The following is a 72,089-nucleotide window of genomic DNA, read 5'->3' as shown; positions in this document are numbered from 1 at the left end:
GGCACGGGCTTGGAGGGCCGAAGGGCCTGTTCCTGTGCTGTACATTTCTTTGTTCTTTGTTCTTTGTTCTCTAAACCCTGGCCCATAACACTTGAATGTCCGCCAGTTGGCACTGAAATTGCCGGAGGTCCTGAGCTGGTGAGGAGCCTGAATCTTCTCCATGGTGCCGGGATGTATTCACTGGTCATCACGGAACAGACTGAGGTAAACCACCTAGATTATGCAGCCGCCTGGTAGCATGTTGTGTTATGTACTCTGGGATAACACAGGCTGCAACTGGACACAGCTTTAATCAAAAGATACTCCAGAACTTGAAGTTAGTTCAATCAGTAGCACAGTTAGCACAGTTCTCTATGAGTTCGACTCTCTGCTAACCTAAGTGTGGTTACTCTGTCTGAGTGAACCAGACTAGCTCTTAGCCACGTGCTGGAGGTGTGATACTGTACATACACCCTGACTCAGTCTGTAGATGTTCATCAGTGGAACGAGGCGGAGTGTGAGTGCCTCGTGCCTTTTGTATTGAGATACCACCCCTGAGTGTCCTGCCTGCTCATTGGTCATGACCTGTTCTCTGTGTTCATTAGCTGCCTGTCTGTGCCTGTCTGTATAGCATTATCTGCATATCTGCATATCATGACATGACTGGGACACTTCCCTCTGGTACTGGGCCACCCTCCCCATTTTCTTCGCAATAGAACATAGAACATAAAACATAGAACATCACAGTACAGGCCCTTCGGCCCTCGATGTTGCGCTCACCTGTGAAACCACTCTTAAGCTCATCTACACTATTCCCTTATTGTTCATATGTCTATCCATTGACCATTTGAATGTGCTTAGTGTTGGCGAGTCCACTACTGTTGCAGGCAGGGCATTCCACGCCCTTACTATTCTCTGAGTAAAGAACCTACCTCTGACATCTGTCTTATATCTATCTCCCCTCAATTTAAAGCTATGTCCCCTCGTGCTAGACATCACCATCCGAGGAAAAAGGCTCTCACTGTCCACCCTATCCAATCCTCTGATCATCTTGTATGCCTCAATTAAGTCACCTCTTAACCTTCTTCTCTCTAACCAAAACAGCCTCAAGTCCCTCAGCCTTTCCTCATAAGATCTTCCCTCCATACCAGGCAACATTCTGGTAAATCTCCTCTGCACCCTTTCCAATGCTTCCACATCCTTCCGAAATGCGGCGAACAGAATTGCACGCAATACTCCAAATGCGGCCGCACCAGAGTGTTGTATAGCTGCAACATGACCTCATGGCTCCTAAACTCAATCCCTCTACCAATAAAAGCTACGCCTTCTTAACAACCCTCTCAACCTGGGTGGCAACTTTCGGGGATCTATATACATGGACACCGAGATCTCTCTGCTCATCCTCACTGCCAAGAATCTTACCATTAGCCCAGTACTCAGTCTTCCTGTTATTTCTTCCAAAATGAATCACCTCACACTTTTCTGCATTAAGCTCCATTTGCCACCTCTCAGCCCAGTGCTGCAGCTTATCTATGTCCCTCTGTAACTTGTAACATCCTTCCGCACTGTCCACAACTCCACTGACTTTAGTGTCATCTGCAAATCGACTCACCTATCCTTCTTCGCCCTCCACCAGGTCATTTATAAAAATGACAAACAGCAGTGGCCTCAAAACAGATCCTTGTGGTACACCACCAGTAACTGGACTCCAGTCTGAACATTTCCCATCAACCACCACCATTTGTCTTCTTCCAGCTAGCCAATTTCTAATCCAAACTGCTAAATCACCCTGAATCCCATGCCTCCCTATTTTCTGCAGTAGCCTACCATGGGGAACCTTATCAAACACTTTACTGAAATCCATATACACCACATCAAGTGCTTTACCCTCATCCACCTGTTTGGTCACCTTCTCAAAGAACTCTATAAGGTTTGTGAGGCACGACCTACCCTTCACAAAACCGTGTTGACTATCTCTAATCAAATTATTCCTTTCCATATGATTATACATCCTATCTCTTATAAACCTTTCCAAGATTTTTCCCACAACAGAAGTAAGGCTCACTGGTCTATAGTTACCGGGGTTATCTCTACTCCCCTTCTTGAACAAGGGGACAACATTTGCTATCCTCCAGTCTTCTGGCACTATTCCTGTAGACAAAGATGACTTAAAGATCAAGGCCAAAGGCTCAGCAATCTCCTCTCTAGCTTCCCAGAGAATCCTAGGATAAATCCCATCCAGCCCAGGTGACTTATCTATTTTCACACTTTCCAGAATTGCTAACACCTCCTCCTTATGAACCTCAAGCCCTTCTAGTCGAGTAGCCTGAATCTCAGTATTTTCCTCGACAACATTGTCTTTTTCCTGTGTGAATACTGACGAAAAATATTCATTTAGCACCTCTCCTATCTCCTCGGACTCCAAGCACAACTTCCCACTACTGTCCTTGACTGGCCCTACTCTTACCCTCGTCATTCTTTTATTCCTGACATATCTATAGAAAGCCTTAGGGTTATCCTTGATCCTACCTGCCAAAGACTTCTCATGACCCCTCCTGGCTCTTCTTAGCTCTCCCTTTAGGTCCTCCCTAGCTAACTTGTAACTCTCGAGCGCCCTAACTGAACCTTCATGCCTCATCTTTACCTAAGTCTCCTTCTTCCTTTTGACAAGTGTTTCGGCTGCTTTAGTAAACCACGGTTCCCTCACTCGACCACTTCCTCCCTGCCTGACAGGTACATACTTATCAAGGGCACGCAGTAGCTGTTCCTTGAACAAACTCCACATTTCCATTGTGCCCATCCCCTGCAGCTTTCCTCTCCATCCGATGTATCCTAAGTCTTGCCTCATCGCATCATAATTGCCTTTCCCCCAGATATAACTCTTGCCCTGCGGTATATACCTATCCCTAAATCTAACACCTGTCCTGGTTCATTACCCAGTACCAAATCCAATCTGGCCTCGCCTCTCGTTGGCCTATCTACATACTGTGTCAGGAAACCCTCCTGCACACATTGGACAAAAACGGACCCATCTAATGTACTCGAACTATAGCGTTTCCAGTCAATATTTGGAAAGTTAAAGTCCCCCATAACAACTACCCTGTTGCTTTCGCTCCTATGCAGAATCATCTTTGCAATCCTCTTCTCTACATCTCTGGAACTTTTCGGAGGCCTATAGAAAACCCTAACAGGGTGACCTCTCCTTTCCTGTTTCTAACCTCAGCCCACACTACCTCAGTAGACGTGTCCTCATCAAATGTCCTTTCTGCCACCGTAATACTGTCCTTGACTAACGATGCCACCCCTCCCCCTCTTTTACCACCTTCCCTGAGCTTACTGAAATATCTAAATCCCAGCACCTGCAACAACCATTCCTGTCCCTGCTCTATCCATGTCTCCGACATGGCCACAACATCGAAGTCCCAGGTACCAACTCATGCCGCAAGTTCACCCACCTTATTCCGGATGCTCCTGGCATTGAAGAAGACACACTTTAAACCACCTTCCTGCCTGCCGGTACACTCCTGCAACTTTGAAACCCTACTTATGACCTTACCACTCTCAACCTCCTGTATACTGGAGCTACAATTCAGGTTCCCAAGCCGCTGCTGAACTAGTTTGAACCCTCCCAAAGAGCATTAGCAAATTTCCCCCCCCAGAATATTGGTACCCCTCTGGTCCAGATGCAGACCATCCCGTTTGTAGAGGTCCCACCGACCCCAGAATGAGCCCCAATTATCCAGAAATCTGAAACCCTCCCTCCTGCACCATCTCATGCGGGCCAGTGCCTGGGAAATGCCGCTGACATTGCTAGCGATGGCCGGCTCTGACTGTGCATTGCTGAGGAGCGCCGCTGCAATGTCCAGGTGACTCTGGCACATGGCTGCCTGTGAGAGGGCAGCCCTGTCGTGAGTCTTGGCCACTGCCTGCACAGAATGTCCCAGGCCTTGGAGACGCTGATCCATAGCTGAATCCGTCGCCCCCAATACCTCCACCGCGGACACTACCCATGCGGTATCGGCCTGGGTGGCACACATGACCAGCACCACCCCCTGCTCCTGCAGCGGATGGACTCCTCCACCTGTGACTGCAGGTGCTGTATGCCCGCCATCAACCCCTCTTGTGGTCCCTGGGTCTCTCACTGCACCTGTACTGTGCCTGAGAGTGAATGTTCTAGAAGGCTGGCACCTGTCTGGCCGGCAGCTGGTTCTGGGGCCGGCCAGCCTTCCGACCGTCCGTCACCTCGGCTGCTCCTTCCTCCACCTGTTGTATCAGATGCGATGTGTGGTGCGCACCAGATAAAGTCCCAGGAGCCTCTTCACGAATGTGCCATACCTTGGTGCTAGACCCTGGGATCCTGGAGGGTGGAAGAGACAGCTGAAACTGAAAGTCAGTGTCATCCTCCGACCCAAGCTCCTGGGTGTCCTGGGTCTTGGGCAGAGGGCTGCTGTTCGGGCTGCTCTCTCCGTCAGCACTCGGCTGTCTGTGGGGCACTGGCTCTGGCACTGACTGGGGGCGGGGGGCTCGGTATGGACCAGCCCCATCTCCGGCAGAGAGGCACATGACGACATGCATGATTAGAAAGTGGGCCGGGGTGGTGTGGGGCAACAGGGTTGAGGGGGGTGAGGGGGGGTGAAGGGGGTGTGGGTTGAGGGGGATGAGGGGTGTGCAGTTTGAGAGGGGTGAGGGTGGTGTAGATTAAGGGGGGTGAGGAGATGTGGAGGGGAGGGTGTCCACACATGTGTCATGATGATTTGCAACTAAACGGGGTCTCACTTTCTCGTCTGCCGCCAAACTCCACCTCGGTGACCTCCCTTTCCTCCGGGCCGCCGACCACGTCCAGTGCCCTCTGCTCAGGCATGGTGAGGGGCCGCAATTCTGCCAGTCCCTCCGGTCTTTTCCAGCTCCCGGCGGTTGTGTGCGGCCTTCCTCTGGGGGGTGGGGGTGGGAGGGTGAAACACATAGAATCACAGAATTTACAGTGCAGAAGGAGGCCACTGGCACCAACACCCACCCCACAAACCCATAACCACCCGCCAGAATGGCCGAACCCTCATCCTGCACCACATGTCAGTTTCCATGTCAGCCACCATGGCTGGGTGCCCTGGGAACCCGACCCCTGGGCTGCATGCGCCGACCGTCTAATGGTGTTGTTGCATGTAAGGTGTCTGTACCGGCTCTTGGAAAGAGCACCCCACTTAAGTCCACACCTTCACCCTATCCCCGTAACCCAGTAACCCCACCTAACCTTTTTGGACACTAAGAGGCAATTTAGCATAGCCAATCCACCTTAGCTGCACATGTTTGGACTTTGGGAGGAAACCGGAGCACCCGGAGGAAACCTACACAGACACGGGGAGAACATGCAAACTCCGCACAGACTGTGACCCAAACCGGGAATCGAACCTGGGACCCTGGAGCTGTGACGCAACTGTGATAACCACTGTGCTGCCGTGCCACCTTACATGCAACAACACCATTAGACGGTCGGCGCATGCAGCCCAGGGGTCGGGTTTCCAGGGCACCCAGCCATGGTGGCTGACATGGAAACCGACATGTGGTACAGGATGAAGGTTCGGCCATTCTGGCGGGTGGTTATGGGTTTGTGGGGCGGGTGTTGGTGCCAGTGGCACAGTGCTGCCTACTCACCCTGGCCGCCCTGAGGAGGTGATGCAGTTTTTTCTGGCACTGCTGGCCAGTCCGGATGGTGTTCCCCACAGCACGCATCGCCTCTGCTACCTGCGCCCAGGCATGGTGATGTCTGGCAGCCTCCTTCCCGGGGCTGGGGTACAGGGTTATCTGCCTCTCCTCCACTGCATCCAGGAAGGTTTCCATCAGGTGGACAGCAGGCAGAACAGTGCGGCACCAAGCCACCTGGGTCCCCCGAGCAGCAGCTGGGCCCATCCAGGCCTAGTCGCCCCAGAAGACGCCCAGCAACAGAGACCCAGGTTGCAGGGCGTGAATCACAGCAGGCCGACTCCACTCCTGCTGTACCATCTGGGGAACTACCTCGATGTAGCGTTAGGGCCGTAAGGCCAGAAAGTTAGACACCAGTTAAGCTGGCACGGGTGCAGGGCACAGTTCAGTTGTAGGGCTAGGGCAAGTATCTGTAAATATGTGTTGACATTTAACACCTGTTCACACTGTTACAACCTGTCTCGGTGCTCTGCCAGATGGGTGTGAGGGGTGGGCTGGGCAGGGCTGGCCAGAGGAAGGGGAATGAATGAACATTGGCATCCAACCACCTGGCCCTTGGTTCCATTATGAAATCTCTCCCACAACCTACAACCTCTCCTTCCCCTGCTGAGATCCAAACCCCTCTCAGTAACATGGCTTTCCCCGCCCCCAACCCGAGGCTCATGTGTTCTCCTCAATCCAAGGCCCACAATGCTCCCCTATTCCAACAAGACCTGTAATTTTCCCAAAGCCCATTACTGGTTTGTCACTCAGCTGATTAACTTTTAATTGGTGTTTTGGTGTGTTTCACGGCGCTGGAAAGTTCACTTTATCTAACGAGAACAGGATTTTGCTAGATTTTGTATTGCACACATTATTGTTTTCCTAGTAGATTGAGTGGTCTCAGGGACTTGCCTTGGTATTCAGAGAGGACGACTCCTATCTCAACTTCACTGAGGAGCAATGTATGAGGTGCCTTTGCTTCACCAAAAAGGATGTTACCTAATACAACCTGACCACAAGTCTCACACTTAGGCATGGACAGCACTACATGTGTTTCTCAAGGTTGCGGTGCCGAATTTCCTTACTGTGGATTTCTTCCCCGGAATCAAGTTTTCTGCACTTTACGAATGAAAGTTGATTGTATTATTGGAGGGAATGAAGTAAAGGAGCTGCCAAAGGGGTCCCTTCGTTTGAATGCAAATAAGCCCTTTTGCAAAAGAGAGGACAGGTAGTGTACCAAACACGGCAGTGAGTGAAAAAGAGGGCAACATCCTGCAACAATCCTCCTGACTGTCACCAAGTAGTAGAGCTGAGCACATAGGCCCCGGGAGCACTCTTTCACACAGTAAATACAACTGCAGGCAGGGTGATTTGGGAGCACAATGGGATAAAGGATGAGTACTGTCTTGCTTGCATGTAGTGATGTGATTTGAACCTTGAGAAAATGCGTCTTTTTAGTGATGTCCAGCCATTTAATTCTTTGTACATGCTGACATTGGAGCTAGTATCACCAGACACAATGGTAAGGATCCTTTTTAAAAAATCTTGTCTGCATTTTTAACTGAAATTGAACTCGCCTTTGAGGATGCTGTCCTGCAATATGATGTCATCAATTTAATGAGACCTTGTTTTGTACTATCCAAATGTCAGTGTGAAAGAAAGGTCATATTTCATAAATATGTATCAGTTATAGAAAGCCTACAGCTAATTTCAAGCAATTTATACAATTGGAATCACTGCAGCTCAGGAACCATTTAGCATATTTTAAGCATATTTTGTGAATTTGCCGTCGGTGTACAGCATGTACATTTTGAGAGTTTTTCAGATGTTCAGCTTGGAAAGAAACATGAAATGAAGATCTTACAAACATACCATGGTTATGCTGAAACATTTTTATCTGTACTTATGTGCGGAAATCACACTTTTTCTAACCAAATATGTTTATATTAACGCATTACAAATGTGTGAGAAAATTGGTGATACAGCCTCTGTGCAGGTTAGTAAGGAGGAAAAATTAGGAGAAAAGTATTTGCCGTTTGGTTTTAGGATCCCAATGAATAGCTTTGACATGATGTTGAATTAAGGGTGTTTTGACCTGGGTCTGATTCAGGCTGCCTTGCAGCATTGCTTTCCAGTGCTGTTCAGTAAATATACTAAGTTCATCTGTATCCAGTCCCTGAGTTCTGAAATTCTGGGCGAGATTTTGCTGATTCTGGGTGAGAACATCGTCGAGGACAATGGCGGCCACCTCAGTCATATGGCCCAGGACTTTGAAAAACAAATTCAATGGGCAGGTCCCTATATGTATCACTGGTGGGGAGCCTCTGATTCACCACACCATCAACAACTTAGTCAGCCGAAGATCGGGACGCCAATTTTAAAAGCGACCCTAACAGAGAGAGAGCAAAGGAGGTCAACTGGAACAACCCCCCCCCCCCCCGCACTTCCCGGGCACTGCCCCTTAGCATTGCCCATGCAGCACCTGGGCATGACCCTCTCCCTGCTGAGGACGGCACTCACTTGAGCTCCCTTGGGAGGTTGGTGTGCCAGGTGCATGTCCTGGGAGACCTGTTGTGATTCACTCTGTGCTGTCGTCACATCAACGTGGATGAATTCTCTGACGGGGAGGGATGATTCCTGGCGTAGGGTCCTGATAATTATTTGTTGATATATTCAAATGATGTGCCTGATGTTGAACGTCAGGAAATGCGCCCCATCACTGGCGAGGGTAGGAGCCAATGTTTATGCCGACGTAAAACGTGACTTTGCAGTTCCCGCAATAATTTCCGCTCTTGTCGCCGAACCCGCCGGTGCAATGGGGAGCATAGAACCCTGGGGGGTGATTCTCCGAGCCCCGCGCTGGGCTGGAGAATCGTTGCAAACGTGCCACGATGCCCCGACGCCGGCGCGCAATTCTCCGAGGTGTGGAGAATCGACACCATTTGCGCCTGTGCGTTTGGCGCGGCGATGGCCGTGGGCCACTAGAATCGGCGGGGCCGCCGATTCTCCGGCCCTGATGGGCCGAGCGGCCGCGTGGATCCGACAGAGTCCCGCTGGCGCCATTCACCCCTGGTCGCTGCCAGCAGGAACTCTGTGCGAACTGTCAAGGGGCGCTTGTGGCGGGGGGAGGGGGCTCCTTCACTGGGTGGGGGGGGGGGGGGGGGGCTCCGATGGGGTCTGGCTCGCGATTAGGGCCCACTGATCGGCGGGCCAGTCTCTCCCCCCCCCCGGGGCCTACTTTCTGCCGTGGCCGGCCCCTGAACACCGACGCCATGTTGAGTTGAGGTCGGTGCGCTAAAGAAGTCCCACGCGCATGCGCAGGTTGGCGTGGCCCATTTGCCGCCGGGAAGGGAGCCTGGAGCGGCGTGAACCACTCCAGCGCAGTGCTTGCCCCCTGTGGGGGACAGAATTGGTCATACCCGGGTCCGGTTCGCGCCGTCGTGAAACACGATGGCGTTCACGACGGCTCCATATTGCACAATCTCCCCACTGGTCTCTGTCTTTGTCTCTCCACCTTTCCCTCTTCTGTTAAGACCCTCATTGAAGCTTATCCCGCTGACAAAGTTGTTAGTCATCTGTCCTAATGGGCTGGATGATGCTGGTGGAGGGCGTCTCAAGGAGCCTCCTTGAGTTAGACAGCCCTTTCCATCCTTCAGCTGAAAAATGTGTTTCACTGTACTGCTATTCACTGGAGGTGTGAGCTACTGATAATTGTGTGGTGACAGCAATTTGGCATTTGGGACTTCAGAGAACAGCACGACCAATACTGAATTACATAACCTATGAGGTTTAAAGATTACATTGAATTATTTAGAGGGACAGCAGGGAATTAGGCTATTTAGCCTATTGGCTCATGTCAATGTTAATGCTCCACACGGGCCTCTTCCCAATCCATTTAATTTAACTCTATCAGCATAACTTTCTATTTCCTTTTTCCCTCGAGTGTTTATTAAGCATCTCCTTAAGCACAGCTCAATCGCAAGTCGTCTCAACCGTTCCTTGTGACACTGATGTCCAGTTTAACCCTGGTGCTAGCTGCAGAAATTTCTCCTGAATTCTATTGCATTTATTTATGACCCCACCTTGTATTTATGGTCCCTAATTCACAAAAACATAATTAAAGAAAACCGATTATACAGACATTATCACACAGCCGTATGTGAAGATTGCTGTGTGTAAATTGGCCACCTCATTTTCTACGTTACAACAGTGACAGTACTTCATTGACTGCAAAGAAATTTTGGATGTCTTGTGATCATGAAAAGTTATATAAATACAAATTTAAAGTTTTCCTTTCTGCATTGTCTCTTCAAAGAATGGAAAGTTCTTCATTACATTTACCTATCAAATCCTTTCATAATCTTAAAGAGCTCTATCAGGTTTCCAATTTTCTTTTCTAAATGTGATGAGCCATATTGTGCACAATTCTGGTCGCCACACTAGCAGAAGGATGCCGAGGTTTTGAAGAGGGTGCAGAGGAGGTTTACCAGGATGTTGCCTATAGTGTGTTAGCTGTGCGGAGAGGCTGAATAGACTTGGACTGTTTTCATTAGAACAATGGAGGTTGAGGGGTGACCTGATAGAGGTCTACAAGATTAAGAGAGGCATGGATAGAATGGATGGGCAAGCACTCTTTTCCAGGGTGGAGGGGTCAGTCACCATGGGGCATAGGTTTAAGGTCGATGGGGCAAAGTTTAGAGGAGATGTGCGAGGCAGGCTTTTTATACAGCGGGTGGTGAGTGCCTGGAACGCATTGCCAGCCCCCCCCCCCCGAGCCATCAGACGTGTTTCTGGCAATGAGGCATGCCAAATGTGGATGGCTACCCCATCGCTTACCCGTCCATCCCTGAACTTTCCCATAAAATGTACAGAAAAAATAATTAACTGGTTAACAAGCCAATTGACAGAAGTATTTATACGGCTACACTATAACACGGTTGGAATGAGCAGGCATGCACAGGTGGGCAGTGCACTTTTTAGAACAGAACTGGTTAAAAGGTGGAAATTAAGGCGGCATAACCTTCAGGGAGAGTCATTTGTGAATTAGAGACACTCCCCCAAATTTTACCTTTGTAACTTACTGTCTAGCCTCCAGGGTACTGCCCAGGCATACAGTCTCCCCTGGGAACTGTACTCACTTCTGTGACGCTGGTGGGTTCGGCTCGCAAGGTGCACATCGTGGGTCATTTGTCATGATTTGCGTTGCTGTGCTTTCACGTCAAGATGAATGGGCAATTTAATGTGAGCTGGGGACTATCAGGTGTAAAGGCCAGAAAATCATATTTAAATTGCTGAAAATGGGGATGCCGACTTGTAAATTTGGGATTCCCATTGCATCATTCACATGAAATGGGGACCATCAATTGGGGAATCCTGCCAGTGTAAAAGCTGGTTTCTGTAATCATAGAACATAGAACACACAGTGCAGAAGGAGGCCATTCAGCCCATCGAGTCTGCACCGGCCCACTTAAGCCCTCACTTCCACCCTATCCCCGAAACCCAATAACCCCACCTAACCTTTTTGGTCACGAAAGGCAATTTATCATGGCCAATTCACCTAACCTGCATGTCTTTGGACTGTGGGAGGAAACCGGAGCACCAGGAGGAAACCCACGCAGATACGGGGAGAACGTGCAGACTCTGCACAGACAGTGAGCCAGCAGGGAATTGAACCTGGGACCCTGGCGCTGTGAAGCCACAATGCTATCCACTTGTGCTACCATGCTGCCTGCTGCCCCTTGGATACACAGGAAAATTCCTACATATTTTCCACCCATCCCTTACTGTTCTTGTCTCCATCCCCCTGAAAACAGGAGTGGAAAATTCCCCCCACAGTGTATTTTCTTATCCTCTCTTCTTTCCTTACCTCTTCTTATTTGTCCCCCCCAAAATAATTTCCAGCGGCAAGCTTTTGAGAATTAAAGAAATTATGCATTATCACATACTTGCCCTGGAGATTTAAATGCTGCATCTCACACACACAAACATAAACATGATTGGATACCGATAAATAAAAAATCAATACAATTACAGTTAGTAATTAGGTCAGCCCCTTTCATAGCTAGCATATAATTTCTGAGATGAATTTATGCTTTAAGTGGAGTGAAGGTCTTGGAAAGCAGTGAATTTTCAATAAGTGGTGAGGCTTCTTGTAGCTGAATTGTCAGGAGTTTCGTTCGCAGGTGAAGTTGAATTTGGAAAGGGTTGTGCAGGAATACTTTTCCCATTTTCAAGGCCTTTTCAAGGCCTTGGTTTGTTACCTTACATGCATGATTGCCTTGCAGCTGGTTTAAATGGTATCTGGTGTTTTATGACCAGAAGATGTTCTGCTGTTATTTGTAGACAAGTAACAAAACATGGCATCTTACTCATGTGACATAAAAACATAGGAACACAGGGTGCAAATCTCCCCCAAAATTTTGAAGTTAATTTGTGGCAGGAGTTTCAGGAAGTTTCCCATCAGCTCTGCTATTCAATGACACTTAGTCACATTTTGGGGCCCTGGGGAGTTTCTCATCGGTTTAACCCACACTTAGGGCAGGAATCTCCGGCTGCGTCCACCCAGCGACCGGAAAATCCCGCCTGATGTCAATGGAGTTCTCCATTGTGTGCGGCTCACCTGTGGCATTCTTACGGTGGGCGGGGTGGGAAAATTCAGCCTTCAGAATTTTTTTTTAGCACTAGGGTGCTGAGAGACTGAGCCATTTTGAAAGGGTGCCCTGATCTCTAAGCATGTGGGACCTATGGACAATGTCACCCCCACACACATGGATGCTATCCCACACTCCTCAAGTGAGGACACCCCACTATGGGGTCCTTGGGTGTGCCCCCTCTTCAGGTCCCCCCAAGCCCCCTTACAGCACCCCCTCTCTTCCAGAGCCTCACCCATCAACCCATCAACCTAACAGAGACCCCCACTTACCTGCCCTGCACTCTCCCACCCTTCAAACCACCCTCCACCCTCAACCTACAGAGACCCCTACTTACCTACCCCTCTTGCCCTCTGGCTCTTGGCAGTGCCACCCTGGCACTCAGGCAGTTCTCCTGCTGCCTTGGCAGTGCCATCCAGGCACCTTGGCAGTGTCAGGGTGCAGTGTCAAGGTGCCAGCTGGGCAGTGCCAAGGTGCCCACATTCCAGGGAGTGGCCATAGAAAAAAGGTGCAGGAGTAGCCCATTCGGCCCTTCGAGCCTGCACATTTAATATGATCAGGTCTGATCATGCAAATTCAGTGGCCCACTCCTGCTTTCTCTCCATACCTCTTGATCACTTTAGCCGCAAGGGCCACGTCCAGCTCCCTCCTGAATATATCCAATGAGCTGGCCCCAACAGCTTTCTGTGGCAGAGAATTCCATAAGTTAACAACTCTCTGAGAGAAGAAGGTCTTCCTCATCTCAGTCCTGAATGGCTTACCTTTTATTCCCCGACTGTGACCCCTGGCTCTGGATATCCACAACATCGGGAACATTCTTCCCGCATCTAGCCTGTCTAGTCCCACCATGATTTTATATGTTTCTCTGAGCTCCCCTCTCATTCTTCTAAACTCCAGTGAGTACAAGCCCAGCTGATCCAGTCTTTCTTCATGTCAGTCCTCACATCCCAGGAATTAGTCTGGTGAGCCTTCGCTGGACACCCGCAATCGCAAGAATGTCCTTCCTCAAACTAGTAAACCAAAACTGCACACAATACTCAAGGTGTGGCCTCAGCAAGGCACTGTATAACTGCAGCAAGACATCCCTACTCCTATATTAAAATCTTCTCGCTAAGAAGGCCAGCATGTAATTTGCTTTCCTCACTGCCTGCTGTACCTGAATGCCAACCTTCTGTGACTGTTCCACCATGACAACCAGGTCTCACTGCACTTCTCCTTTTCCTAAACTGCCACCATTCAGATAATAACTTACTTTCCTGTTTTTGCCACCAAAGTGAATAACCTCACATGTACCCACATAATATTGCATTTGTCATGTACTTGCCCACTCAGACAGCCTGTCCAAGTCACCCTGCAACCTCTTTGCATCATTCTCACAGCACACACTGCCACCCAGCTTAGTGTCATCTGCAAACTTGGAGATAGTGCATGCAATTCCGACATCCAAATCATTAATGCATATTGTGAACAGCTGGGGTCCCAGTATTGAACATTGTGGTACCCCACTAGTCACTGCCTTCAACTCTGAAAATGACCCATTTATTCCATTCCCTGCCTCCTGACTGCCAACCAATTCTCTATCCACGTCAGTGCATTACCCCCAATAACATGATTGTTTAAATTTTATTCACAAATCTGTTGTGTGGGAACTTGTCAAAAGTCTTTTGAAAGTCCAGATATACAACATCCACCTGTTCACCCTTGTCCACTCTACTGGTCACATCCGCAAAAAATTCGAGAATATTTGTAAAGCATGATTTCCCATGCTGACTTGGACCGATCCTAACCCCGCTTTTCAAATGCTCAGTTATTTCATTCTTAATAATTGATTCCAGCATTTTCCCCACCATTGATATCAGGCTAACCTTTCGATAATTCCCCGTCTTCTCTCTCCCTTTTTTAAAAAGTGGGGTTACATTAGCTACCCTCCAATCCATTGGAACTCATCCAGAGTCTATAGAATACTGGAAAATGATCACCAATGTATCCACTATTTTGAGGGCCACTTCTTTAAGCACTCTGGGATGCAGAGCATCAGGCTCTGGGGACTTATTGGGTTTTAATCCCATCAATTTCCCCAATACAATTTCCTGACTAATAAGGATTTCAATCAGTTCCTCCTTCATGCTAGACTATCTGTCTTCTCGTATTTCCAGAAGGTTATTTGTGTCCTCCCTTAGTGAAGACTGATCCAAAGTATTTGTTCAACTGGTCCTCCAGCTCTTTGATGCCCATTATGATTTCACCTGATTTTAACTGTAAGGGACCTACATTTGTCTTCACCAGTCCTTTTTCTCTTCACATATCTATAGAAGCATTTACAGTCAGTTTTTTATGTTTTCTGCAAGATTACTTTCGTATTCTATTTTTCCCTTCTGAATTAAATCCTTTGTCCTCCTCTGCTAAATTTTACATTTCTCCCAGTCCTCAGGCTTGCTGCTTTTTCTGGCCAATTTATATGCCTCCTCTTTGGCTTTAACACTATCCCTGATTTCCCGAGTTATCCAAGGTTGAGCCACCTTCTCCATCTTACTCTTTTGCCAGACAGGGATGTACAATTATTGAAGTTCATCTATGTGTTTTTTAAATGTCTGTCATTGCCTGTCCACGTCAACCCCTTAACTACCCTTTGCCAGCTTATTCTAGCCAATGCATGTCTCACACCATCAAAGTTAGCTTTCTTTAAGTTCAGGATCCTAGTCTCAGACTTAACTGTGTCGCACTCCACCTTAATGTAGAATTCAACCATATTATGGTCACACTTCCCAAAAGGATCTTGCATCAATGTAGCTAATTAATCCTCTCTCATTGCACAATAGCCAGTCGAGGATGGTCTGCTCTCTCGTGGTTCATCGACATATTGGTCGAGAAAACCATCCCTTACACATTCCAGGAAATCCTCCTCAATCGCATTGCTAACAGTTTGATTAGCCCAATCAATATGCAGATTGAAGTCACCCATAATAACTGCTGTACCCTTACTGCACACATCTCTAATTTCATGTTTGATGCCATCCCCAACCTCACAACTACTGTTTGGTGGTTAGTACACAACTCCCACTAACGTTTTTTGCCCTTTGCTGTTCCACAGCTCCTTACAGATTCTGCATCGTCCAGGCTAATGTACTTCCTTACTATTGCGATAATATCCTCTTTAAACAGCAACACTAGCCCACCTCCCTTTCCTTTCCTTCTATCTTTCCTGAATATTGAATACCCTTAGATGTTGAGCTCTCATCTTTAGCCACCCTGGAGCCAGGTCTCCGTGATCCAAATTACTTCTTTTTTTTTTAAACGCATTTTATTCAAACTTGTATCAAAGTATGTTACAGCAAAGAAATACCCCGGGAAACATTCGTCCCAACAATCAACTACACATTTTTTACAGATTTTCCTCCTTTTTCACCCCCCCCCCCCCCCCCACCACCCCCTCACCCACCTCCCCCAGCCCCCTGCGACAAACAGCTCCTCAAACACGGTCACAAACATGCCCCACCATTTCTCAAACTCCCCTGCTGAGCCCCATAACTCATACTTTATCTCCTCTAACCGCAGGACGTCATACAGGTCACCCAACCATGCTGCTACCCCCGGTGGCGATGCCGACCGCCACTCCAGCAAAATTTGTTGCCGTGCAATCAGAGAGGCGAAGACCAAGACATCGGCCTTCCTCCTCTCCATGAGCTTTGGCTTCTCTGAAACCCCAAATATCACCACCAAAGGGTCCGGGTCCACTCCCTCCTCCACTATCCTGGCTAAGAACGCAAACACTCCCGTCCAGAATCGTCCCAATTTTTCACAACCCCAAAACATGTGCACATGATTTGCTGGCCCCCGCCACACCTCTCACACTCATCTGCTACCCCCTGAAAGAACCCATTCATTCTCGCCTGAGGCCTCTGCACCCTGTGCACCACCTTAAATTGTCTCAGGGTCATCCTTGCATAAGAGGAGGTCCCGTTTACCCTTCACAGTGCCTCACTCCATACTCCCCAATTGATCTCCATTCCCAACTCCGCTTCCCATTTCTCCTTGATCTTCACCACCCGCTCACCTCCTGCTCCCCCAGCCACTTATATATATCCCCAATTCTTCCCTCCCCTTCCACATCCGGAAGCAGCAGTCGCTCCAGCGGCGTGTATCCCGGCAATCTAGGGAACCCCTTCCAGACCTTTCGTGCAAAGTCCCTAACCTGTAGATACCTGAACTCACTACCCCTCGGCAGCTCTATCCTTTCCCTTAGCTCCTCCAGACTGGTGAACCCTTCATCTAAATCCCTCACCGTGACCAGCTCCACGTCCCTCCACCTCCTGTGTATACAATCCATCCCCCCCGGCTCACACCCATGATTCTCGCACAGCGGAGTTAGCACCGACATCCCTTCCACCCTAAAATGCCTCCTTAGCTGATTCCATATCTTCACCGTGGACTGCACCACTGGGCTCCCTGAATACCTACTCGGAGCCATTGGCAATGCTGCCGTCACCATAGCCCTCAAACTAAACACCTTACAAGATTCCTCCTCCATCCTAACCCACTCTACCCCTTCTCCTTCCCACCACCACCGCACCTTGTCCACATTCGGCACCCAATAATAATGAAGCAAGTTTGGCAACGCCAACCCCCCTGCTGCCTCTGCCTCTGTAGCAGGGTCCTCCCCACCCTCGGCACCTTCCCTGCCCATACAAAGTCAGAGATGATTGTGTCCATTTTCCGAAAAAAGGCCTTTGGTATAACGATCGGGAGAGCCTGAAAGATAAACAAGAACCTCGGCAGAATATTCATTTTCACCACTTGGACCCTCCCCGTCAACGTTAAGTACAGTGTATCCCACCTCTTAAGATCCTCCCTGGCCTCCTCCACCAGCTTCGTTAAGTTCCACTTATGGAGCCCCGTCCATTCCCTCGCTACCTGAATCCCCTAGTACCTAAACCTATCCCTCGCTACCGTAAATGGCATCCCCCCTAAATTAGCCCGCTGTGCCAGCTCATTCACCGGGAATACCTCGCTTTTCCCCACATTCAGCTTGTATCCCGAGAACCCTCCAAATCTCCCACAGGCCCATAATCCTTCCCATACTCGCCAACGGATCCGAAACATACAGCAAGAGGTCATCGGCATAGAGCGACACCCGATGCTCCCTCTGTCCCCTCATTATCCCCTGCCACTTTGCCGACCCCCTGAGAGCCATCGCCAATGGCTCTATGGCCAGCACAAACAGCAACAGCGGGCACCCCTGCCTTGTACCCCTGTGTTAGGCAAAGATTTGTGAGCTCATATCATTCGTCCTCACCCTCGCTCTTGGCGCCACATACAGCAACCGCACCCATGCCACAAATCTCGGCCCAAACGCAAACCTTCCCAAAACTTTGAACAAGTACCGCCACTCCACCTGATCAGATGCTTTCTCCACATCCATGGTCACCACCACCTCTGGTACCAGAGCTCTCGACGGATTCATCACCGTATTCAACAGCCGTCTTATATTACTCACGAGTTGCCTGCCCTTCACAAAGCCTGTTTGATCTTCTGCAACCACCCCGGGACACAATCCTCCATCCTCCCCGCCAACAACTTAGCCAATACTTTCACATCCGTGTTCAATAGTGATATGGGTCTATACGACCCACATTCCACCATATCCTTCCCTTTTTGGTGGATTAATGAGATTACTGCCTGCTTCATCGTCTCCGGCAACTCCCCCTTCTCCAGTGCTTCATTAAACGCCCCCAACAGATGTGGTGCCAGGTCCGCCGCAAATTCCTTATAAAATTTTGCCAGGTACCCATCCGGCCCAGGGGCCTTCCCCGACTTAATACCCCTGATACTATCCAGCACCTCCCACAGCCCCAGGGGTTCCTCCAACGCCTGCTTGCTTCCTCCACCGGGGGAAATTCCAGCTCGTCCAGAAATCACCCCATGACCCCACTTCTCCTCCTGGGTCTGCCTCATAAAGTCCCTGGTAATACTCTCTAAGTGCCTCATTTATCTTCCCTGGCTCTGACACCACATCCCCAGCCCGAGTCTGGATCTTCAATATTTCCCTGGACGCAGCCTGCCTCCGGAGCTGGTGCGCCAGCATGCGGCTCGCCTTCTCCCCATACTCGTATTGCACCCTTCTTGCCCTACGCAGTTGCCCTACCGCCCTCCCCGTTGTAAGCCTGTCAAAATGCCCCTGCAACTTTTTCCTCCTCGCCAATCCCTCCACGGTGGGCACTCTCGCATATTCCCTGTCCACCTCCACTATCTCGCTCACTAGACGGTCATGTTCCGTCCTCCTTTCCTTATTCGCACAAACAGTAAATGAGATAATTTCTCCCTGGACCACTGCCTCCAGTGCTTCCCAAAAAATGCCCGCCAACACCTCCACATTCTGATTGAACTCCACATAATCCCTAATCGCCAACCGCACCTTATCACAAAAACCTCCATCCGCCAACATCCCCGAGTCAAGCCTCCACCCTGGCCTCTGCTCTCGTCCCGTACTGAACAGAATATCCAGCCAGTGGGGTGCATGGTCCGAGATAACTATCCCCGCATACTCTGCCTCCTCCACCCCAACCAAATTCTCCTGACTCACGACAAAGTAATCAATCCCTTTCACACACCTTATAGACGTGTGAAAGAAGGAATACTCCCTTCCCCTGGGTTCTGAAAGAGCCATGGATCCACCATACCCATTGTAGTGCACAAAGACTCCGTGAGACGAATAGAGTGAAGTCGATGAGGCTTTATTAAGCGTGTCTGTTCCCCCGCAGCTCGATAGTAAACTGGCCTGTGGGGGAAGACTCCGGCTTCTTATACTCCGCCTTCAGGGCGGAGCTTGAGGTCAACGGCCAACCAGGACCCGGGATCTGTCAGCCAATGACATTAGGGCTTCCAGTCCCACATGACCCCCAATACATACTACCACATTCACCCCTTGTCAAAAATGAACCCGGCGGGGTGATGCTTCGTATGGTGGTAAGGGTTTACAGGGCTGGTCCTGGGAGGACAAAACATTCACATGGCAATACAGTATTGGACAATTTTGTCCTGTTGCAACTATATACAGAGGGTATAGGAAGAAAAGCAAAATGTTCTTGTGAGCACTCCATATTTGTTTTACATCGACGCCACGAGTCGGTCGGGCGGTCTGGTCGTCCGTGTCGATCGCCTCGGCCCCAGCGGTGGTGGTGGTGCTTGTACCAGTGTTGTCGCCTCCAGGAGCCGTACGGTTTCAGCTCGGGCTTGATTCTTGGTCGGTGTTGAGGGGAGGGGGACCGATCCTCCTGGGAAGGGGGCGGTCGCGGGGTGCGGCGGTGGTAGGAAGGGGGGGGGTTGGGGTGATGGTGTCGGGGGGGGGTGTGCGTGTTGCCGGCGGGCGCCAGATCCCGTAGGGAGACCGTGTCCTGTCGGCCGTCGGGGTACTCCACGTAGGCGTACTGGGGGTTCGCGTGGAGGAGGTGAACCCTTTCGACCAACGGGTCCGCCTTATGTGCCCGCACATGCTTTCGGAGCAGGATGGGTCCTGGGGCCGCCAGCCAGGTCGGCAGCGACGTTCCAGAGGAGGACCTCCTAGGGAAGACAAGGAGACGCTCATGAGGCGTTTGATTAGTGCTCGTACATAATAACGACCGGATGGAATGGAGAGCGTCCGGGAGGACCTCCTGCCACCGTGAAACTGGGAGGTCCCTGGACCGTAGGGCCAGTAGGTCGGCCTTCCAGACCGTGCCGTTCTCCCTTTCTACTTGCCCGTTCCCCCGGGGGTTGTAGCTGGTCGTCCTGCTTGAGGCTATGCCCTTGCTGAGCAGGAACTGGCGCAGCTCGTCACTCATGAAAGAGGACCCCCTGTCGCTGTGGACGTATGCGGGGTAACCAAACAGTGGGAAGATGCTGTTCAGGGCTTTAATGACTGTGGCCGCGGTCATGTCAGAACAGGGAATGGCAAAAGGGAAGCGGGAGTATTCGTCCACTACATTAAGGAAATATGCGTTGCGGTCGGTGGAGGGGAGGGGCCCTTTGAAATCGAGACTGAGGCGTTCAAAGGGGCGGGAAGCCTTAATCAGGTGCGCTCCATCTGGCCTGAAAAAACGCGGCTTGCATTCCGCGCAGATGTGGCAGTCCCTTGTGACTGTACGGACCTCCTCTAAAGAGTATGGGAGATTGCGGGACTTGATGAAGTGGTAAAACCGAGTGACCCCCGGGTGGCTGAGGTCCTCGTGGAGGGTTTGGAGGCGGTTAATTTGTGCGTTGGCACATGTGCCGCGGGATAGGGCATCGGACGGCTCGTTCAGCTTTCCGGGACGATACAAAATCTCATAGTTGAAGGTGGAGAGCTCGATCCTCCACCTTAAGATTTTGTCATTTTTTATTTTGCCCCGCTGTGCACTATCGAACATGAAGGCTACCGACCGTTGGTCAGTGAGGAGAGTGAATCTCCTGCCGGCCAGGTAATGCCTCCAATGTCGCACAGCTTCCACTATGGCTTGGGCTTCCTTTTCTACTGAAGAGTGGCGGATTTCTGAGGCGTGGAGGGTCCGGGAGAAAAAGGCCACGGGTCTGCCCGCTTGGTTAAGGGTGGCCACGAGAGCTACGCCGGAGGCGTCGTTCTCGACCTGGAAGGGGAGGGACTCGTCGATGGCGCGCATTGTGGCCTTTGCGATATCCGCTTTGATGCGGCTGAAGGCCTGGCAAGCCTCTGTCGACAGAGGGAAGGTCGTGGTCTGTATTAGGAGGCGGGCCTTGTCTGCGTACTGGGGGACCCACTGGGCGTAGTACGAAAAGAAGCCCAAGCAGCGTTTCAGGGCTTTTGGGCAGTGCGGGAGGGGAAATTCCAAAAGTGCGCGCATACGTTCGGGGTCGGGGCCTATTATCCCATTGCGCACTACGTAGCCCAGAATGGCTAGCCGGTCGGTGCTAAAAACGCACTTGTCCTCGTTGTACGTGAGGTTCAAGGCTTTGGCGGTCTGGAGGAATTTCTGGAGGTTGGCGTCGTGGTCCTGCTGATCGTGGCCGCAGATGGTTACGTTGTCGAGATACGGGAACGTGGCCCGCAACCCATGTTGGTCAACCATTCGGTCCATCTCCCGTTGGAAGACTGAGACCCCGTTTGTGACGCCAAAAGGGACCCGTAGGAAATGGTATAATCGCCCGTCTGCCTCGAAGGCTGTGTACTTGCGGTCACTTGGGCGGATGGGGAGCTGATGGTAGGTGGACTTGAGGTCCACGGTGGAGAAGACTTTATATTGGGCAATCCGATTGACCATGTCGGATATTCGGGGGAGAGGGTACGCGTCTAGTTGTGTGTACCTGTTGATGGTCTGGCTATAGTCAATGACCATCCTTTGTTTCTCCCCTGTCTTCACTACTACCACCTGCGCTCTCCAGGGACTATTGCTGGCCTGGATTATGCCCTCCTTTAGTAGCCGCTGGACTTCGGACCGAATGAAGGTCCGGTCCTGGGCGCTGTACCGTCTGCTCCTAGTGGCGATGGGTTTGCAATCCGGGGTGAGGTTCGCAAACAAGGACGGGGATTGCACCTTGAGGGTAGCGAGGCCGCAGATAGTGAGTGGGGGTATGGGGCCGCCGAATTTGAACGTAAGGCTCTGTAGATTGCATTGGAAATCTAATCCCAGCAAGGTGGGGGCACAGAGTTGGGGAAGGACGTTTAGTTTGTAGTTTTTGAACTCCCTCCCCTGCACCGTTAGGGTAACTATGCAGAATCCCTGGATCTGTACGGAGTGGGATCCTGCAGCTAGGCAAATCTTTTGTGCGCTGGGATAGGTGGTCAAGGAACAGCGTCTTACCGTGTCGGGGTGTATAAAGCTTTCCGTGCTCCCGGAGTCGACTAGGCATGGCGTCTCGTGGCTGTTTATTAGTACCGTTGTCGTCGTCGTCTGGAGTGTCCGGGGCCGAGCTTGATCGAGCGTAATCGAAGCGAGCCGTGGTTGTAGTAGTGGAGTGGGGTCCGTTGTTGCCGTCCAACATGGCGGCGGGGGTGGACAAAATGGCCGCCCCCACGCGTCGTACAGGTCTGGGGCGGTCCAAGATGGCGGCGCCCCTCCTCCCCTCGTGGTGGCTGGGACCCAAAATGGCGGCGTCTGCGGACCGCACATCGGCGCCCCTCCTCCCCTCGTGGTGGCCGGGACCCAAAATGGCGGCGTCTGCGGGTCGCACATGGTGTGCTGGGGGGCTGGGGAGCGCTAGGACCGCGAGCGCTAGGACCGCGTGGAGCTCCCTTACCGCGAGCGCTAGGACCGCGAGCGCTCGGACCGTGCAGAGCTCCCTCACCGGGGACAGCGGTGGTCGGGGCCCAAGTCGGCGGCGTCGGCGGGTCAGGCGTGGGGCCGCGAGCGCTGGGACCGCGCGGAGCTCCCTCACCGGGGACAGCGGTGGTCGGGGCCCAAGTAGGTGGCGCCGGCGGGTCAGGCGTGGGGCGCGCGGTGGGGGTTAGGGTGGCGTTAGCGACGCAGAAAACTCCCTCCTCTCCGTGGAGAGTGTTGGCCGGGAACGAAGCGGTAGCTCCGGCGGCGGGTCATACATGGGCTGCGGGGAGGGGGGTTGGGGGGCGTAGGCGGCGTGCAGGGCTCCCAGTTCTCCCGGGACCGCGGTGGTCGGGACCCAGAGCGGCTGCGCCTGCGGGTCGTACATGGCGTGCTGGGGGGATTGGGGCGCGTAAACTGCTTGCAGGGCTCCCTGTTCTCCCGGGACAGTGGCGACCTCGCGGGACCGGCACACAACCGCATAATGGCCCTTTTTCCCGCAGCTTTTGCAGATTGCTGCGCGGGCCGGGCAGCGCTGCCGGGGGTGTTTCGCCTGGCCGCAGAAATAACAGCGGGCGCCCCCGGTGCGACTCGCGCAAGCCTGTGGGGGGGGGGTAGGGGTATTGCCGCGACGGGTACGTACGGGGCCCAATGGGTTGCCGCGCGGTCGGGGCCGTAGGCGCGGGTATTACGCGCGGCCACGTCTAGGGAGGCTGCTAGGGCCCGTGCCTCCTAGCGACTCTTTTTCTAGAAGTCTTTGGCGGATTTGGGAGGATTGCATATCTGCCACAAAAGCGTCGCGCATTAACATGTCCGTGTGTTCGTTTGCGTTTACCGACGGGCAGCTGCAGGCTCGTCCCAAAATCAGCAGCGCGGCGTAGAACTCGTCCATCGATTCTCTGGGAGCTTGCCGTCTCGTCGTGAGCTGGTAGCGAGCGTAGATTTGGTTAACTGGGCGAACGTAGAGACTTTTCAGTGATGCGAAGGCCGTCTGGAAATCGTCCGAGTCTTCGATGAGGGAGAAAATCTCCGTGCTCACCCTTGAGTGCAGGACCTGCAGTTTTTGGTCCTCTGAGACTCGGCCGGTGGTCGTTCTGAGGTAGGCCTCGAAGCAAGTCTGCCAGTGCTTGAATGCTGCTGCCGCGTTCACTGCGTGGGGGCTGATCCTCAGGCATTCCGGAATGATCCTGAGCTCCATAGTCCTTTTTAGGCATGATTACTAAATTGTAGCGCACAAAGACTCCGTGAGACGAAGAGAGTGAAGTCGATGAGGCTTTATTAAGCGTGTCTGTTCCCCCGCAGCTCGATAGTAAACTGGCCTGCGGGGGAAGACTCCGGCTTCTTATACTCCGCCTTCAGGGCGGAGCTTGAGGTCAACGGCCAACCAGGACCCGGGATCTGTCAGCCAATGACATTAGGGCTTCCAGTCCCACATGACCCCCAATACATACTACCACAGCCATCCTCTCCATAAACCCCCCAGCTCCCTTGCCATTCATGCCCTACCCATCAACCTGGAGCTCGATCTATCCACCCTCGGCTCCAGGACAGAGTTAAAATCTCCTCCCATGATCAACTGGTACGTGGCCAAATCCGGGATTGGTGCCAGCATCCCCGTCATAAAACCCACATTATCCCAATTTGTGGCATACACATTTACCAACACTACTGGTGCCCCTTCCAATACCCCACTCACAATCACATATCTCCTACCTGGATCCCTCACCTCCTACGCACTCACAAATCCCATTTTTTTGCTCATTAAAATCGCCACACCTCTCAATTTCAAATCAAACCCCGAGTGAAAAACCTGCCCGACCCACCCCTTCCTTAACCTAACCTGATCCTTCACACGGAGGCGTGTCTGCAGCAAAAAGACAACCCCCGCTTTCAAGCTAACACCCGCGACCTTTTAACCGGCCCATTCAGTCCCCGGATGTACCACGTTACCAGCCTTACCGGATGCTTGCCCCTCCAATCTCTTCTACTGTCCGTCATCTTTCCCACTTAACTTCTGCCCCTATAATTCCACTCTGTACCTAGCCCATCCCAGATGGCCCCTTTCTTCACCCTTGACCATGTCATCTCTCACCCCCTGCCGTATCGCAGAAACCCCCCCCCCCTGCTTTTCCCCTTACCGTTCTTCGCCCCCCCACTTCCCCTTTGTGGTAGTATGTATTAGGGGTCATGTGGGACTGGAAGCCCTAATATCATTGGCTGACAGATCCCGGGTCCTGGTTGGCCGTTGACCTCTAGCTCCGCCCTGAAGGCGGAGTATAAGAAGCCGGAGTCCTCCCCCGCAGGCCAGTCTACTATCGAGCTGCAGGGGAACAGACACGCTTAATAAAGCCTCATCGACTTCACTCTATTCGTCTCACGGAGTCTTTGTGCGCTACACTCTTTCCCCCCTCCCCCCGACCACCCCTCTTGGCCTTCTCCCCCACCACCTCATTTCCGTTCCAAATTACTTCTATTATGTTAATGATTGTCAGCGCAGTTAATTCATCAACTTTATTACAAAATGCTCCTCACATTGAGACACTGAGCCTTCAGGTTTGTTGTTTTGACATTTAGAATTATGATGTAATGTGGACCTTTTTGAAGACCTCCTGCAAGTCCAATTTTTTACGCATTGAGAATTTTCAGGCATTCAATTCAATTGAAATTGCCCCTTTGAATGCTTTTAGGAGAAGATATTGAGCTCTCTACAGCCTATGGTGAAGTAGAGAGAAAAATTGGCAGATATGTGACAGCCTTTTCTGATGACAGATCATCCACAACAAAGGAACTTGTGGGTTTCTCAAGTCGCTGTGATAGTCCATATTTTAGTTAGGTATTTGTTTAAGTTTCAGGTCTGTCTGGAGCTAATATTACCAAAGTCAACCATCTTTAAAGCTGTTGTGTCTGTTTTAAAAAACTTAGGGCGGTTTCTCCGGTCTCCGACACCAAAATCGCGTTCGGCGATCAGCCGGAGAATCCCCGTTTGCGGCGAAATCTGGGACGGCGCCGCTTTTGCGATACTCCAACCCCTCGGAAATGGGTACGCTGTCGGGACAGCTTCTGAGGCCCTTTCCCGATGCTCCGCCCCCGATGGGCCGAGTTCCCGACGGCATTGAACACTTGTCCTTTTTGTTTTTGTGAACCCGGCGTGGCAGCTGCGGACTGCGTCTCGCACCGCCACAGTTGGGTGGGAGCCATTCCGTGGGAAAGGGGGTCTTTGGTGGGGGCACTGGTGGGGGGTGGTCCGGGGTGGCGAGCTGAGTCAAAGGGGGGCAGTTTTTGGCAGGCCGGATCCGCGCGTGGTCGCGCCATGTTGCACTGTTGCACGGCCTCAGATGGGTGACCTCTGTGATGTAATCTGATGAGCAATTAATGTGAAAATCCACTCATTATTTGAAAACAATGGGGCAATGTGTTAAGTGGAAGATATGGGCAGAATACTTTGTGTGTTCACAGCAGAGGGATTCTCTGGTCTCGCTGCAGTGATGGAAGATTTCTCTAAGTGTTAAATTCTCCATCGTCGCTAGAAACGGTAGCGGGGTGGTCTCACAATGGAGTATCACAGTCTTGGTCCAATCATTTATTTTAATTCAGTTATTTGACAGTTCAATGGTTATGTATTATGTGCAACCAATATCACTGGAACACATTATTATTTTTTGCACAAATTTCCCTTCTTCATCTAATTTTGACTAATTATGATCCCACATTTAGGAATTTGTTGTTACTGAATGTTCTTTCAGCATGCCTTCATGTTTGCATGTTACAATTTACTTAACATAGGACAAATTCTGTGGCTTATTTCACTGTTTCCACTGGTGCCGACAATTTCTTGCCCCCTTTCTTTCACTGATATAGTTCCACTAATTTATTTTCTTTCTAACTTTCCTTTCCTTTGGCAAAAGTGACCATGTTTTATTTACAAGCCTGTACAATGAGTGTTAGGAAGTTATTTTACCAGACACGAGGCGGGATTCTCCGACCCCCTGCCGTTTTTTATGCCGGCATCGGGCCACCTCGCTGATCCGGCAGAATCCCGCCCATCGGGTTTCCTGTCCTCACCTCATAGAATCATAGAATCCCTACAGTGCAGAAGGAGGCCATGAGCCCATCGAGTCTGCACCGACCCTCTAAGAGATCACCCTTCTTCGGCCCATTATTGCTTGTTCAGAAGCATATGTGAGAAACATACGAGGTTCAGGAACACAATCCTGGGTTGATTTTGATTTTCCCCAGTTTAGGGCAGTGCGACCAATTGGAATTTCCCATGTATAACTTTGTCCTTCGAAAGATGTTCTGATGCCCAGTCCAATGTTTATCCTTCCACCAACGCCACCAAAAATGGACTCCTGAATTTTCACTTCCGGGTCGGGACAATTCCCGGCTCCACAAATCCAACCTTGGTAAAAGTGTCCAAGAAGTTTGGATTTTTAGTCCGGCTGTGTTGGGGACAGGAACAGGTGGATGAAAATGGGGGCTGTGACATGACCCCGGATGGAGTTCAGGGCCAATTGGTGAGGAGGCAAATTGACTGCCTTGGTGCTCCAGTACTTTGTCGATGATATTAAAAAATTAAATGAAAATCGCTTATTGTCACAAGTGGGGTTCAAATGAAGTTACTGTGAAAAGCCCCTAGTCGCCACATTCCGACGCCTGTTCGGGGAGGCTGGTACAGGAAAGAGAATAAAACAAAAAGTAAGCCTCCAGCCCTTTCCCCTCACACCCTTCTCCCCCCACAGACTTCTGATGCCCCATTCCCACCAACTCTTCTCACTTCATGCTTCCCCACCCAGACCCCATGTTTCCCTCACATCTTTCATGAGAATCTGTGCCCTGCACCCACCTTTGGACCTTTACAGAACCTATATCAAGTTATGTCCCTTTATCCACCTAACAGCTCTTCATAGTCGCTACTGGAAACTTAGTCCCCCACGCATACCTCATGGCCCCTTATATACTTCATGCCAACCTATGATTTCATCACCTGCTAGGTCCTTCAAAGTCCCTGGGCGCGATTCTCTGAGGCCCGTGCCGGGCCGGAGAAGCGCCGCAACTGTGCTACGCTGCCCCGACGCTGGCGCACGATTCTCCGAGGTGTGGAGAATCAACGCCATTTGCGCCGGTGCATTTGGCGCAGCACTGGTCGCGGGCAGCTGTCCGCGGCCGGACTGCCAATTCTCCGGCCCAGATGAGGCAAGCGGCCACACGGAAACGGCAGAGTCCTGCCGGCGCCGTTCATCCCTGGTCGCTGCCTGCTGGAAATCTGCGCGAAAGGTCGGAGGGAGGCCTGGGGGGGGGGGGGGAGGGTGAGATCCGCCCCGGGGGGGGGGGGGGCACCGATGGGGTTTGGCCCGCGATCGGGGCCCACCGATCGGCGGGCCGACCTCTCCCCCCGGGCCTACTTTGTTGCACGGCCGGCCCCTGAACCCCCATGCCATGTTGCGCAGGGGCCGGTGTGCTGAAGAAGTCCCTCGCACATGCGCGGGTTGGCGCGGCCCCCAACTGTGCATGCGCGGGTTGGCGCGGCCCAACTGCGCATGTGCGGGTTGGCGCAGTGCCCAAATGTGGCGGCGGGAAGGGAGACTGGAGCGGCGTGAACCACTCCAGCACTGTGCTGGCCCCCTGTGGGGGCCTGAATTGGTCGTCCCCATGCCCGTTTCGCACCGTTATAAAACGCGACGGCGTTCACGACGGCGCGCACACTTATTCTCCATTTTGGAGAATCGCACCCCTGATGCCAACTATAATAATAATAATCTTTATTGTCACAAGTAGGCTTACATGAACACTGCAATGAAATTACTGTGAAAAGTCCCTAGTCGCCACATTCTGCCGCCTGTTCGTGTACACAGAAGGAGAATTCAGAATGTCTAATTCACCTAACAGCACGTCTTTTGGGACTTGTGGGAGGAACAGGAGCAGCCGGAGGAAACCCACACAGACACAGGGAGAATGTGCAGCCTCCGCACAGATAGTGACCCAAGCCGGGAATCGAACCTGGGACCCTGGTGCTGTGAAGCAACAGTGCTAACCACTCTGCTACCGTGCTGCCCAACTTTACCCCTCTACCTACCTTCATTGCTCTTCATAGCCCCTGTGACAATATATGCGCCACTGCCTACCCCCATGGCCCATTATAACCCCTCTGCCAACTGAGAGCATTTCATTCCAACAGATGCCTCACACCTGCCCCTTTGACCTTACAATGACCATGCCAACTTACCCAGTAGTGACTTTGGGCAGAACTCAAGAGCTACGCTTGGATTAAATAAAATTCTTAGGTGTCTATTTTTGAATTCACTATTAAAAACTTTCTTATTGATCAAAACCTATTCACTAAATTTGACTTCCTTTTAGCCTCTACAAATTTTTGTATTCATAGTCTCATGTCAAAGAGTTTGTAACCACTTGGAACTGCTAACCACACTGTGAACTGACAGGCACGCCACTGTGGGATTGAAGGGTTGTGAAATCGCTCCTACAACACTAATCCTGTAATGATAACTCTCAGGAATATGTCAACAGACAGAGCGATATAACAAGCATTAATTTTTTTAAACATTGAAATTTTATTTTTCAAATATTCATATTGCAGGAGATTTAAGTTCTTTGACAGCTTGGCAGTTTTCTTCATAGCTCACTTTTTAATAAAATATTTTAATTCAAATAAGGAAATACTTAACACACAAACAATCAATCGATAACAAAATAAACAAAATACAATCCTCCTAATTTGAGATTTGTTTCTCTTATTTCCATTAAACCATTCCCTTTTCCCTTCCCCTTATCCCAACCCTACCCTGTTCCCTTTACCCGCTGGCAACAAATAGATCTGTAAATAGAGACAAGAATAGCTTCCATTTCGTCCAGAATTCCCCTCTGAGCCACGAATTTCACAAGATCCTCAAACCATGTTGATATTTTTTGGCGTATCTTCTGACTACTATTCTAATAAAATTTGCCTTCGGGCAATCAATGTGGCAAAGGCCACTTCATCGGCTCTTTTCCCTTCTATTAATCCTGGTATTTCTGACAATCCAAATTTGCCTCAAGACGTCCTGGTAATATTTCCACCTCCATAATTTTTGATAAAGTGGGGTTTTGGAACTCGGTATTTAAAACATTATCAAAAACGCTTGATAGCTCTCTTCACAGTTCTATTGAGCCTGATAGTTCCAATGAGCTTATGATAATTTTAAAACACATTCATTTTCTTCTTCATTCATTAATGGGAAGTGAGCATTGCTGGCTGGGTCAGCATTTATTGCCCATTCTTGAAGGGATGTAAGAACCAACCACATTACTGTGCGGTCTGGAGTCACGTGCAGGCCAGACCAGGTAAAGGTGACAAATTTCCTTCTCTAAAGGAACTCCAGCCGCTGCTCTCTCTCAAAAACAGCTGGTATCTGTAAGTGTCGCACAATGTAACTATCATGAACGCTCCCTGGAAAATGGGCACACACCTGCATAATGTGTATGGCGTGTTAACATTGAGGGAGCAAAATCTTTTGCATTTCATACATGGCGCCGCATGCCGCCATGGGGAATGCAGAGCCACGTAGTTGCAGTCGATTACATCCTGCACCTTGGGCAGGCCGGCAATGCAGGCAAAGCCCATGGCCTTGGTGTCCTGCCTCACCTGGTCCCGGTCAAAGTTGATGTACAGGTGTGCCCTCGCAAATAGCGCATCTGTGATCTCCCTTATGTACTTGTTTGCGGCTACAGGAAATACAGCACAGGTCACCCGTGCAGCCCTGAAATGAGCCACTGGTGTGAAGTTCAAAGTGACAATGGCTTTCAGGGCCATAGATAATGGGTTACCTCCCACTCCATGTGGTGCCAGCTCTTACATCACCTGGCACACAGTCCACCCTCCTCCTTGTCAGACGCAGTTTTCTCCAACACTGTATCTCTGGCATTTGGAAGAAGGGAGCTCTGCGGCGGTAGACCATGGCCGGTAGTGTCTCCTCCGAGGCTTCGCCAACTTTGGCTCTGCTCCCGGAAGATCAGCGGGTCCAACCTCCTTCTCCTCTGCACAGTGCTGGTACGGCCACCTGAACCGCCTCTCAACATCACTGCTGCTTCACGGGATCAAAAGATCTGTCAGCTCCACTGGCTCCATGATTCTCTTTCATCAATAATTCAAGAGAAGAGAAGATAAAAGTGAGCGATTAGGAGTCTGAACACTGCCCTGACCCACAGCCTTCCCAGGATCTGTGGCATCCCCCTATGCACATCTCCCTATGCAAGCACCTTTCCAATGACCTCACGCCCTTCCCTCTCACATAGTGGCCAATTCCTCATAGTCGCCAACTCAATTCCACCTGACCAAAGCACCTCAATCCGCCTCACCGCAACTCTCCACCCCCACCATGGGTGAGGACTGAGGGAAGTTGACAGCGTTCACTCGACCTGCATTCCAACCTCATGGGTGAGCAAGATGCTGCCACCCCTAATGTCTTGGAAAGGGTGACTGCTGAGCGCTACTAAGCTCCTGTCTTGCACAGGAGAAATATGTGTGACACCTCTCTGCCATGGAGAAGTGAGTGTAAGCCATGGTGTTCAACGCTTGGGCTAAGCTTTCATTGGGCGCCAATAGTGGCACACTCAAGCATTGCGCAACTGACTGAAGTGATACAAATGACTCATCAAGGAAGGGTCAAGGAGCTGATCAGACAACTGATTTTCCCTTGTGGTGGGCGAGGTACACTCTTGTATGTTAAGACAGCAATTTGCATTCACCTTCATCTTTGCATGGCACCCCATTCCCTCAGCTTTCATGGGCTATGGATTAAACAACCCTCTCAGCCTGAACAGCCAGAAAACCCGACTTCATTTCTGATGGCCTGCCTTCCTTAACCAGTGAGTTTTCCCATCCAGACAGCTCATGCCCAAAGAATACACCTTACAACCGAAGTGTGGGGATTATTCTGACTGCATTTATCCTCTCACCCAAGTGGGAATCGTCTACCCACATGTAGTTGGTTAACATCCCTTGTCAGTGTTCTTCTGCCAATTCAGCCTGACATTTCATGGGACCCCAACCAAAGACCTCACAGCCGCCCCTGTGCTGACCCTATGATTTCAACCGCTCCCACCACACTTTTTAAAAACGTTTTCATGGGCTGTGAGTGTCACTGGCTGGGCCAGCATTTATGGCCCATCCCTAAGTGCCCTTAAGGGGGCATTTATGAGTCAACCACATTGCTGTGGATCTTGAGTCACATGGAGTCACCAGGAAAGTGCGCAGACTTCCTTCCCTAATGGTCATTCGCGAGCCAGGTGGGTTTTTCTGAAATTTGACAATGGTTTCACGGTCGTCATTAGACTTCAAATTCCAGATTTATATTCAATTCAAATTTCACCACCTGCCATGGTGGGATTCAAACTTGGGTCCCCAAAGCATTACGCTGGCTCTCTGGATTCCTGGTCCAGTGACAATACCCCACTGCCTCCTCCAGCTGCCACTCAGAAGGGCAATCCCTCAGCAGAGAAATGGCCACAATCCCAGCCAAGGAGAAATGAGAGGTGCTAAAATGGACACCAACCAGTTGCCAGACCACTTGAGACATTGAGGCCCACAGCAATGAAAGGCTATTAAGGCCCTCAAGCAATCCTCCTCTCCCTCCCAAAAATGCTGAGACACAACCCCACCCCCCGCAAGCCAGACGGTATTGAAACCCCCAACCGATTAGCATTTGATGGCCCATCTCCGCCAGACGAAGGACGGATACAACCCCAGACATTTCTGCGCCACTCCCTGTACTAGGAAAGCATAAACAACAGGGTCAATGACCACTTAGGACGCACCCAGCCATCAAGGCACCCGCCCCTTTATTGGTTTGAATCGAACACAGTGATCAGGAATTACCCAATTAGTGGGGTCCAAACTGAAGGACCGCACAAAAGAGCGTGAAAACTCTCAAGGATAAAAAGAGAGCCACCATGTGTTCGGCCTCTCTTGGACCTGGTGCTCCGGCAACGTCTACTTCCAAGTGCAGCACCACCAGAAGCAAGTTCAAGTTCAACGCCCACTACCAGACGGATGAGCCGAGATGAGCAGCAGTTACTTCTCCAGACTCGATAGATACAGCATCGAACAGCGGCCACTGTTCCTCTGACCTAAGCCGGGTGCCTGAAGTTAAGTACAGGTTGTCATTGTTGATAGGTGTAGTTTAACTAGTAGTGTTTATGTTGCATGATTAATGTGTGTGTAAATAAAGTACCCTTGATCTTGAACTAACTAACTGGTGTTTGGCTCTTTGATCGATAGCCGGCTGAACCTTGTGATGGTATCATTTGATACCTGGCGACTCTGAGCAATATAATAGAGATATCCAAAGAAAGGAGGGCAACCTCACTGACTGCCATATTTACAGTAGGTAAAAAAAGGCAACAGTTATTGGCGACTCTGCCTGGATTTGACCCACGATTGAATTAGAAATCCAAATTGGCAAAGTAACAGAAAGCACAAGCGAAAGACCAGTATCGATCAAACCTCCAAAATTCAGAAGTGTGTAATTTGCATGGAACTGACAAAGGGATATAAGGTAACCTCGATAGATTTTGTTGCGTGAAACTTTCGGGAGTTGCGTAAACCGGAAAATAGCTTGAGCCGTACCCGTGTTTGCACCACCGCTTTATTCCCCCTTGTCACAAATTCCTGGTAGAAACAGAGATAATCGTAGAGATGGCAAAGAAGGCAATGGAACGCCTTATATATCCACAAGAGCCCAAGGTCACAGCGACCAACAGAGCAGAACAGTGTCCTGTATGGGAAGAAGAGCTTAGGAGATACCTAAAGGGGAAACGATGGCCCCTATGGTCGGAATTTTGTGCGAATGAGAAAACAGGTCCTGGCAGCATAGGACAGACTTGGTGGGACAGCCTGACCGAGATCCACAAAAGGAATTTGAGTAAGGTTCGTAAGTCGATGGCAATCATGTCCTGCTTGGCACAATTGCGAGGCACAGAGGAGGTCGTGAGGACACTCCGTAGACAGTTTGAGGAGAAAGAAAGGAGGAGAGAGGGAAATGTTAGCGAATGTGAGAGATTAAATGAGCGACTCCGGGAGCAGCTAGCGGCGAAGGACATGGAGATGGATGATGTCAAGAGGGCATACCAATCTTGTCTTGCCCACCTCAGCAGCTTTCAGATTCAATCCGATAAGACCTACCAGGACACGCAACGTGCGGTGTTGGTAAGAGAGGAAACAGAGAGCCAAGTAGAACATTTGAGAAAACAGTGCGAGGTTTTGAAGGCAGCCCTCCGAGCAATCCACAGTTCCACTACGGAACAGAGGCAGAGTTCGGCAGACCATGCCAAGTGCAGGCAGAAAATTGCAATCACTACTATCCGTTCAGAATGGGTTCAAAGATACCTTTGGCCCACAGTTAGTTCAGGAAGATGGCCCTGATTGGCAGGAACTTAGTGAAACGGCCCAACGATACGTGAATGAGACAGAAAAACAGAATAGAACCCCCCAGGCCCCGAAAAGGAAAGCACCCGCACCACCGACTGCACAGGCAGCACCCAACCCAATGAATCCCATCATCACACAGCGTAGAGTAACAACAGAAGACCAACCCGATTTTGTGTACACCACCCCATTAACCATCACCCAGTTAAGAGATGCCTGCGATAAAATTGAGACTTTTCACTCTACGTCAGACCCACACGAGTTAGGCAACAGACCCTCATGTACAGTCTTGACGAGCAGGAAGAAGTAAAGCTCATAGTGATGGGCCTTGACCCGTCAGTTAGTTCAGCCCTTCCCGACCCACAAAATGTAGGAGGAGGTAGCCGCCAAGATGTGAAAACAGCCATTTTAGATGCCGTTGGCTACAATAGAGGAGATCCGGTAGAAGGACTCAACCGGTGCAGACGGAAAAAGGGAAAGCATCCAACAGCATTTGCTGGTCGCCTCGGGCTTCTCTTTACCGCAGTATTCGGTGATTTAGCCCGCGCCCAGTTATCGGTAGACAATACGGCCAAAACAACCCGTATTCTAGTCTCCCACGCCACGGAGGCAGGACAAAAGGCATGTGCCAACTACGATCCCTCAGACTCGGCACACAATGAAGTGTGGGTATTGAAGCGATTATCCAGAGTTTCAGAACAGTCCCTACAGAGAAAGACAGACCAAGAAAGAGTAGACACCACCGTGAATTCAGTAAGGGCACACCAAGACCCCGCATGGGTAAATGAAGGCAGAAATAACACACAGCACCATAAAGTGCAGGAATGTTACAATTGTGGACAGAAAGGACATTACGCACGAGAATGTCAAGCCCCCCTGAAACAGCAACGGACTCAGCCCACAAATGCCCCCCTTAGAAACAATGCCAGACCCATCCACATCGTTAGCGCCTGAGCAGATAATTTGGCCATAAATGGCACCGATTGACGGTGTTCAGGCTCCCCAACTTGGGTCTGCGATACCCTTTGGGATAAATCCGGAAGACCGGTAGTTGCAGGCACAGTCCGGGGACACCCAGTAGAGCTCCTTTGGGACACAGGAGGGTCCCGAACCACGTTAAAGACTTCCACAATGTACCAGCTAGGGATACGGCCCACTACAGACACCATTACCCTTAGTGGCTTTACAGGTCACTTCCAGCAGGGACACATTACAGCCCCTGTGGATGTCCAGATCGGCAACATTAAACAAAACACTCAGTCATTTTGATAGATTTACCTCAGACAGCAGAACACATCTTGGGCATAGATTTTATGAGTGCAAACAACCTTTCTTTCGACCCCGTAAATAAATGTGTGTGGAAAATGGCCAGAGCAGCACGAGCCCCCGCCATGCTTACGGTAGGAGACTACGCACACAGCATTAGTTCAGTGGGAGAGTACTGGTTTGATGCACAAACCATTACCACAGACAAAACAGTTAGGGAAGTCTTGAAAAGAAATAAAGCATTGTTTGCCCAGCACAAGCATGATTGCGGTAAGATCTCAGGAGTGGTTAACATTACAGGTCCCGATCCTAAGCGCCAGAAACAATACGGCCTTCCCCAGCAAGCCGAGGGAGAGATAGCCAAAGTAATCCAGAGTTTATTGAACCAAGGACTAATTCGGCCCGTAGTATCAATGAACAATGGCCCGATTTGGCCTGTAAGGAAACCAGATGGTTCATGGCGACTGACCATCGATTATAGGGAATTAAACAAAGTGACTCCATTAGCAGCCCCCACCGTTGCCATGAGTCCCGAGACCATGTTAAAACAGGGACTTCAGTCAAAAATATTTACGGTTTTGGACATTGACAATGGCTTTTGGTCCATTCCATTGGACAAACGTGCCAGTACAAATTTGCGTTCACTTTTCAGGGACATCAGTACACGTGGATGTGCCTTCCACAAGGCTTCCACAACTCCCCCTCAATTTTTCAGACAATTGACGAACGGATTATCAAAATGTTCCCACCCTGAATGCCTTGTTCAGTCTGTGGATGACTTGCTCCTACAGACTGACACCAAGGAAGAGCACATTTCGCTTCTTTCAGAACTATTAGGACTCCTCAAAGAAATTGGATGCAAAATTAACCCCATGAAGGTTCAAATTCTCCAGGAAAAAGTAACTTATTTAGGTACAGTCATCACGCATCGTAAGAGTGAAATAGAACGGAAATAGATAGATTTGATTATAAAATTGCCCTTGCCCCAAAATGTTACAGCACTCCGGTCATTTTTAGGACTGGTCGATTACTGCAGGAACCACGTAGACGGTTTCGCCACAAAAGCAGCCCCACTTTCCGAGCTCCTTAAGAAATAGGCCCCATGGAAATGGCTTCCACAGCACGCGAATGCCGTGGATACATTGAAACGCGCCCTAAGCACAGCCCTCGCTTTGCAAGCCCCAGATCCACACTCCCCATACGCGATAGAGGGAGCAAAGATCGGCCGAACCCTTTCAGCCGTACTCCTACAGGAAAGGCACGATCGTTTAGGACCTGTAGCCTACGCCTCACGAGTTTTAGATCCAGTAGAGGAGGGATTTTCAGCCTGCGAAAGGCACCTGCTAGCAGTTTTCAGGGCGGTACAGTACTTCTCGTACATAACGGGACTCAACCCCGTAACCATTTTGACCGAGCACACCCTGACACAGCTTTTATTAGACGGTAGAGTAAAAGACGGCACAGTAAGCCAAATTTGAGCAGTGCGCTGGACCCTACTCCTACAAGGACGCGACATTACGGTAAAACGGATAAAGACACACACGTTTCTGGCCAACAATGCAGGAACCCCATATGAGTGAGAGATCATTGCACCCAAGCACAGCACAGGCCCCTTTGTTCCCAAGTCGGTACCGAAAAAGAAAGGCATCCGACCACAGACGACACAACCCGCAGACAAAGCTTTAAAAATTTATGTAGATGGCTCCTCCACAGTTCTTGATGGAAAAAGAATCACAGGATGTGGAATTTATGTTGAGGACACGCAGGGATGCACTTTAGAAGAAATCGCATTAAAGGTGCCTGGACACTTAGGTTCGCAGGCAGCCGAGTTAGCAGCCATCGCTTACATTGTCCAGCACCCAGATTCGTTCCCGACCCCAGCAGACATATATTCAGACAGTTTGTATATCTGCAACAGCCTGACAGAAATCCTGCCCCTGTGGGAATTTAAAGGATTTATATCCGCTGACGGAAAACCCCTACCCTTAGCGCCATTACTCAAACACATCCTCAGACAGCGAAAGGTAGAAAATACGGAATAGTTAAAGTTAGAAGTCACCACTGTTCCTCCCCACCCGGTAACGTGAAAGCAGATGCCCTAGTGAAGGCAGGCTCATGACATGGCCACTTTTGGCAACCCCCGAGACTGTCCCAGTACACGCGGTCCAGGTCTCACAGACCAACATTCAAGACGTAGCCCAAGCACAAAATGGTGAGACACTAAATAAAATTTTGAAAGGAAACTTCCCAGCTCCCTATGATAAGTTTAAAGATACTTTAGTGATCCATGAGGGAATCGTTTTAAAGGATGGTATTTATATGGTCCCCATCCAGGACAGGAACCAGATTATTTGCAAATTCCATGACAGACACAGACACCAAGGGATAGAATCCGCCCTTGCCCACCTCAGACCTCTCTGCTGGTGACCCAATTTAAAAACTGACGTGACCCATTACATTGAGAATTGTTTGATTTGCGCCCAGAACAACCCGGACAGATATGCAAAGAAAGGCCAGCTAAGACAAATCCGCCCTGTTAATGGCCCATGGACGAACTTGCAGTTAGACTATATTGGTCCCCTCCCCCCACCTCTGCAGAAATGGATTTAAATATGTGTTGGTTGTCATCAACACCTTCACAAAATGGGTAGAAGCATTCCCTTCAAGAACAAACACAGCCAAAGCCACGGCAAAAATTCTAACTGAGCAAATTTTTACTAGTTGGGTACTCCCCCGTAATATTGAGTCGGACCAAGGTTTACACTTCACAGGCAGGGTCATGCGATTTTTGGCATAAAACAGAAGTTTCACATTGCCTATCACCCGCAGTCCAGCGGCATTGTGGAACGCATGAATCGGACACTAAAGGCAACACTTAGGAAAATGGTGCAGCAGCACAATACAACATGGGACACAGTGCTCCCATTCGCACTGATGTTTATTAGAAACAGTGTCGAGTTCGACAGGTTGCACCCCCCACACCCTCATGACCGGACGACCCATGAAGGGTATCGCGTATTTCTTTGGACTTGATTTGGCCAGCCCCGCAGACACCACCCTTATCCACGAAAAAGCGGTCCAAAACATGTTGGAGAATATTAAAGCAGCACAGCTCACTGCAGCTGTTCGACTAGGCGTTAGATGAAAGCAGAGTAAGGCCTGCTTTGATAAGACCGTACACACAACAAAGTATACAGTCGGACAGCAAGTCATGATCTCCCTGTGCAATCCTAGTTCCTTCCTCTCCCCTAAACTTGCACGACCCCCCCTCAATTTCCGACAAAGTAAGCCCCTCAGTTTACAAGATCACATATCCTAATGGTAAATCAGGATGGTATCATATAAACCAGCTTAAGGTGTATGGAACGTAGTGCAGCCACTCGCACCACCTGTCATTGGCAATGGCAGACAATGGAGACCCGCCCACTGACAACCCAATCCAGCCCTCCCCAACCAGGACAGCACGTCCACAGATATGGCCTTGACTTCACCCCCAGAGTCCAATTTCACCCTAACACTTGATTCGGCTGCTATCAACAGTGATAGTGACAGCGACAGCACAACTGACACCCTTGATAGACCTGAACAATGGAAACACAGACCAGGCCCCAGTCACTACGGCCCCAGTAACACTGACCACGATATGTTCAGCCTCTTAGAGACTATTTATTTGCCGTTACCAGAACCTGACCCACCAGCCGACGATAACAACATCCCCCTTGCCCCCACCGCCCTACACAATGCGAAACATTGGCACCACGACAATTCCTGTCGTCTTACACGGAATGACGAGATGGACCCCACATCGGCACACGCCGTATTGGCACTAAAACTCCATGCACGAGGTTGGCACCCGGGAGATGGTGATGATTCTGAGTCTGACTTCCACCATGCTAACCCCTCGGATGTCTTGTCTCCCAAATGGTTGTGTAAAAAAAAAAGAGGGAGTCACATATGGTGACGATTCTAAATGGGAAATTGATTAAGGAGACAGACAAATGAGATATTAAGCAACAATATAATAACAGATATTATGCTTGTACCCCCAGGAAGATACAGAGATACCTGAAGACAGAGAAAGATACAGATGGGATGAAGACAAACCTGATGATCTGCATCATGATCGTCGCTGGAGCAATACAGTTGCGCGCGTTACCCTACACCCCTCACCACACAGACCTTAAACATGACCACACAACACGACACCCCTAGTCCGGACACTACACCACACATAGACACAGCCACTGATACCCCCACATGGTGTGAGAATATCATAAAATGGCACTCCCTTCCATACACAGTCGAGGCCCTATTGATTATAGCTATACTTTGCAATGTCATCCAGACGATCAGACTTCGGAAATGGTGAAAGAGAGCCTCCCGCCCTCCAGTATACACACTTAGAGCCCCTTTCCTCGGACTCCAGCAAACCCCACACTTTTTCTGAACCCTTCCTCCCTAATAAATTCCGCGGTTTTTGTTTTTTTAATAAAGTTACTTTGTTTGTACATGAACATTAGTGATAAGTAGGAATGTGATGCTGCTATTGCGTATTTTCTATTGGAATATAAGTTCTTTGGGTATTGGATAGCAGCATGAGTGTGGTTTAGTTAAAGACAGTTAGAGATTTCCCCTTTTTGGGCAAAGAGACTGAAATGTATGTTTGAAGGTTAAGTACCCCCTTAGAATTCTTAGAGATATGTGTTGTATTAGGGAAACTTAGGTAAATATTTTGACCCATAGGACAGAGTAGGATAGAACCTGTCCTTGATTGAGGATACCCGGAATGTCAGAGAACAGGAGAAGATCCAGGTGTGATCCTTCACGCTTCGCGTTGAGGATCAAGAGGACGGAATGTAGCCATCTGGGATGGCCACTTACAACCAGGAACAGGGAAGGTCGCAAAGCATAGTGGGAAAAATGGACAATGCGAGATTCAGGCAGGCTCAGAGCCTGAATGTATATTTGCGAGTGAGGAATCCAGAGCGTATCGAAACCCCCAACATCTGATGGTCCATCTCCGCCAGACAAAGGACTGATACTTGAGCAACCGATACAACCCCAGACATTTCGGAGCCACTTCCTGTACTAGGGAAGTGTAAACAACAGGGTCAATGACCGCGTAGGACACGCTCAGCCATCAAGGCACCCGCCCCTTTATTGGTTCGAATTGAACACAGTGATCAGGTATTACCCAATTAGTGGGGGTCCAAACTGAAGGACTGCCCAAAAGAGCGTGAAAAACCCCTAGGATAAAAAGAGAGACCACCATGTTTTCGGCCTCGCTTGGACCTGGCGCTCCGGCAATGTCTACTTCCAAGTGCAGCACCACAAGAAGCAAGTTCAAGTTCAACGCCCGCTACCAGACGGATGAGCCTAGCTCAGCAGCAGTTGCTTCTACAGACCCGATAGATACAGATCCGAACAACGGCCACTGTTCCTCTGACCTAAGCTGGGTGCCTGAAGTTAAGTACAGGTTGTCATAGTTGATAGGTGTAGTTTAACTAGTAGTGTTTATGTTGCATGATTAATTGTGTGTGTAAATAAAGTACCCTTGACCTTGAACTAACCAGCTGGTGTTTGGCTCTTTGATCGATAGCCGGTTGAACCTTGTGGTTGTATCTTTGATACCTGGCGACTCTGAGAAATATAATATAGATATCCAAAGAAAGGAGGGCAACCTTACTGACTGCCATATTCACAGTAGGTAAAAAAGGCAACAGTTTTTATACATACATTGCAAATCACATCGCCGTGACATTACGCTGCCAGTTGATGAATATTTGGTGAGGGCCAGTGGGAAGGCTCTCTGATGGTATTATAATGTATTTAAATTAGGTTCCAGACCTTCCTGAGCGGGAACCTTGTTACGTCATTGGCAAAGGGTGTGGAAAATTGGGAAACACTACCTCGCCGATACGAATCATGTTAATCGACTCTTGGGGGATTTTGCGCCTGTGTTGCCATCGTTGGTGGCTAACATGAGCTCAAAAATCCACCCATTGAGTCAAAAATGAAGGTAAAAGAGACCTGTTGCAACTAGAGGGAGCAATGCATGACAATATTTACCTTATATGTGTGCGTGAGCTATGAGTTTATTATTCTCACCACAAATAATTGTTTAAACATGAGTTGTAATCCGTGCATAGAAAAATTAAAATACATTTAAATTTAATTTTCTCATTTATTTATATACTTTTATCTTTTAATTGAATTTAATTAATGCATTGCACCCTCATTCTAAGTTGATACTTTGGACATTTGAATTTCTCTTATTATCAGGTGGAATGAATTTTTAAAAACTTTTTTGTAGCTTTTGTTTTAAACGGAGATCCTTGGTGAAGCATCAAATATTGTCGAGCAAAAAATTATTCAGCTTGTAGAGAATAGAAGAACAGACAAAAGGCAAAAGACAACAGTTAAGAAGTGATGAATTCAAGAAGGCTGAAGACTCTTTCAACTGAACTTGTTGCGGAACGAAGCGAGTCTGGAAGAGTTATAAACAATGACACATTAAAACAAAATTCTTTCTAGAATCTCCCATAGTAGAACAATTAGCTTGAATATTTTGCATGATAAATTGTTTCTCTTTGTAAGTGCAAGCAGGAAAGATGAAGAAAACACACCCTTTGGTCCAAACCTTTTAGACCCACCATGTAGTGATAATTAAATTAAGACTTGGTGACCTATGCAACAACGAATGAGAATTCAATTTTCTATATTAATTAGTATTGCCTCTGCTAACAACTGTCTAAATTCTTCAGAGATTGGGAGGAGAAGGCTCTCGGAGAGAAATGAGATAATGGGCTGCGATTCCTGTTTGGCTGGAAAATGGGCAGTGATGGATCGACCACCTTTTATATACGGCACCAAATGTTCCTTAAAACGTCCAGGGGCTTGCAAAGAACTAACGGATTTGGGAGGACTTGGTGTCCAAAGTGCCAAATGGCTTCCCTCTGAACTGTATGATTCAATGATGATCTAATTGCTGCAGTGTCAATCTCAGTTGATTTACTGCGTATCAATTATTTGCATAATGAAAGTGGTGTTGAAATAGGGAGACAGACAATGGAGCTATGTAAGTTTGAAAAGATCATTAGGACCCATTGAACAGAAATCAAGTGTGAGACATATTATGTAATTTAACAAAGATAGATAGGTGAACCTAACTTGAGAAAGAGATAAGGTGGTAAACTATACAGAGGAGAGTTCAATAGCGAAGCAATAGAAAAATACTGGAGCCGATTTTGCACCCACGTTAGACATGAGTGCAAACGACACCATATTCGTGGTGGGGATTTTATTTAACACAATTGAGGTGCCTTATAAAAAAAGCCACCCTGATCTATGTGGAGCCAGCTTGCTGGCTCTATCAGGGCCCCTTTGACAGCGCCAGAGATGCCTGCAGCATTTTAGGTGCTACAGCATCTGCCGAGTAGAGTTAGCTGTGCAGCCGGGGAGCTGCAGGTCGGTTTTCCCACCAGAGCCAGCGCATAGAGAAGAAAATAGAAAATTTTGCCCAATGTTTAGGAATAGTAAATAAAAAGAGCACAATTGTACATCTGTAATGACGCTCACATTTATGGAATACCCCTAAAATTCGAAGGTGCAAGAGTTTAATAACTCTTGCTGGCGACACTCACCTGCGAATATGCTGACGAAAATGATCATTTATGTTACTGAGCTTTTAAAATTCAGTTTTCATTTCCTGGGAATTATTTGTTTTTAAAGCTATGGGGCTTGTATGATGTGCAACCAATGTTTTGTATCTACAAAATAAATTTTGAATAATATTTCAACCTTATTTACTGTGGTTGCCAATTGTTTTCAATCACTCACAGGATGTTATCATTGCTGGCAATTGAGCCCAACATTTATTCCCTATCTAGAATTGCCATTGAGAATGGTGGTAAAGCAACTTAATAAGCAATGTGTGGTGACAATACTCCGAAGGTGGTTTCAGGCAGGAAGCTCCAGGATTTTGACCCAGTGACAATGAAGGAACACTGACATATTTCCAGTTAAGGATGTCCTGCCACTTGGCGGAAAACTGTTTCCACGTGCCTGCTGTCCTTGTCCTTCTAGATGATGGATATCAGGATTGGGGAGAAATTATTAATCCCCTGGAGAGAAATGAGTAACTGACATACATTACGAATATGTATTTGAACGAAACTAGCATTTTATAGAAGGCTAATGATGGAATGATTCCACTTTGATGGAGATATTTGGAAGTTGTGAAGGAAACCATCCATTTTAGTGTTGTAATGTTTTGCTATATCTGTTCACATGCAAGAAATCCTTGGCTGTAATTTGACTGCTGTTGTTATCATTCTATCCTCTTCCCCACTCTGAAGTCGATTGTGTTCAATATTGTATTTTCTCTCTTTCTATCTCTTTCTGCTTGCAACATCATACTTCCTCGCTGTCCTTTAATCAGTAAGGTTTCACTTTCAACGTATGCCATTCACAGTGTTGGGCAGATACCATGAGCTGGTCATCTATTTGTTAGATGATAGTTCAGTCACTCATCAGAATTAATAAACATCTGAGTCAGATAATTCATGCCTCAAAATGGTAGCAAATCCCTACCCAATTAAGATGTACAAAAAATAATGAGTACCATAGATTCATTAAAAGGCAGTAATGTAATCAAGAGTTCTGATAATATCATGAGCCACAACAGCTGCTTGCAATCACTTGATTATGTTTATAATAAAGGTGAAAAACGCCAATGGATTATTTTGTTCATTTTCACACCATTCAGTAAGTTGAAAGTTTAGTGTGTGTAATACAAGTTCAAATACAAATATTGTTATGGCTAGATGAGTAATGGCAACATGGTTCCCTTCTCTTGCTGTTTGTGGAAGCTCAGCTCAGTCGATGAGTGTGTTTAAAACACAGACTGACAGACTTATAAATACCAGTGATAAAAAGGGATATGGGGATGGTGTGGAGTGTGATGAATGTAAGAAATTGTCATACTTTATAGTTTGCACTTTTGCAGTAATATTATTAAAACCTGGGTTAAAATGCTTTTAGAGAGTGGCCTGGATTTTCCGCCGCCTGCCATTGGTAGGGGATCCCCGATGTGGTGGAGAATTGGGCTTCCGGGGTAAAAATGTGATTGGCGCTAGCTGCATGTCCGTTTACGAAGCTCTGGCACCCCGCTGATGGCGTGATCGGCATCCGTGGCTGCATGCCAGCGGGAGGATGCAAATGGATCCAATTGGGTCCTAATGACCCATTTGTATCCAATTAGCAGGCCGGGTACCAGATTCTCCGGGCACTTGTGACTCTCTGGTCCTCTGGGCCGGGAATCACATGGGCAGGGATCAATACTGGCATTTACCAGCCTTAGGGGACTTACTCCCAAACTCCATCTGAGAACCACCCTCCCCCACATAATGACAAACCTGCCCACCCCACCAAACCCCTCTGCATGACCCCCTTATAGCCACCCTAAATAAAATGACTTAGCACAGAGACCCCCTAAATAAAGTTACCACCCAGAGACTTCCAAAATAGGGGGATCCCCACAGTTAGGAGATCTCTGAGGGTCCCTAGAGTTAGGGGGTCTCTGGGGTTGATCCCCCTATTCAGAGGGTCCCTGTGGGGTTTCCCTTATTTAAGTGGCCTCTGCGGGAGCCCCACTAATGAAGAGTTTATAGGGGGCTCCACTTTCCAGGAAGTCTTAATGGGGGTTCCTCTATTCAGCGCATCTCTGGGGGGGTCCTTTTATTTCGGGGGCTCTCGGGGGTCATGTCACCCCCTTACTTGGGGGAGGGGGGGATCCAGAAGATCAAGGGGATGGATTGCTGATTTGCGATGCGGTGGGGGGTGCTGCTTTGCAATGCAGAGGGTTGGCCTGTCGCGGGATCTCGCTATCAGGCCACCCACTCAAAATGGCGGCCCAGTAGCGGGATTCCCTCAGGAATCCCTCATATTGTTCGCCTTGCATTTATTTGCATGGCAAGGAATACTGAATTGCTTCTGGATTTGCATTCCCAGCAGGAGAACAAATCAGTTCCAAGTCACCTCAGGCAGGAGAACATTGGGCTGGATTCTCCGATTTTGAGGCTACGTGCCGACGGCGTCATGGGAACTGTGGCGTTTTACAACGCCAAAATCGGCGGCGAACATTCACCGATCCTGGGACTGGTGAGGGGCTAGCACCGCGCCGGTTGAAATCCCGGCTGCATAACGGCTGGGCTCGTGGTCGCGCATGCGCATGGTGGGCGAGGACCTGGCCTGCCAAATACTACGCCTCTGGCCACCCCCTGATGTGTTTGGTGTTTATCATGGATTTTATGTAGAGATTGATGGGCAATCTGTTTGGTTTACGTGGATGCTGCCTGCAGTGTTTGCCTGTCCAGATACAAGCAGAGCACGCACTTGCAGGATGTCTGGAGAGAGAGAAAGTGGGGCCATGATTTCTCTTCTCGCTGTTACCCATTCATGATTTGTCTGACGCTGACCCTGGAAAAGCAGATTATTTTTTGACAAAAGGGTTAGAATGCTATTAAATTGCCTCCATTCAGAAACTAGCCAGTTACTAAATATGGTCATCACATGCTGGGGAAGCCTCATTCAAGGTCTATTTTTTGCAGTGATTTGATTAAATGGTTGACAGAGTCCGCTTCCCAATTGGGGTCCATTGTCCAAAGTGATTGATTTTACTGTCTGGATGTCATTGAATTGTTCAGAGGATGGTCCATTCACACAAATGTTTGGCCATTTAAAGAACTGCTGATCAGGTCATTTAAGAATGCTGTTCTCGGTCTTTTTAAATCTTAGCCTTCGGATTCAGCCAAATAAAGTCAATACGATATAAAACACAGTTTTATAACAACAGCCGGAACTTAAGCCTTGAAATTACTGTTCTTTGGTGTTAGAGGCCTAACTGACTGACACTTAAGTTTTTCCATTTAATCACGTTCATGAACTAACATTTATTTCAGGCTTGAAATATCATGTAAATTATACAGTAATGCTGCACAGTGGACGACCCTGTGAAAGGAATAACCAAGGTCCAGCAAGTGATTAGGAAGGCAAATGGAATGTTGGCATTTAATGCAAGGGAAATTGAATATAAAAGTTGGGAACTTTTAGTCCAGCTGCATGGTGCATTGGTGGGACCACATCTGGAATATGGTGTACAGTTTTGGTCTCCTTATTAAATCAAGGTACAATTACATCAAAAGCAGTACTGAAAAGTTCCACTTGACTCATTCCAGGGATGAGGTGTTTATTTTAAGGTTGAACAGGTTGAGTCTATTCCCATTGGAGTTGAGAAGAATGATAGGGGGATCTTACTGAAGAACATGTGAGGGAATTTGAGAGGTCAGATACTAGGTGGATGTTTCCTTTTGTGGGATGGACTAGAATCAGGGGACACAGTTTATGAATAAGAGCACTCGTGTTTAAGGTGGAGATGAGGAGAAATGTTTGTCTCAAAGGTTTTCAGCCTCTGGAAGCTGTGAGATTAAATTTATTCAGGGCAGAGTTAGACAGATTTTTGATAGAGAAAGAAGTCAACGGTTATTGTGTGTGTGTGTGTGTGTGAGCGGGGTGGGGGGGCAGTCGGCAAAATGGAGATGAGACCACAGCCAGATCAGCCATTATCTTATTGTATGATTAGCAGGCTCGGAGGGCTGAATGGCCCACTCCTGCTTCCAGGTTCTGGGTTCCTAAACCTCATGGTAAACACTTCTTAACTACACTGTGTGCCCGTTGGAGACTCTGAAACAACGCAGGAAAAACCACTGCAATCATTAACTTGCCTATTTTATCGCACAATGGAGCTGACTAGGGAAAGTAGTTCTACGTTTGATAGCCACCTACCTCTTTCCCTTCTCTCATCATAACAAGCTTCAGATATGGGGAGTGAATTGTTGAAAGGGTGAATGGTGTCTCTGAAATCCAGGATTCTTACACAGAGGGTGGCGGGTGTCCGGAACGCGCTGCCAGGGGAGGTGGTGGAAGCAGATACGATCGTGGCGTTTAAGAGACATCTTGACAAATACACAAACAGGATGGGAATAGAGGGATATGGATCCCGGAAGTGCAGAAGATTTTAGTTCAGACAGGAATCATGATTGGCGCAGACTTGGAGGGCTGAAGGGTCTATTCCTGTGCTGTAATGTTCTTTGTTCTTTGAGCGAGAAAGCATGTCAGATCTCAATAAATCTCGTTAAAGCTGCAAAAGCCAACACTCTTTTCAGGTTAGATATGACAAGCACTTGAAAGATAACAGCATTTCCAAATATGTAATAATTTACTGTTTAAACATGTTTCCCAATATTTTTTACACCAAGATATTACAGGAAGAGACACCAAAGTAAAACAGGAGATGGTGAAGCTAGTGGCCCCCCTCTGTGTTCATTGCCAGTGAGGGCCTACAGGATATATACATTGTGATTGAGCACAAAATATGCCATGGATATGGGTGAGGAGGATCAAATAGTTTTCGCTGCTCAAAGCTACGTCCAGCTGTTTTTCTGGCTTACTGTAAAGATTCGAACATCACAGACACTGCTTACTGTTTTTTTGAGAAGCCTCATCTATTTAAGTCACTTGTAGCAATATAGTACAATGCAAGACCACAGGAGATGTGTTTAGGAGTGCATCGTCCAGAGTTTCACAGCACTGATGAATGGTTGTATGGCAATGCAGGCATCTGCAATGAGCCCTCAGTGATACTATTCATAGTCACAGTTGGCGCACAGCCCATGAATATTCACATTATTACTGGAGAAGCCAAAGACTTTAAACATTAAAGGGCCAGAAATTAAGCCATGTAGTGTAGATATCATGCTGTGCCAGATCTATGATATTGGGGTCATAAGAACATAAGAACTAAGAGCAGATGTAAGCCACCTGGCCCCTCAAACCTGCTCCACCATTAAATAAGATCATGCCTGATCTTTTTGTGGACTCAGTTCCACTTACCCGCCCACTCACCGTATCTTTTTATTCCTTCAATATTCAAAAATCTATCTACCTTTGCCTTAAAAACATTTAACGAAGTAGCCTCAACTGCTTCACTGGGCAGTGAATTCCAGATTCACAACCCTTTAGGTGAAGATGTTCCTCCTCAACTCAGCCCTAAATCTGCTCCCCCTTATTTTGAGGCTATGCCCCCTAGTTCTAGTCCAAGGCCCTTGGGAACTCCTGAGCTCTGTACTGTACTGATGCAGGGTAATCACCCCTCACTCACCCAACTGCCGAAAATGAGTGCTCTTGAATTCTTCAACCCAAAGTTATTTTCTTTGTGGCTTCAACATGGTTGAAGATCAGACATAGATAGCCCTGAGCTATGGATACAAAAATGCTTTGACTTTCCTAGCTCTGTTTCCCATAGATCAATGGGAATGATTCCCATAACATTGGATAGAAAACTATCAACAGTTTGAGTGTCTACCACACTCATCTATTTTGCTTGACTGGTTGTTTAGCCACTGATCTCTGATTGTCACTTTTACTTCTCTGCAATGTTATGGTTTCAACAACCTGTTCTTTTACCTCCACAGTGAGGGCCTCTTAGCAGCATTAAGATCTGTCGTATGCAGTGTGCCACAATTATTCATGTGAGCAGAGAGGTTGTCCGTGTGCGTGTGTGTGTGTTGGATGGCCTGATTTATATTACAAGAACAATTGTAGCTAAAGCGATTAACGATTTGTTGACATTAACTGTGTAAATATATACAAAACACCAGATGAATAACAGCATGAATCTGCACCAACCACTACCTCTTTCCCAGCTCCCTAGTCAGTCTGAGGTCACCGGAGTCGAACATTCAGTTATATACTAATGAGACTCCTAGTTGTCAGTCAGTGAATTACAACACAATCATGATATCACTATGGGGGGGCGGGATGTAGCTGCATTTTAACCCAAACATTAATTGTTGAGGTGCCTGGAGCAGCGCTTCAAGGTCTAAGTGATCTGTTCAATGTTCATCCTGGTTGTACTTGCGCTTTGCCTCTTTGCAAAGAATGGAATGAGTCGCAGGTGTAAAGGGTGGACTTTACATGAATGTCACCTTTCAGCTCTCAGGGAAGCAGGGATTCATTTGCAATGTTCTGTGCTCATGGTCATATATCAGCTGGCTGCACATTTCTGGAATAAAATCCATTATAAGGACATTGCATTATGTACAGTGAGACCAAAAGGTAGCAGGGTTGCAATCAATGATTCCTTAGATGCTTTGAAAACCAGCAGACCTGTAAATCATGTTGCCCCATTTGCTGTTGTTACTGATCAGCGATGAAAGTAATTAAGTTGCCGGCCTTACTGAATAATGCATTTGTGACCTTCTTGATACCTCTGTGAATAACAAACTGGTTGACACTGCAGATGTCATTGGTGCTGGTTTGAAAGAAGTCCAATGCATAAACATAAAATGTGAGGGAAGTATTGACTTTGATGGGCGTGTTATGTGGATGTTCAATGCTATTGGGAGGCCTTCACTGAATAGACAGCAGAACTCTCACAGTTTGCCTGCATCACCTCTGCCTCCTATGTACTGACTTTCAGCCATTCCCACACAGCAGTGCCTGACACAGCAGACATGACAAGTTTTGTGCTGATGCGACTTCAAGGTAGGCCTTGTGTGTCACCTAACATCACAACCTGCCTTTTCTCCCCCATGTTAATTCTCCCCAGCCAGTTATGATGCCAGTAAAATTCAACATGAGTTGGAAGCATCATTGTTTTATTAATAGTTGCAGTTATATTGCTGATTTCTTGCAGTGTCGCCAAGTGATTTGCAAACTCTGCTGTAAAGTTAGATTAATATAAAAATCAAAAATGCATTCCAGGCAGAAAGTTGGCATCTTGAAATTTAGGGCAATTTTGTGTTTAGGATCAGCTGACAGTGTGAAATGAGTAAAGGTGAGGTAAAGTCCGCATGGTTCTCCTTTAAGGGGAGAGCTGACTGGCGGTGGTTTAACCTGAGGATCACCACACTACAGATGAGGGGAAAGATTGAGAAGGTGGGTCCTTCATGAATAACCTCAACTGGTATTTTTTTTATTCGTTCATGGCACATGGCAGGCTGTGCCAGCATTTATTGCCCATCTCTAATTATCCCTTGACGGAGCAATTAAGAGTCAACCACATTGCTGCATAGGCCAGACTAGGTAAGGACAGCAGATTTCCTTCCCTAAAGGAAATTAGTGAACCAGATGAGTTTAAATTCCATCACCTGCCATGGTGGGATTCGAATCTGGGTTTCTGGGTTACAGGTCCAGTGACAATACCACTAGGCCACCGCCTACCTCATGGGTATGGGTGATATTAATTCAGATGCCATTATACAGCCCTCCTTATTTTCATTTCCATAAGTTAATGCACGCCAGGACACAAAACGAAATGTGGGTATCATCATCTTTGCCTGGTTTAGATCAGGAACATCACTCCTCTGAATGCCCAAAGTCTGGTGTGATGGAAGTTGCAAATTATACGAACAACAGGGTGGCAAGGTTGCACAGTGGTTAGCACAGTTGCTTCACAGCTCCATGGTCCCATGTTCGATTCCCGCATGGGTCACTGTCTGTGCGGAGTCTGCACGTTCTCCCTGTGTCTGCATGGGTTTCCTCGGGCTGCTCTGGTTTATCCCACAGTCCAAAGACGTGCATGTTAGGTGGATTGACCATGCTAAATTGCCCTTAGTGTCCAAAAAGGTTAGATGGGCTTACTGGGTTACAAGGATGGGGTGGAGGTGTGGGCTTGATACGGTGCTCTTTCCAAGGGCTGGTACAGACTCAATGGCCGAATGGCCTCCTTCTGTACTGAAAATTCTTTGATTCTATGATTCTAAGAGGATAATAGTTCTGACGACAGACACCCAGCAAGAGGTGACACATCTAAATCACCCTCCTGAAAGAATTGGTTTGAGCCCAGTAACTTTAAAAAAAATTAGGATCTTACCAAATATTATCCCATAGTCAGAAATGAATCCCAATCATAAAAATGCTGTTCAGAAGTGACTGACAGAACATGGCATCCAAACTTCAGAAAGAAGAAGGAACCTGAAAAAGATACCTGCAAAAATAATATTGGCAAACCAAACACATTTGTCCCATACTCTATTGTTAACAAGTAACTTTCTTCGCACAGACCTTTGTGATGAATGTCATGTTCGTCGCAAAATTCGGTTTGAAATAAGGCAACAGAAATTAATACAACCAGTATTTTAATTCAAAATGGAATAAAACCGCTTCAGCTAAAGGTCGTCCAGAAGTCATTATTTGCTGGGAGAAACTCCGAGCTGACTTCAAGGATTATTAATACATTCCAAACAAAGATAGGATAAGGAAAACCTTACATTGACATACTGTAAATTATTTCGATCACTCCCCTACACCTATAATTATTCAAACCATGAGGACCGAAAATTCTTCAGATAAATAATACACAAATCCTTCCTTAATTATATAACTTTTGACACTTAGAAAACACCCTCAAAGAAGTGTCTGTTTGACAATCTATATATCTAAGAAACATGGCAACACTGAAAAGAGACAGATCTCTATACGATATCTTAAGACACCTGACATTTACACAGACATTAACATGATTAAAACATGTATTGATGATAATACATCAAATTAGCCATTTGGCTATAGGCAATTAACCAACAATAAGTGAAAAGATAACAGAAGCATTCCTTGACCGATTAGAAGATTTTATGTGTAAAAAGAGGGGCATTTTGGCAGAGAGATTCCGTCTCACTCCCCTGCGGGAGTGTGGGTCAAAGCTCTGTTCTTCAAGCTTGCCTCGTCAAACAAAGACCATCATGGTTTTGTAAGTATGTTTCTGTTAAATTTCTTAGAAATGTATTAGAAATTGATAGGAGATACTTTAGGATTTTCCATGTTTCACAGTCACTTAAGAGAAGTTAATGTGTTAGCAGATAACAAAGGACTGTTAACGGGTTTTATATTATTAACAGATAAAGGACTGTTAACGGGTTTTTATATTAACAGATAACTAAAGGCTATTGATCAATTAATATTTTTAACTCTACAATTCTGTATGTATCTATTGGGAGTATTTTACAATAAAAATACTTTGATTAAAATTATACTGTGTAGACTTACTCTCAAAGTTTAAAATCCTAGACACTCATTTAGGAAGTCTTAAATGACTAGGACCCACGACAACAGAGATAATGGTTTAGTTATGAGTGACGTATCTGAACTTTTCCCATAAAAAGTAATTGAGATCCTGTTTAACTGTCTGAGACCCGGAAAAGCATTCTCCCTTCGTGAGATCTATTTTGAGTCTTAGCAGAGAAATGGATTACCCTCTTTTGGTGGGTTAACCTAGAGCATAGGTTATTAATAAAGTATTATCAGATCTGGAATAACCAAAATCCGTCACACCTTTAGTAGTGTGCAACAATGAGGCAGCAGTGATGCACCAATCCACTTTCCTGATATCACAGCTCTCCAATCCACACCAATCCACATTAAATACAGGCATCAGCAATTATAGTCACTCTATTGAGAGCAGTTTGTTCAACACCCTGGAGTTTCCATTGACTAGGAACTGAACTGGATCAACCATAGAAACACTGTGGCTACAAGGGCAGATCAGAGGCTGAAAATTCTACAGATTTCCTGGCTCTCCAAAGACTCCACCATCCGCAAGGCAAAAGCCAGGAGTGGGATGGAATACTCTTGCCTGGATGAGTGTAGCTCCAACAACGTTCAAGAAGCGTGACATCAAACCGGACAAAGCAGCCCAGCTAATTGGCACCCCATCCGTCCCTTCAACATTACTCCCTCTGCCACTGATGCACAGTAGCAGCAGTGTGTACCATATACAAGGTGCACTGCAGAAACTCACCAAGGCTTCTTTGACAGCACCTTCAAAATCTGCAACCTTTAACACCTAGAAAGCCCAGGGCATGTGGGAACATCACCACCTCCAACTTCCCTTCCAATCACTCACCATCCTGACTTGGAAATATATCGGCATTCCTTCAATGACTTTGGGTCAAAATCCTCAATCTTCCTCCCTGGCAGAATGGTGGGAATACTTAAATCACATGGACTGCAGCAGTTCAAGAATATCACTCATAATCACCATTTCAAGGGCAATTAGGGATGGGCAATAAATGCTGGCCAAGCCAGCGATGCCCAGATTCTGTGAAAGAATTTTTTAAAATAAGAGTTAAGTACGCATAACACAGCACTTCTTTTGGTTCTGCTGTACATCCCAGGAAATCCTTGTCTTTTAATGCTATGAAGTTAGGAAATGGCTCTCAGTGTGCCTTCTCTGTTTTGCAACTTTTGTGCTGCATACTTTCTGAGCTCTGCATAGGTGGATTGCACATTTGCCCCTGCCCCTTTGCCTCACTTGTTCATTAAACTATCAGCTTCACATCTATTTCCCCAAAGTGTGGCCACACTGCTTATCTTTTTAAAATCATCATCAACCTTACCAAATCGAATCAGCCAGGGCTCAGCTGATAACCCTCTTGCTTCTGGGTTGGTAGATTGTGGATTCAAGTTCCATTTCCATGGCTTAAGCACAAAATTCAAGGCTGACACGCGAGTTCAGCTCTAAGGGAGTGCTGCACTGTTGGAGGTGCTGCCTTTCAGATGAGACATTTAAACTAAAGTTCTGTCTACTATCTCAGGTGGACATAAAAGGTCCACTGCACTATTTCAAAGAAGAGAAGGGAAGTTATCTACATGGGCTTTATCTTGTTGTTACCTCATTGATGTTTCTGAGAATCTGTTGTGGGCAAATTTGTCACCTTGCTTCTGACACTACAACAATGACTACACTTCAAAAGTATGTTGTTGGCTGTAAAGCTCTTAGGCACATCTTGTGGCTGTGAAAGACGCTGGGTGGGATTGTCCGACCTCCTGCCGGGTGGGAAAATCGCCAGGGGACGGCGTGAATCCCGCCCCCGCCGGCTGCCGAATTCTCCGGTGCCGGGATGGGCCGAGTGGCCGCCTGTTTTCGGCTGGTCCCGCCGGCGTAAATTAGAGTAGGTCCTTACCGGCGGGACCTGGTGGCCCGGGCGGCCTCCGGGGTCCTCGGGGGGGCCACGGGGGGATCTGGCCCCCGAAGGTGGCCCCACGGTGGCCTGGCCCGCGATTGAGGTCCACCGATCCGCTGGCGGGCCTGTGCCATGAGGGCACTCTATTACTCCGCGTCGGCTGGTGTGGTTCTCCGCCATGGCCGACGCAGAGAAGATCCCCCCGCACATGCGCTGGGATGACGTCAAGCGTGGCATGGCGCCAAGCCCCTTCCCCGCTGGCCAGCGTGGCGCAAACCACTCCGGGGCCAGCCTAGCCCCTGAAGGTGTGGAGGATTCCGCACCTTTGGGGCGGCCCGATGCCAGAGTGGTTCACGCCACCTCTCGGCGCCGGGACCCCCCATCCCTCCGGGTAGGGGAGAATCCCGCCCTCTGTATACATACAAGGGCTCAATTTTCCTGATGGGGTGGGGGACAGGAGTCCAGACTGTTTTGGGGCTCTGAACCTGGGAAACGGTTTCTCATTGGGATGTGGCCCTTAATTAGTATGGATACCTGTTCCGTGTCCAATTTAGGGGAACGGCTGGGCCCTCAAAGCTGGAGGGCCAATCACAAGTCTTGCAGCTTGAGAAAAGCAGCTTGGTTCATAGCAGAGAGGGTGCTTCAATGTGCTTATGGTGTTTATGAGCGGCATGGTAGCACAGTGGTTAGTACTGTTGCTTCACAGCAGCAGGGTGCCAGGTTCGATTCCCGGCTTCGGTCACTCCCTGTGCGAGGTCTGCATGTTCTCCGCGTGTCTGCGTGGGTTTCCTATGGGTGCTCCGGTTTCCTACCACAAGTCCCGAAAGACATGTTTGTTCGGTGAATTGGACATTCTGAATTCTCCTCAGTGTACCCGAACAGGCGCTGAAATGTGGTGACTAACGGATTTTCACAGTAACTTCATTGCAGTGTTAATGTAAGCCAACTTGTGACACTAATTTCATAGAATTTACAGTGCAGAAGGAGGCATTCGGCCCATTGTATCTGCACCAGCCCTTGGAAAGAGCACCCAACCTAAGCCCACATTTCAAACCTAACCCACCTACCCTTTTTGGACACTAAGAGCAATTTAGCATGGTCAATCCACCTAACCTGCACATCTTTGGACTGTGGGAGGAAACTGGAGGAAGCCCACGCAGACACAGGGAGAACGTGCAGACTCCACACAGACAGTGACCCAAACTGGGAACCGAACCTGGGACCCTGGAGCTGTGAAGCAACTGTGCTAACCACTGTGCTACCATGCTGCCCCAAATAATAAAGACGATAATAAAGATTATCATGTTGGGATGCCCTCCCACCAAAGTCTTTTCAAAAGTTAAATTAAAAATTGAAGCCAGGCCACCAATTTGATGGAAGAGAGAGGTATGGTGGAATCTCTCTACAAGGCAGAAGGTGACTGCTCTCGCAGCCTGCCATAATGTGAGGATGCTGGTGGGGGGGAAACTGGGGGCCAACTGAAAAATTCCAGTTGACCTCTTTTACTTGAACATAACAAGACACTAAACAACCCTTATTAGCCACCTGCCCTGTGTGGGTCAGGTAGCCCTGACAGCTCCACTCCGGCCTCCACTAAAATGGGCAACGCCGGGTACAATGTCAAGACCCTAGCCAGCATGATGGCATTAGTATTTCAGGGTCCCATCTGCCTCCTTTGGCCACCCACTAGTACCCAGAAGTTCAGCCTCAAGTATTTTTAAATTTATTTCCTTCTTTCTGTCTCTTTCATTGGAGTACAGAAGAAAACTAACAAGAAATATAAAAAACAGGAACCAAAAGCTTCTATAAAAAAGGGAGAGAGTAGCTAAAGCAAGTGTTGGTCACATAGAGAGGGAGATTGCAGAACTAATAATAGGAAACAAGGAAATGGCAGATGAGCAAGTGTTCTGTATCTGGCTTTACATTGTAAGACACAGAAATTATCTGGAAAATGATAGAAAATCAAGGGAGAAAAGAAAGAGAGAAACTTAGAACAATCATGATCACTGGTGAAAACCTACTAGGAAAACTAATGGAAATAAAGGCTGGCAAGTGCCTGGGCCTGCTGAAATGCATCCCAATTTGGATTTCTAAAAGGCATTTAATATGATACCACATAAAAGGTTATTGCACAAGATAAACTCATGGGGTAATATACTAATAGGATAAGAAAGCCAAGATAAATGGGTAATTTTCAAGTCGGCAAGTGCGCAGGGATGAATGTTTGGGCATCAACTATTTACGATCTATATAAATGACTTAGATGAATGAGCAGATTTGCTGATGACAGGAAGGCGGGTAGGAAAATAATTTGTGAGGAGGGAACACAAACTCTGTAAAGGGAAAAAGATAGGTTAACAAAGTGGGACAAAATTGGCGGATGGCGCATACTGTGGGAAAATGTGAGGTTGTCAACTTTGAAAAGAGGAAAAGAAAAGCAAAAAGTTATTTAGACAGAGAGAGACTGCAGAATGCTACAATACAGAAGGATCCAGGTGTCCTTGACCATGAATCACAAAAACATCAGCCTGCTGAGCAGCAAGCAATCAGGAAGTCAAATGGAACGTTAGCCTTTATTGCAAGGGTAGATGGAAAAAAGAGTACGGAAATCTTGTTACAATGTGCATAGTGCAGCGCACAAAGACTCCATGAGACGAATAGAGTGAAGTCGATGAGGCTTTATTAAGCGTGTCTGTTCCCCCGCAGCTCGATAGTAAACTGGCCTGCGGGGGAAGACTCCGGCTTCTTATACTCCGCCTTCAGGGCGGAGCTTGAGGTCAACGGCCAACCAGGACCCGGGATCTGTCAGCCAATGACATTAGGGCTTCCAGTCCCACATGACCCCCAATACATACTACCACATTCACCCCTTGTCAAAAATGAACCCGGCGGGGTGATGCTTCGTATGGTGGTATGGGTTTACAGGACTGGTCCTGGGAGGATAAAACATTCACATGGCAATACAGTATTGGACAATTTTGTCCTGTTGCAACTATTTACAGAGGGTATAGGAAAAAGAAAAGCAAAATGTTCTTTGAACAGTCCATCTTTGTTTTACATCGACGCCACGAGTCGGTCGGGCGGTCTGGCCGTCCGTGTCAATCGCCTCGGCCCCGGCGGTGGTGGTGGTGCTTGTACCAGTGTTGTCGCCTCCAGGAGCCGTACGGTTTCAGCTGTCCGTGCAAAGGGGAGGGGGAACAGGCACGCTTAATAAATTGTAGCGCACAAAGACTCCATGAGACGAATAGAGTGAAGTCGATGAGGCTTTATTAAGCGTGTCTGTTCCCCCGCAGCTCGATAGCAAACTGGCCTGCGGGGGAAGACTCCGGCTTCTTATACTCCGCCTTCAGGGCGGAGCTTGAGGTCAACGGCCAACCAGGACCCGGGATCTGTCAGCCAATGACATTAGGGCTTCCAGTCCCACATGACCCCCAATACATACTACCACACATAGTATTGGTGAGACCAGGTCTCCTTACTTAAGGAGAGATATGCGCACATTGTAACCTGTTCAGAGAATGTTCACTAGATTGGTTCCTGGGATGCAAGGAATGAGAGATTATCTTATTGGATCATATAAGGTTCTGAGGGATCATTTGGTGCAGTGGTTAGCACTGGCGCTGAGGCCCCGGGTTTGAATCCCGGCACTGGGTCACTGTCCGTGTGGAGTTTGCACATTCTCCTCATGTCTGTGTGGGTTTCACCCCCACAACCCAAAGATGTGCAGGTTAGGTGGATTGGCCACGCTAAATTGCCCCTTAATTGGGAAAAACAAAAATTGGGTACTCTAATTTAAAAAAAAAGATTCTGAGGGATCTTGACAGAATTGATTCTGAGAGGATGTTTCCTCGAGTGGGGGAACCTAAAACTAGGTGGGCATAGTTTAAAAATAAGGTGCCACAATGGACACCTTTTAAGGACGTTCGTCTCTCAGAGGGTTATTCGTCTGTTGATTAGTCTGTTCTACAGAGAGCAGTGGAGGCTGAATCATTGAATATATTCAAGGTTGAGTTAGACAGATTTTTGATTAACTCAAGGAAGTGAAGGATTATGAGGGTCAGGCAGGAAAGTGCAGTCACGGCCACAATCAGATCAGCCAGGATCTTAAAGAATGGCGGACAAGTTCAAAGATTCAAACGGCCGACTCCCACTACTGTTCCTTATGATCTTACAACTTGGAAAATCCCTGATCGGACTGTGCGATAAACCTTCACCCAATTTTGGTATCGCACGCACCACTTTAAATTTGTGCTGCCTGCTGTTTAAATGATTTCTGTTTGCAGCTAGCACTGCCTGGATTGTTCACTGGCATTTTAAAACCAATGTCTTAGCTTCCATTGCAGAGAAAACAACTTCAACCTAAGGTCTGCATGATGTAGTGGTAGCTCAACTTGCTGGTATATGTAAGCTCCATATATAGCTCTGGATACTGTGATGATATGTGCTTACATGCATTATAATGTAACAGTGTTCAGCAGAGCTAGGGTTAACTTGGGAGTGGAGACTGGCACCATCCATGTTATGATATATGCAGTCATGTGGTCAGGGACTTTCAGCGAAAAATCTAAAACACATTCTGTAAACAGCCAGCCTACGTGGTGGAACACCACCATGCATGGCCATACTTTGGAGCTGTAAATAGTTAAAGCCTACCAATAAAGTGTTCAGGTTTAAACACACAAGTCTCAAGATCTCATCAATGAGGAACCATCACTGAAGCATAAATAACTATATTTAGACAGATACATGACTCAAAGGGGATTCCAGGACATCACAGCAGTCCATCAATCTCTTCTGCAACAGATCCCGAGGATAGCTGAGGCACTGTCCCAGGAAATTGATATTGTCTCCATGGAGCACGAGCATCCTGTCCTCGGTCAAGTTGACAACACTCTTCTTCCTATCCCGCCCACTTTGCCAATGCCCTTGATGTTGTCTCTCAGCAGCCATCCCTGACTGCTACATCCCAGGCTGAGGTGCTGCTATCTGAAATCAGGAACTCTAAGCCCAGAGTTTTTTAAGGTCACCCAGCAAGACCGTCTGCGATCTACTCAATTGCTGGTCAGCAGCCTTCCACCAGTCACGTGCAGCAACAGGGGCACCTTGTAAGGACATTAAAATAGACAAAGACACATGGACGAGGCACTAAGGGAATATGCAATTGTGATTATTTCATTATGTTATGATTGCATTGATAAAATGACATTGTAATGTGCATTTCCTGTTGGATTTTATTTTTTGTCAGAAAGCCCAGGATACGATGGTCAGTGACACAGAAAAGGTGAGGAATAAGGTGATTGGGGAGGTGTGTTCGAGTTTATTGCAGACATGAAATATGTCTTCAGTTAGAGCCCAGGCAGGGACGAGCAGTCAATGTTGTATCCTCCTGTCCTCTTTGTGTTCATTCACTTCCTGTCATATTTGCTCTATCTACACCTCCTCCACCTCTTCCTCATGCTCACCCTTCTCATGTGAAAGGTGGTGGCAATGGTTGTTCCCTCATCATGGCCAGACTCTGCAGCATGCAGTTGACTGCTACAAAGCTTGATACACGCTCCTCAAGAGCGTTCCGGGCTGCCGATATATGTTACTTCAAGATGTTAATGGTGTGTTGTATATCAATCCTTGTGGCAGCATGGCACTCAAGTAATGCCTGGTTCCAGACTGAAGTTATAAACCATGTCATGAGTACCCATAACCCTTGCTGCTCAGCCACCCTTTGACTTACCATGGTGGATCAAATGCATCTGACACACAGGACTGTCACAGAACAAGGTCTCATTGCTACATTCAGGGTAATAGGTATCCGTCTGCAAATTCAGGGAAAGGAATCACTTCTGGTTCAGATAAATGACCAAGTTGCATGATCTGTACATAAAGCAACGTGCATGCAGTCAAAGAAACTCTCCATCTTGGGAAAACCTATAATCTATGCAAAACATTCGGCTCACTCCACCTCATTGCCTTTGGCCAGAAGATATAGGATGAAGCTATCTTTCTGTGTCTAGAGAGCCTAAATAACCTCCCTTATATTGCAGAAGCATACTGGAAACTGTGGGATGTTGCTTCTCTCTCCAGCAGCAGCTTGGAAAGAGCCAAATGCATAAACGTTCAGAGCCCCAGTCACACTGAAACCTGAAGGCCATGCAGAACTTGCCCTGTCTCGAGGTTGCAGTTGTTGCTGCAGCTGTTGACAAGTATCAGTCACAATGGGAGGGATCTAATGGAAAGGTTTCTGAATGCCATTTGTGGTGGGTTTTGCTGGGAGGTTCCTGCCGGTTCTGCCAGCAGGTTCCCCACCACTATCTAACCACACATGGTCACTTTTTGGGGCTCTGGGGAGTTTCTCACAGGTTTCGCCCACACCTAGTGCCATGTTGTGCTTGAGCTCGACATGATGCGGCCGTTAGATCGCGGGAGAGGCCAAAATGGAGAACCATGCCAGGTGCTGAGCTGTTTGCGATTTAACCGGTCCGCTCCCATTGACAAAATCAGGATCCCGCCTTAGCGTGGCGAGAAACCAATAATCACCACTTAAGGCTAATCTCCATACAATTCATGGAAGCGAACCCCCGCTACTTAATGGCCCCCCATGATCTAATCACCTCTTCAGCAAGTGGCCATGTGGGCGTTGATTAGTACACATTGTTAAAAATGTGAATCTGGTGGAATGGCTGCTGCGGGGACCCAAGGAGGTGAATAGTCATCTTTGCTCTCTTGGCAATGAGCCCGGGAGCACTTAGGTTGCTAGCCCGGAGGCCAGCCTCAGTCGGAGCACCAGAGGTGGTGTTGGTGGGCGTGTAGAATCGCCCATGGGCTGGGGGACGGGGGTCGCAGTGTTTGTGGGTCCATCATGCCACACCCTGGATCATGTGTACCCATTGTGGCAGCCAGTCCAGCCCCTGCCTGTCTGTACCACCTTCCCCCCACAACTACCACTGAACGTGGAGGCCTCTGGCCGTGCGGCTGAATGCTATTGAGAGCAGGGAATTGGCAATCGTAGTTTCATGAGCACTTCACAGCTCCTGAGTTGATTCTCATGGGTAGGTGTGTCATTTGGCTTATGGCAGTTATTGCCTAGCATCCCAATCAGATGTTGATGCATGGACACTGTGCCTGAACAGTGCAGGAAGCAACACCATGGATGCAGCGGCCAATAGCCCCTGGGACATCTCTGCGGCCAGAGGGTTACTGTGTGCACCAGTGAGGGGCCAGCGCCTGGTCTAGTTAACGTCACTTGCAGATGTCTGAGGTACAGGATGTGGGTCCAGTGACCAGGTGCCCCGCTGTGGCCAGGATTGCGTGGGCTGAGTGCGTCAAATGGCAGGGTATGTTGGGAGGAGGGGGAGGGAGGTGCGGAGCAATGAGGGAAATGGAGGATCCAGGTGTGGAAGACATCGCTGGTTGTCAGTCACAATTACTTTCAGATATTACACGGGATGGATGATATCTTGGACCCTGTGGAAGCTGCCCTCATGGTGCTGCTGGCAGGTCAGGCAGCCAGACGCCAGAGAAGGCGGTGTCATCAGAGGCTCGAGGCGGCAGCCCATGTGCAGGGCCCCACACCCTGAGGACCCGGCCACCAATCAGACCAGGGAGGGACCCAGAGAGAGTGGCCGTCGATGACTCAAGGTGTACAGGCTGGTCTTTCAAACAGATTAGAGACAGCGGGTGCCGCAGGTGGCTCCGCCTCAAGAAGGGGAAATATGCGGCACCTGTGCCATGCCCTCACGACTTGGCACCACATGGAGGAGGAGGCCGGTGGCCGTCAATGGTGGCACTCCCGGTGGCCGTCAATGTCATCGCAGCCCTGAAATACTACACTTCAGGATATTTCCAGGGCTCAAGTGGGGAATTGTATGGCATCTCACAAGCGACAACCCTCAAGGGCATTTGTGAGGTCACGGATGCCCTGTTTCACCGGGCAGAAAACTATATAAACTTTGACATGGACTAAGCCCAACAAAATGCCCGGGCAGCATGATTTTCCGCCATCGCCCGGATGCCCCAGGTCCAGCGGGTAATAGATGGCACACACAGCACCATGCACGCACTGGGCCGTCAGGGAGTGCCCTACATCAGCAGGAAGGGCTTTCACTCCCTTAACACCACCTTGAGTGCGGCCACCACCTCAATATTATGCACTTATGTGTACGCTTCCCAAGGAGTGCGCACAACATCGACATCATTGTAGCACAGTGGTTAGCACTGTTGCTTCACAGTATCAGGGACCTGGGTTTGATTCCCGGCTTGGGTCACTGACTATGCATAGTTTTCCCCGTCTCTTTGTGGGTTTCCTCCGGGTGCTTCAGTTTCCTCCTACAGTCCAAACATGTGCAGTTTAGTTGTATTGGCCATGCTAAATTGCTCTTAGTGTCCAAAAATGTTAGGTGGGGTTATCGGGTTATGGGATAGAGTGGAAGTGTGGGCTTAAGTAGGGTGCTCTTTCAAAGGGCCGGTGCAGACTCGATGTGTCAATGGCCTCCTTCTGCACTGCGAATTCTATGATCCTGGGACAGTCAGACAATCCAGGCCTCTTCGTGGACCACCCCAGGATGGCCTGACGGTGCTTGGGGGATAAACGGTACCCACTGAGGACCTGGCTAATGACGCCGGTGCAGAGACCGGTGACCAATGTGGAGACCTGATACAATGAGACTCATGAGATCACCTGGGCTGTCAGTGAGCAGTGCGTTGGACTCCTCAAAATGAAGTTCCGATGCCCCAACCACGCTGGTGGTGCCATGCAGTATACCTCCCAGACCGTCACCCGCTTTATGCTGGTCTGCTGTGCCCTCCACAACCTTGCACAGAGTGGGGTGATGTGCTGGAGGGGCAGGAATATGTGGTCACCTCTGAGGAGGTGCCAGACCAGAGGGGCTGGAGGACAAGCCCGAGGATGGAGGACAGGCGGCAGCTACCAGGGTCCGGCAAGGCCTTCATCCTCATCCACTTCACAGAGGACGTGGCCTTGTCTGTCATCCGCCCCTCCCCCTACTCCTGCACCCCCTCTCTCCCTCCCCTTCCCTCCCTCCCTCTCTCACCCCTTCACACCCTCCCTCCCCCTACCTCTCCACCCTTCCCCCACCCCACCCCTCTCCCTTACCTCTCCTTTCTCCCTTCCCCCCATTTCCCTCCCACCCACCCACTTACCCTGTTCCATCTTCCCAGGGTCTGTGTAACATCACTCCAGCATAGTGGGACTGTGTCATAGATATAGATACATAGAAGATAGAAGCAGGAGGAGGCCTTTTGGCCTTTCGAGCTTGCTCCACCATTCATCACGATCATGGCTGATCATCCAACTCAATAGCCGAATCCTGCTTTCTCTCCATAGCCTTTGATCCCATTCTCCCCAAGTGCTACATCCAGCCGCCTCTTGAACATATTCAAAGTTTTAGCATCAACTACTTTCTGTGGTAATGAATTCCACAGGCTCACCACTCTTTGTGTAAATGTCTCCTTATCTCTGTCCGAAATGGTTTACCCTGAATTCTCAGGCTGTGACCCCTGGTTTTGGACACAGCCATCCTTGGTAACATCTTCCCTGCATCTACCCTGTCTAGTCCTGTTAGAATTTTACAAGTCTCTATGAGATTCCCCCTCATTCTTCTGAACTCCAGCGAGAACACTCCCAACCTAGTCAATCTCTCCTTATATGACAGTCCCGCTATAACTGGAACCAGTCTGGTAAACCATCGCTGCACTCCCTCGAGCGCAAGAACATCCTGCCTCAGAGAAGGAGACCAAAACTGCACACAATACTCCAAATGTGGCCTCACCAAGGCCCTGCACAATTGCAGCAACACATCCCTGCTTCTATACTCGAAACCTCTTGCAATGAAGGCCAACATATCACTAGCCTTCTTTACACCTGCTGCACCTGCATGCTTACCTTCAGCGAATGGTGCACACGGACACCCAGGTCCCGCTGCACACTCCCCTCTCCCAATTTACAACTATTCAGGCAGTAATCTGCCTTCTTGTTTTTGCTTCCAAAATGAATAACCTCACACTTATTCAAATTATTTTGCATCTGCCATTGGTTTGCCCACTTGCCCAACCTGTCCAGATCTTGCAGATCCCTGCATCCTCGTCACAATTCACCTTCCCACCTAATTTGGTATCATCTGCAACTTTGAGATGTTACATTTTGATCCCTCATCTAAATCATTAATATATCTTGTGAATAGCTGGGGTCCCAGCACCCATCCCTGTGGTACCCCACTAGTTAATGCCTGCCAATTTGAAAAGGACCCATTAATCCCTACTCTTTGTTCCTCTCTGCCAACCAGTTTTCTATCCACTTCAATACACTTCCCCCAATCCCATGCGCTTTAATTTTGCACAATAATCTCTTATGCAGGACTTTGTCAAACGCCTTCTGAAAGTCCAAATATACCACATCGACGGGCTCCCCCTTGTCGACTCTACTGGTTGCCTCTTCAAAGAATTCCAACAGATTTGTCCAGCATGATTTTCCCTTCATAAATCCATGCTGACTCTGACTGTTCCTGCCACTGCGTTCCACATGTTCCGCTATAAATTCCTTGATAATGGATTCAAGCATTTTCCCCACTACCGATGTTAGGCTTACTGGTCTATAATTCCCTGCTTTCTCTCTACCTCCCTTTTTGCATATCGGGGTGACGTGAGCTACCCTCCAATCTGCAGGGACAGTTCCAGAGTTTATAGAATCCCGGAAGATGACCACCATTTCCACTATTTCCAGAGCCACCTCCTTAAGCACTCTGGGAAGCAGATTCTCAGGCCCTGGGGATTTATCCGCTTTCAATCCCATCAGTTTTCCCAGCACCATTTCTCTACTAATGTACTAATACAGTGTCAGTGTCATGGACAGAGGGTGATGACAATCCGCTGAGAGCTGAGCACTGGTGCTCCTCAATCTATGCCACAGTCTGGCCCTGCCCGTCTGCTGAGTGTTCATCCATATCCATCACCTGCATGTAGTGTGTCTGGGTAGGGGGAGGGGACATCCTGGACCTCCATGCCCGGGGCGCTGTAGTAGTGGATTGCTGGGTGGCCCACAATACGGACGAAAGTGCCAGGGGTGTCATATTTCTCAAGCGCAACGTTTTTTAATGCTGCACATATGTGTTCCCCAACAGCCCTGGCCCCCGATGGTGCTGCCCCACCTTCCCCACCCCTTCTCCCCTCATCGCACCCTCCATCCAGACCCGGAGCACCCTTCTCCCCCCATTTCCCTCTTCGACCTGCTTAACCTTCCGTGCTCTACCATTGCGTCTCGGTGTGTCCCCATGATGCACATCAGAGGTGGAGGCAGCCTGTTGAGGTTTGTCAGTCGCTCTCGTTGCTGTGGCTTCTTGTTCTGCACTTCATCCTGTTGCGTCATCCTCTGCAGTAAACACTCCTGGCGGGCATCTGCTGGGGTCCTGGGACCAGAGGGCACCGGCCCTCTTGTTGGCAGCACATGTCCTGCTATGCTATCCTGTTCCAGGTGCTGACGTGCCATTGTCATAGGGGTGTGTCTCAAGGAAGTGGCTGCTGTTTCCGCTCTGTAGCGTGGCTCTGGGTTGGCACCCAATATCCGCTCCTCCCAGTCGGTGCCCATAGGGCCCTGTGGTTCACCTTGGCATGGATGGGCAATTGGATCGAGTCACGGCTGCCCAGGCGTCATCGGTTCTGTCAGCCCTGGTGGCTCACCAATGTCTGCTGCATAGTGTCAACATCCTTAGCGATGCTCCTCAGTGACTGGGGTATGCTTTGAAGCACCCCGGCAATACCCACTTATGACTGGGACATGTCCCCCAGTGATGTCCTATGGAAAGCCTCGACAATGCCCACCTGAGACTGGGACATGCTCCGCAACGCCTCACCATGGTCCTCCTGGGACTGGGACACGTCTCCCAGTTTTTGGAACATGCTGCCAAGGCACTCAGCCATGGTCGTCACTGACTGAGCTACGCCTTGGACACCAACACTCATGCTGCTGACGTTGTGCAACAGGCTCGCCACTGTGCTCATCACCCTAGCAGTGTTGGCCTCGGTGACACACATTGCCGGAACTTTCTCCTGAGCACTATGGACCTGCTGGAGTGTCACTGACATCCCCCTCTGAATATCACGGCCACACCCTATTGACTGCATCAGCTTCGGGTAAACCTGTTCCAAAAGCTCAGCATCTGACTGGGACCTGTTAGCTAGATAAATGAGTTTGACACCCTGCTGATCTAAGTCTATGAAATCAGTAATAATGACTAGCTGTGCAGCTGGGATCTAGGCTGATGTGTTGGATATGCTGGGTCCACGATGCTGACTTGACTGGAGACCTGAGGCTAACCTGACCAGACTATCTTCCTACCACATGGTGTATGTTCTAGTTGCTGCTCACGGGCTCTGACTGTCTCAGAGGCTGGATCCCAAGAGAGCGGGAAAACTAGTGCCCACTGGCTTTATAGTGATCGTGTCCTGTCTGGTGATTGGCTGCTGTGTTCTGTGTGTTCACTGGTCATCCTGTGTGTCAATCACTGCCTGTCTGTGCACCGTCATATACCTGTGTGTATATTATGACATCTCCCCCCCCCGCTTTTTTTTCTTTTAATAAAAATGTGTGTAGGTCAATAAATAGTGAGTGTGTGCGTGTATAGGAGCCTGACTATATACAAAGTATGGTAACATATTCACATGGGAAGGTGTCTAGTGCAGATAAAGGGCAGATAACAAATTAGAATGAAACAATATGTACAGATGTGTAAACGGATCACAAGGGAATGCAACATTCAGTCTATAAATTCAGTCTCTGTGGCGGGCGACGAGTTCTGGTTGACCGCCTCAAGGGTGGGTCAGGGGCCGCCTGCACTGGAACGGGCGGAACTGCCTCCAAAGTAGAGGGCGGTGAAAGAACTGGCAGATCGGTGGCCTCGTGGAAAGGTGCGTCCTGAGGAACCAGCATGCGAGGCGGGACATCACGTTCAGGTGGCGGGCGTGGAAGTAGCCGCTGTGCCTGCCTATTACGCCGAAGAAAGGAGCCATCATGCATGCGAACGAGGAACGATCTCGGGGCCACTTGCTTAACCACCACAGCGTGGCAGACCAGCCACCGTCAGGTAGCTGAAAACAAACTCGGTCAGCAGGAGCCAGAGCAGGGAGATCTGTGGCGTGGGCGTCGTACGCCGACTTGCATTAATCCCGAGACTATGCATCCTCTGCAAGACCGGAACATTGTCAAGGTCCGGGATGTGGATAGCCGGCACCGTCGTCCGTAGTGTGCGGTTCATCAGCAGCTGTGCAGGGGACAGGCCAGCAGAAAAAGGAGTCGCCCAATAGGCTAACAGCGCCAGGTAAAAATCTGAACCCGAGTCAGCAGCTTGGCAGAACAGTCTTTCAACTATGTGGACCCTTTCTCAGCCTTCCAATTCGACTGGGGGTAGTGGGGGCTTGAAGTGACGTGCGTGAAATTGTACCGCCGTCCACTCCTGTCTCAAGGAACAAGGGCCATTATCAGTCATAACTGAAAGTGGAATGCCATGACGGGCAAAAGTCTCTTTGCCTGCCTTGATGACCGTTACTGATGTGAGGTCAGTCAGTCTACCCACCTTGGGGTAGTTGGATAAGTAGTCCACGAGGAGGACATAGTCTCGGCCCTTTGCATGAAAGAGGCCAATACCAACTTTGGACCATGGGGAGGACACCAGGTCATGCGGCAGTAGAGTCTCTTTGGGCTGAGCTGGCTGGAACCTTTGGCACGTTGGGCAACTGAGGACCGTGTTGGCGATATCCTGACTGGTGCCTGGCCAATATACTGCCTCTCGGGCTCGGCGGCGACACTTTTCGACCCCCAGGTGACCCTCGTGGATTTGGCCGAGGACCAGCTCTCGCATGCTCTGTGGCATTACTATCCAGTCCAGCTTCATTAATGTGGCATCCACTACCGCTAGATCATCCTTTATATTAAACTGGGGGCACTGCCCCTTTTGCCAACCCTCCATGAGATGTTGCATCACCCGCTGGAGTAAAGGATCCCTGGCCATCTCCTGACAAATTTGCATGGCCCTTTCATCCGTGGCCGGAAAGTTGGACGCACAAAACTTCACCTGAGCGTCTATCTGACAGACAAAGTCCGACTGCTCACACAGCGTGGTGGTGGATCTAGAGAGTGCATCGGCCACAATGAGCTCTTTGCCCGGGGTGTAGACCAGGTCGAAATCATAGCGGCGGAGTTTGAGTAGGATATGTTGTAGCCGTGGCGTCATATCATTGAGGTCTTTTTGGATGATGTGAACCAATGGCCTGTGGTCTGTCTCAACCGTGAATTTAGGGAGTCCATAAACGTAATCATGGAATTTGTCAATCCCTGTGAGGAGGCCCAGGCATTCATTTTCAATCTGAGCGTATCGTTGCTCAGTAGGTGTCATGGCTCGAGAGGCAAATGCGACTGGGGCCCAGGAGGAGGATTCGTACTGCTTGAGGAGTACTGCCCAATGCCAGCCTGGCTCGCATCGGTGGAGATCTTGGTCTCTTTGGCGAAGTTGAAAAATGCCAGAACCGGGGCCTTGGTGAGCTTCGCTCTGAGCTCACGCCACTCTTGCTCATGAGTGGGGAGCCACTGGAAGTCCGTCGATTTTTTGACAAGATTGCGGAGAACTGTGGTGTGTGATGCAAGGTTGGGGATAAACTTCCCAAGGAAATTGACCATCTCTAGAAAGCGGAGGACCGCCTTCTTGTCCTCCGGGGTCTTCATGGCGTTGATCGCCGACACCTTGTCCGCATCTGGCTGCACACCGAACTGCGAAATGTGGTCGCCAAGGAACTTTATTTCTGCTTGACTGAACGAGCATTTGGCTCTATTGAGTAGGAGGCCATGCTCGTGGATCCTGTGGAACACCCGCTTGAGGCAATCGATGTGCTCCTGAGGAGTTGTGGACCAAATAATGATATCATCGGCGTACACTCGCATCCCATCGATGCCCTCCATCATTTGTCCATTATGCGGTGGAACACTTCCGAGGCGGAGATGATGCCAAAGGGCATCGTGTTGTAACAGTAGCGACCAAACGGGGTGTTAAATGTGCACAACTTTTGACTGGACGCGTCCAGCTGTATTTGCCAAAACCCCTTGGAGGCATCTAGCTTCTTGAAAAGCTCGGCGTGAGCCATTTCACTGGTGAGCTCTTCTCGTTTAGGTACCGGGTAGTGTTCCCTCATGGTGTTATTGTTCAAATCTTTGGGGTCGATGCAAATGCGAAGTTCCCCTGATGGTTTTTTGGCACAGACCATGGCACTAACCCAGTCCATGGGTTCAGTGACCGTAGAAATGACGCCTGGTCCTGGAGGTCTTGCAGCTGCTGCTTGAGGCGGTCCTTAAGGGGTGCCGGCACCCGTTGCGGTGCATGAACCACAGGTGTGGCATTCTGCTTCAGCAGTATCTTGTATCGGTGAGGTAGTGTACCCATACCTTCGAAGACGCTGTGGTATTGTGCTATGATGTCATCTAATTGGGCTTGGAAGTTGACATCTGGCGAGGCCGTTGCCTCTGCGGACTACATGGTGTGAACCCGCTGCACAAGATTCAGGATTTTGCAGGCCCGAGCACTGAGCAGGGAAGCTCTGTTGGTTCCTACAATTTCAAAACGCAGGTCGCTTCTGAAAAACGATGGGAGACCACAAGCTGGCATGAGCCACTGGCAGCAATGGCATTGCCATTGCCGTTGATGAGCAACAGGCCGGTTGAAGAATGCTTGGCTTGACGCTGATGGTGTCAAGGTCAGACTTTGAAATAATGTTTGCTGAAGCGCCGGTGTCCAGCCTGAAGCGTATGCGAACCTTGTTGACCGTGAGGGTGGCACACCACTCGTCATCCGGATCAATGCTCAGTACTGCGAGTTGTTTCACCTTCTTCGCTGAAGGCATCGTATGCTTGGTGATGATGCCCACCCGGAATGGGGATGTGAGGCCCTCGGTGTCGGAATCTGGAACCATGTCAGAGTCGGATTCTGCAACGGTTGCTGTACTGACCGGACGTTCCTGCGCAGCGATTGGAATCGCCGTGTATTGGGAAGTTGAGCAGATCTGCACAGGGCTGCGTAGTGGCCAAGCTTGACACACTGGAGACAGTGTTGAGATTTCGCGGGACATTGCTGTTTTAAATGGGCGGAGCCACAGTTGTTGCACGTCATGGCGCTGACATCAGGACACTCCGTGCGCCACCGGGCATGTGCGGTGCGGTCGAACGATGTGCGCACCTGCGCAGTTCGGTCATCGGCCTCGCCGTCCCCTTGGTCGTGGCGCGCATGCGCAGGACCCCGGGAAAAGCACGTGAAATGGCTGCCCTCATCCAGACTCAGGCACTGGAGCTGTTTTACGGCCTGCACCGGCTCCGCATCGTGGGGGCCTTGCCGTGCCATCTCTGCCGCCTTGATATGGGAGTACCGGTTGTTAGCGTGCTCGTGGAGGTCGCAGGTTTCGATGGCGATGGTAAGGGTTAGCTGCTTAACTTCAAGGAGCTGCTGGCGAAGGGGATCGGTGTGGACCCCAAAAACAATCTGGTCGCGGATCATGGAGTCGGAAGTGGAGCCATAGTTGCAGGACTGCGCGAGGATACGGAGGTGGGTTAAAAAGGACTGGAAAGGTTCATCCTTACCCTGAAGCCTCTGCTGGAACACATCGCGTTCAAAGCTCTCATTGACTTTGATGTCACAGTGGCTGCTGAACTTCAGCAGGACTGTTTTAAACTTTGTCTTGTCCTCGCCTTCAGCAAAGGCGAGGGAGTTGAAGATGTGGATAGTGTAGTCCCCAGCTGTCGAGCGGAAGAGAGCGATCTTCCTGGCATCCGATGCGGTTTCGAGGTCGGTGGCCTCAAGATACAGCTGGAACTTCTGCTTGAAAATCTTCCAGTTAGCACCGAGGTTGCCGGCGATGCGGAGCTGTGGGGGAGGGTGGACGCTGTCCATGTTACCAGCTGACTGATCGCTGGTCAAAGGCAGACTATCTCAAGGTAGGTCCGTCAAACTCGAGCATAACTCACTGGTACCATGATGTGTTGGATATGCCAGGTCTGCGAGGACTGCGTTTGCTGCAGCAGTGAGAGAGACAGGCTTCCAACACTTGAAGAAATGCAACTTGATTTTATTGAACTCTTCACTATTATACATACTTTAACTGTGGGTTGACACTATGCTGACTTGACTGGAGACCTGAGGCAAACCTGACCAGACTATCTTCCTACCACATGGTGTATGTTCTAGTTGCTGCTCATGGGCTCTGACTGTCTCAGAGGCTGGATCCCAAGAGAGCGGGAAAACTAGTGCTCACTGGCTTTATAGTGATGGTGTCCTGTCTGGTGATTGGCTGTTGTATTCTGTGTGTTCACTGGTCATCCTGTGTGTCAATCACTGCCTGTCTGTGCACCATCATATACCTGTGTGTATATTATGACATAGGCTACAGGTGGTGACCCAGCCTGAGATCTAAACTATTCTGGTGCTAATCCTACAGTCCCTGCCAGGAGTGAGAGCGAGGGTCTAGTGTGTGTCTGGTTTTATAATGAGTTGTGTAGTGCCCTCTAGTGGTCGTGCCACAGCCGGGTGTTTTGATTAACCCCTTAGTTTCATGTCAGTCTACATAACATTACAGGACCCAGCTGGGTCCTGGGATCTAGCAGACCTCCAAATGCTGCAAATCCTCAGGAAACTAAGGAAATTCAGCATGTCCACATTAACTCTTACCAACTTTTGCAGATGCACCATAGAATGCATCTTATCGGGCTGCATCACAGCCTGGTATGGCAACTCCTCGGCCTAAGACTGCAAGAAGCTTCAGAGAATCGTGAACACCGCCCAGTCCATCACAC

This window comes from Scyliorhinus torazame, chromosome 8 (genome assembly GCF_047496885.1).
Source record: "Scyliorhinus torazame isolate Kashiwa2021f chromosome 8, sScyTor2.1, whole genome shotgun sequence".
NCBI lineage: Eukaryota > Metazoa > Chordata > Chondrichthyes > Carcharhiniformes > Scyliorhinidae > Scyliorhinus > Scyliorhinus torazame.
Note: the sequence above shows the minus strand (reverse complement) of the source record.